General features: G+C 38.2%; 3 protein-coding genes and 1 long non-coding RNA gene across 10 annotated transcripts in view; 3 read left to right on the top strand and 1 right to left on the bottom strand.

Annotated features, from left to right (window-relative positions):
- Nucleotides 1-1,519: 1,519 nt before the first annotated feature.
- On the top strand, nucleotides 1,520-2,988 carry LOC126743250 (leucine-rich repeat-containing protein egg-6-like). The gene is made up of 4 exons (XM_050450246.1): nucleotides 1,520-1,804; nucleotides 1,866-2,139; nucleotides 2,300-2,601; nucleotides 2,655-2,988. Exons 1-4 carry the CDS (start codon nucleotides 1,567-1,569, stop codon nucleotides 2,927-2,929), a joined length of 1,089 nt encoding a protein of 362 aa, XP_050306203.1. The 5' UTR covers nucleotides 1,520-1,566; the 3' UTR covers nucleotides 2,930-2,988.
- Nucleotides 2,989-4,122: 1,134 nt separating this feature from the next.
- Nucleotides 4,123-6,063, top strand: LOC126743156 (uncharacterized). The gene is made up of 2 exons (XM_050450132.1): nucleotides 4,123-4,424; nucleotides 4,850-6,063. Exons 1-2 carry the CDS (start codon nucleotides 4,413-4,415, stop codon nucleotides 5,234-5,236), a joined length of 399 nt encoding a protein of 132 aa, XP_050306089.1. The 5' UTR covers nucleotides 4,123-4,412; the 3' UTR covers nucleotides 5,237-6,063.
- Nucleotides 6,064-54,184: 48,121 nt separating this feature from the next.
- Nucleotides 54,185-61,078, bottom strand: part of LOC126743167 (probable beta-hexosaminidase fdl) — a 136,633-nt gene continuing 129,739 nt past the window's right edge. For 3 of the 5 annotated variants that reach the window (XM_050450148.1, XM_050450146.1, XM_050450147.1), the window contains exon 10: nucleotides 54,185-56,886. In XM_050450148.1, the coding sequence (XP_050306105.1) occupies nucleotides 56,639-56,886 (248 nt within the window). In that variant the 3' untranslated portion in view covers nucleotides 54,185-56,638. The remainder of the gene's footprint in view (nucleotides 56,887-61,078) is intronic. The other 2 variants (XR_007662799.1, XR_007662800.1) reach the window with 2 other exon arrangements.
- The window catches only part of LOC126743175 (uncharacterized), a 4,067-nt gene continuing 97 nt past the window's right edge, over nucleotides 57,109-61,078 (top strand). The window contains exons 1-3 of one of the 3 annotated variants that reach the window (XR_007662804.1): nucleotides 57,109-57,252; nucleotides 57,601-57,774; nucleotides 60,733-60,827. This is a non-coding gene — a long non-coding RNA (uncharacterized LOC126743175). Of the gene's footprint in view, nucleotides 57,253-57,600; nucleotides 57,775-59,688; nucleotides 59,784-60,732; nucleotides 60,828-61,078 lie in introns of those variants that run through there. The other 2 variants (XR_007662805.1, XR_007662803.1) reach the window with 2 other exon arrangements.

Raw genomic sequence — 61,078 nt, 5'->3', positions numbered from 1 at the left:
TATCTTAAAAACTGTTGATCGAAAGTATGGCATGTAATTCTTTCAATTTTTAAAAATTTTGTTTATAATTTAAATATGAAATAATTCGAAATTTGTTTTTTACCGTAGTTTTTGAGATATAAACAGTTAAAAATTGACTTTTTGGGTATTTGTAAATGCTTATATTTTTTAAACTTCTTGGTTAAAGTATTGCATGTGACCCAACAAAATTCTTGAAATCTACCGCAGAATTCAAAAATGTAAACATATTTAGGATGCTCTATTTAAATTAACAATCTTAGCATTTTAAAATCATTAAAACAAAGTAGAGTTCTGAAAAAAATCATCTGAAAATTTAAGGGTCTATTAAAGTTATTAAAAAAAATTATGTTCTTTAGTAAATAATAAGCGAACTATAAAAAATTTCCTTTTAAAGCCATAAATTTTTAATTCTCTTACAAGCCAATTACTAATATTTTATACATTAAAAAAAATGTTGACGTACACTGGTTTGCACCTTGACGATTAACAAGAGAACCCTTTAATACAAGCTAAGAAGAGACGGAACATGGTGAATTCCAGTGACCATTAAAAGTTTAATCGAACTTCATTTTATAATCTTAAAATGATTTTAAAGCAAATATGTTTTAAGGTTATACCGGAAGTAGGTATAACTCATTAAATTTTATTCTAAGAATATAATAATATTTCTAGGGCTATACTGCAACGGGTCTAAAATTGTATCATATTATTAACCTCTTTATTGTGAATTCATGGCTTCACTAATTTGTTTACATTAACTTCAAATTACAAAGTTATTTATGAAAAAATGAACGCAGGCTCCTACATTTTCAATTAATATTCTTATCGACCTATGAATTTAACCGTAAGTTACTCTTAACCTAAGTCAACAATTACTTTTATAAACGATTTGATTTATATTCTTAAGATCGCAATAATAAACTGTCGCCCCGGGGGTTGTTGGTTATGATTAAATTTGCCATTTACTCCTTTCTCTCCTGTAAAAATCGACTACAATTTACTTGGAAAAAATCTGCATAGATAAATAAATATGAAGTTAATCGGGTTTTCCTCTCGCGTTTCCGAATATATTGCAATTTATTCGATTATTATCGGATATTTTCTGTGTATACATTCGTTCGTATTATAATGAGGTAAAAGTCACTAATTATATCAGATGATATAGACCAGATTTTATGACAAAGAATACCACGGAAAAGATCGATGGAAATTGCGCGGATAATAAATCCAAAATCTTGAAAGGTATGAAAAATTATATCAAATATTGACATTGAAGTACTTCAAAGGTGACATAAAAAAAAACTCTAGTTCAAAAGGTTAAAACTGACTCCAGAAGCCTGGAATAAAATACGGACTTTAATTTCAAATATTACATTCAACTGGACGCGTTTAATATTAATTAAAAAAATCTAATCCCAGGAAAACCCAAAAGGTTATCACTGATATAAATTATTATTAAATAAATTCTCGGTAGCAGAAATACATATAACAATCGCATGTTAAATTTATTAATTTATACGCTGCCTTCTAGTGAAACAAACAACGATGTCCGCTAAATTAATAATTTTTCTCTTGTTTCTTCATGTGACCCTCGGCCTGTCGACCAATAAAAAAACTTTCGAAAATGTCGAAGTTCAACTGTTTGACGTCCTTCGTTTGTCCTTTAAGAAAACCATCCTGAGGGCGAATTCCCTAAAAGACGAAATTCCCGAGCAAGTGACGTTCGATCATGTCAAATTTCACGAGCAAGTAATTCCTGCTTTGAAAGAAGGAGCCATTGCGGGTAATTTTAACAAAAATTCTCGTTAAATTAAACCATGTTTTTTTTTTAAATTAAATTTTAGACCTAAAAACCCTGGATGAATTGACAATCGAAAATTGTCATTTAAAAGTAATACATCCAAAAGCTTTTAAGAATCTTCCCATGCTTAGAAATTTAGTGCTGAAGGACAACGAACTGGAAGAAATTTTAAGTGATGTTTTCAATGGCTTACCAATATCCAGTCTGGATATAAGCGGAAACAATATTGTGTATATTGAGAGTAATGCTCTGGATAACTTACCATTGCTTTTAAATATCATTTTAGATAATAACAAACTGGCAGAATGGGATAGCAGGTACGGTGCAGAAAAACTATTATCGGTGTCATATTTTTCTAAATTAAAAATCTCCTTTCCGTCCTAACAATGGCATGTAACCCACGTTTTTTTTGACAATTTACTAACCCATAGCACCCAAAAAAGACCACTCTGTACTCCACAATTGATTTTTTTCCAGGTGGTTCAAAAACGTGCCAGATTTACTAAGAATTTCGGTACAAAACAACTCAATTACCAAGTTACCAGCAAGAGCCTTTCATAACCTCAAAAAGACAGAACCGATAGCTGATTTTGACTTGAGCCTCATATTCAGTCATAATAAGATCGAGAAAATTGACGAGAATGCTTTTGAAGGAATCGATAAGCTGAGGAACTTGTTTTTGGACCACAACGAGCTCTCTGAGTTCAGTGAGAATATTTTGCACGGAGTTGAAGTGACAACTTTACGACTGGATTATAATAAACTCGACTGTTTACAGGGTAAATAATTGTTCGTAAGAGGATTTCGAATTGATTGTACAATTAAATTGTAGGAAATCTGGATAAGGTGCTGAAGGGCCAAAAGAACCACCTTGACCATAACTCCTTCGACTGTAAATGTTTGAAAACTTTGGAAAACTGGGCCAAGAAAAACCAGAAAAACGTCGACGTGTTCAGCATGTCTTTGGATTGTGTCCACGAGAACATGCGCAGGACTATATCGAATATTCATCGTTCTATTGACGAGCTCAGAAGAAAAGTGGGCGTGGCTGGCAAAGACGCTGTCACGAGGGCACCAGAAGATCAAGTTGAAGTATTATTTAAGTGACATAATGTGTAAATGTCTGATGTAAATAAATCAGTCTTGGGGTGTAAAAAAAGTGCAAATATCTTTTTGAATTAATGAACATTTTGGTCACTGGTGGATTGGGCGTGGCAGTGAATTTGTTTGGTCACCTAGAAGTCCAGACTTAAACCCTTTAGACTTCTCAATATGGTCACACATGAAGGGTTTACAAAGGACAATTAATTCCATCAAAGAATTACGACAGAAAATTCAAGAAGCTGCTAATATTATCAAAAATAATCGACAAATGTTATTTAATATTCAAAGACCTTTACAAAGTGTATTGAAGTCGTAGGCAGGCATTTTGAGCATTTACTTTGAATTTTTCTTTTAATATTGTTACTGATTGTTATTTTTTGTCTTTACTGTTGTTTAGTTAAAAGAATAAATTCGTATTAAGTCAATGTAATAACGGTGGCTTAGGATTTATTACGCTGAATGTTTAAAATGCAAATAACTTAAAAACTGATAGAGTTACATAAAATAAACAAGAGTACCTTTTTTATTCATAATTGAACTGTCTTTTAGATTCTCTAGTCGTTTTAGCCATAACTAATTAGGCAAAAAATATATGTTGTAATTTACCTAAGAAACAGCGTGTAATTAATGCCCTGTATAAATAATGCTCAATTCACCACAAAATTCGTAAGTTTCATATCAAAACACATAAAGTTGTCAATTTTCAAGACGGTACTGCTTAAAATCACAAAATGATTAAAAAATTTTAAATTAAAATTTCCAACTTTAAATACCCTGTAGCGCCATATTTCGGTGTGTAGTATCTCCAGTTCAGAGATTGCCCATTCTTAATGAATCATCCTGTATAGGTTTTTATATTTAAAACAACGAATTTAGCATTGGTTAAAGTGGAAAATTAATGTAATTAAGATAATTTCAGAATCTACGTAAACTTCAAAAACTAAGAAATTTAAGTGGTCTGATGCCATATTTTGTTAATTCTTAATATATCAAACACCGTTTGACCAAAGCCTACCATGTGACTCCTCAATTTTCTTACGTAGAATAAAAAATAAAATAATATATAGAGTGTTATATTTAAAATAATTGACTTTCGCAAGCATAGGAAACTATTTTATTGCCTAAACCCATTTATTAAAATAAATACGTTATTTAAATAAAAACAAAATAGCAAATGTCTTCATTCTACCATACAAGTCAATTATACTGGGTTCCCATGCGATTAACTGAGACCCAAAGTATACAATAAACCCTATAATAAAACTAGGAAGCGACAGCGTTTTGTCTTGTTAGCATATTATGTAGATTTTTTATATAAAAGGAGGTGTATCTAACAATTTTAAAAATTTCACTTATATAAAAAGAAATTGACGGGCCGGTAAGTGAACAATAACTGTTTAATCTTTTATAGGAAACAGTCGTTAAATTGGCTTCGGTTTTGTGGTTCTTTAGTGTTTTATGGTACTTCGGGGTGAACCGGTGCACAATGAAGACTATGGTAAGTTTTAGTATTAGTTTTAGGCTAAATTTGAGAGTATAGTAAGAAAAGTCTTTTTTATATTATTATATTTTTAGAATCTACGTGTAATTTCATGAAATTTGATGGGTCACACGATACACTTTGGTCCAACGGTTTTCAAGATATAAATTGTTACACATCGCCCCCATTTATTTAACAAGACATTTATCAAATATCAAATTTTGACATGCTAAAACTTTCAATGCAATTAATATTAATAAAAAAATTATATTTTTAAAAAAATGTATTACCCTGTATCTTGAAAACTGTGCATTTCCGGACCCATATTTATAGAAACTTTTTCTCATATTTTTTTACAAGGAATCACCCATTGAAATATCTTCGTCTATTTTTCGGATATAACACACCAAACTTATATAGATTCATATTCAGATGTTTTTCAGGCAATGTTACTCCTAATAACCTTCTCCACGACCACGGCAACCTTCTACAACATAAAACCCCATAAGCTCTACAAATACCTTGTGGAACCGTTAGTAGATGTCGCCATCAGGAGTGTCCTAACTGGAAGCGTCATAGACCCGATCGGCCAATTTATTGGTGCAGGTGGTAAATACCCTAAGCACCACCATAGAAAAAAGTATCACCAAGGTTACCCTTTGCCAATACCATACGCACCACATCAACAGTACTACCATCAGCCGGACTTTTACCATGAAAGGGATGTTTTGCTTAACTATCCGGGGTGTTCGCATCACCATCCAGAACATTCTCCGGTAGGGGACCTGTTTTATCCAGAGTTTTCTTATGGAGGTTTCAGGCCTCAATGATGGAAACTTTCTGTTTAATAGTAATATTAATTATAATAATGTCTTTATTTACAATAAGATCGAGAAAACAAAATAAGATGAGTGAATTTGTGCGCTACTCATATATAAGAATCTAATTGACTAGAATAATTCTATGACTTCTAAAGCTGAGCTTTGGCCTCATTGAGAATAAGATTACACTTAGAACTTACGGATCTTGATTTATTACGTTAATAAGAGAATAATTTACGTGCGTATCCTCAGCAAACTGATGATTTATTAAATATTTTAGATGCTCAAATAGATTAACTGTACAATGAAAAAAAGAGGCGGAGTTGTGTCAATTTAGCAATCACAAGCGACACACGATTGTTAAATAAACGTTTATTTTTGGTTTACATCAGATGTACGTTTTTCATGAAGCCTTTATTATTTAAATTTGATGTATAATAATAAATATTTAATACAAAATAGAAATTGAATTAGATTGGGTATTATTGACGAAAAACGTTGATTTTTGAAAAGAATTCCTTACTAGGCAGGTGTTTGTGGTCGGTGGGGGGTAAGGATCTTATTGATAAAAAGCAATGTTTTTGCAAAAAAAAAAATTCAATATTTAATTTAATAACACTGTTTTTTTTAATTTAATATAATTTTATATATAAATATTTAGCATAAAAACAGCGGTACTAGATTGGATAATACGAGTATGCAAGAAAACAGTGATTTTTCAGAAGAATTTCATCAAATAGTGAAGGTGTAGAAATCGAGTTTAAAAACTAGGTATGTAAATCCCGTGTCAATTTTTTTTAATGCTGATATGTTCACCCTTTTGTAAACAGAATCGTATATGATATACGTATATTCTATAGTTTAATAAATATACTTTGACCATATATGATTGATAAATATACCAATAGTTTTAATTTAAAAACTGTATATTTAAGCCTACATAATAAAAAGTTGTTTAGAACCAAAAAAACTTTTTTATTACTTCAACACTTATTGACTTATCTTCTAAACTAAATTTCCATTTATTTGCGATAAAAAATAGCTCAACTACCATTTTTATAGTGATACGGCTTTTCTCATGTTTTCCGCGATAACGTTAAGGTTATGTGTCAAAACTAAATGACATTTTTTCTCAGGTAAATTTTTTCTGCAAAAAAAACATTTTTCATAAACTCTACCCTTGCCCCCCCACCCACCCCACACAACTTACCAGTAAAAAATTATTTACAAAAATCACTGTTTTCCAAAATAATACGCATGAATAACAGCTAGATTCGTCGTTAATATTTATTCTAATAACACAGTTTGTTTATTTAAATTTGATACAATTATATATATGTATATTAAGAAATATTTAATACAAAAACAGTCTTATTAGATTGATATCATGGACGAAAAACGGTGATTTTTCAAAAGAATTTCTTACGATGAATTACTTAGATTTTCTTAAGGGTTGTGTTGATGAAAAACAATGTTTTTGCAAAAAATATATATAAAAATACTATTTTCTTTTAAATTTGATATATTTTTGTATATAAATATTTTTAAAAGTAGATTAAAAACTTGACATATAAATCCTGTGTCAGTTCTTTTAAATGCCGAAATTTTTGTCCCCATTGTAAACAGAATCGAATAACCGGTTGACAAATATACCAAAACCTAAAAATGTACTAAAAAATCATTGAATAAATAAATATTTAACGATAATAATAGATGATGTGTTACTTGGGATAGAAGTACAATTATTTTTAACTGAAGTCATAATAATATGTCACAATACGTTCTTACGAAAGCCTGATTGAGCGGACGGAATAAGTCGAACAGTATTGCAATATGAAAGTGACTGGTCTAAAACGTATTTTTTATAAAAGAACACAGCTTCATCAAAAATCTTGTTCATCTGCTCTGGATTTTCGTTTTAGTTGAATAAACGTTTGTTTTATGTGCAAAAACACGTGGTGGAAACTGCCTCCCGATTTGAAAGTCGGCTTCATCAACAGGTGGTTGAAGTTGGAAACTTTAGCGCGTCTCTCCGGTAAAGCCGCGTCAGTTTCAGTTGTTCGTCAGCTACTGAAGCTGACACACGTTGCATTACGTTCCCCCCGAAGAGAACGCGGAAGGGAAAATTACGAATTAGGTCGGAAAACTTTTTTTTTTTAAATTGTGAAACTCGCGAGAGAGGAAACTTGAGGTAAGTTGTTGTTTTGTTTTTAATAAATAGGCTTAATAGTTGTTTGATCCTCGTTGATTTCTAATTCCGTTAAGGGATGTTAGTGGAACAACCTTAACTGGATTTGGCTCTGATGAATTTGGAGGAAACTCGTTGAAGAAGGTTCTTGATTAGAGGTGACTGTGATTTAAAGGGATTTAGGTTGTGTTGAAAACAGTGGAGAAAATTGCCTATATTTTGTCTTAATTTGCCTTTTTAGGAAAATTAAGGTTTTTAAAAAGAAATTGACTTTATTGCGAAAAAAAAAACAACGTTTTTGTAATTTCGATGCATTTAAAAAAATCCTAAAATAAGTGTGCGATCATTTTGATTAAGTAATTTTGCTGCAAAAGTCTCTAACTTTATTAGTTTTGGTGTTGGATGAGCATGTTAATAAAATTTTTAAAAAAATTAAACATTCTATAAAAAAACATTTATATCAACTTCCAGTATATTTTTCAAAAAATCCCGAAATAGGTGTCCAATTGAGTAAATGTTTGTACAAATTTAAAAGCCTTTAAGCTAACATCTGTTGAAAAAAAAACTCCTGTACATATTCCCACCTAAATATGGTTGAGAACTGAAATTAAATAGACGCCTTTGAACCGCATTTCATAAGGGTGTAAGACCCTCACTTCTTAAGCAACAAGGGTTATTACCTCTTTTTTTCTTTGATTAAAGCGGCTTTGTTCTGCAGGTGAGGAGCCTTTTTCCCTCAACAATTAAACTCAAAAAAAAAGAGCCTGTGGTGTTATTTAACTGCAAAAGAAGTCGTCATAATTCTTGACATTTTTTTTCAATAAAATTGAACACAGCCTTTTTGGCCGAATGAATAATAGAAAAGAAGTAAATGGTTTATTAGGGCCGAAATCTATTTATAACCTCTCCTGGAACATCCTATTTTTGGATTATGTCCAAAACTGATTTCAAATCCCTATAAATAGCCGGGGGGAATCCGATTCGGCTGGAACGGACTGACTTTATTGGGTTTCAATATTATGTGAATTTAGTGTTTATGCCAAATTTTAATCAAAATATGCAACTAAAATTATTTTTATCTTTCGAACAATGCGACCCAGAAGTCAAGTTCTTTAAGACACGTACTTTAGATTAAAGTTTCCTTGACTGCAGTTTAAGCTGGAAAAGTATGTAATCGACCGTAAGTTGGTAATTACTTGGAAGTTTATCTGGAGTAGAATACCCGAACAATGAAAAAAACCAAACTTTGAAGGCCGATATCTCGGCTTCTATGGGAGTTATCGGGGAAATTCCAACGGTTTTGTATTAGTTTGGTCGTTCTGAATCCAACGAGACTATCCGCAAGGTCGTAGCTTCTATGATAGCTGAGATATGGCATTTTTGATGCCCATTTCTGGCCTCTAAAACGAGGTCGAAAAAATACTCGATTTCTTAGTTCTGCTCGGATTCGGGGGGTATACCCGAAAAATGAAAAAAACCCAAACTTTGAGGGCCGATATCTCGGCTTCTATGGGAGCTATCTTGAAAATTCCAACGGTTTTGTCTTAGTTTCGTCGTTTTGAATCCAACGAGACTATCCGCAAGGTCGTAGCTTCTATAATAGCTGAGATATGGCATTTTTGATGCCCATTTTTGGCCTCGAAAACGGGGACGAAGAAATACTCGATTTCTTAGTTCTGCTCGGATTCCCGTATAACCCGGTATTTTCGTGATCTACTTGATGAGAACAATCCGCTGGTATAGTTAGTTCGAATTCGAAAAAAAAAAAATTTTCTGAAAAAAATCGAAAGGGGGGGGTATACCCGAAAAATGAAAAAACCCAAACTTTGAAGGCCGATATCTCGGCTTCTATGGGAGCTATCTTGAAAATTCCAACGGTTTTGTCTTAGTTTCGTCGTTCTAAATCCAACGAGACCATCGGCAAGGTCGTAGCTTCTATGATAGCCGAGATATGGCATTTTTGATGCCCATTTTTGGCCTCGAAAACGAGGTCGAAAAAATACTCGATTTCTTAGTTCTGCTCGGATTCCCTTATAACCCGGTATTTTCGTGATCTACTTGATGAGAAAAATCCGCTGGTATAGTTAGTTCGAATTCGAAAAAAAAAATTTTTTTCTGAAAAAATCGAAAGGGGGGGGGTATACCCGAAAAATGAAAAAACCCAAACTTTGAAGGCCGATATCTCGGCTTCTATGGGAGCTATCTTGAAAATTCCAACGGTTTTGTCTTAGTTTCGTCGTTTTGAATCCAACGAGACTATCCGCAAGGTCGTAGCTTCTATAATAGCCGAGATATGGCATTTTTGATGCCCATTTTTGGCCTCGAAAACGAGGTCGAAAAAATACTCGATTTCTTAGTTCTGCTCGGATTCCTTTATAACCCGGTATTTTCGTGATCTACTTGATGAGAACAATCCGCTGGTATAGTTAGTTCCAATTCGAAAAAAAAAAATTTTTTCTGACAAAAATCGAAAGGGGGGGTATACCCGAAAAATGAAAAAACCCAAACTTTGAAGGCCGATATCTCGGCTTCTATGGGAGCTAACTTGAAAATTCCAACGGTTTTGTCTTAGTTTCGTCGTTCTAAATCCAACGAGACTATCCGCAAGGTCGTAGCTTCTATGATAGCCGAGATATGGCATTTTTGATGCCCATTTTTGGCCTCAAAAACGAGGTCGAAAAAATACTCGATTTCTTAGTTCTGCTCGGATTCCCTTATAACCCGGTATTTTCGTGATCTACTTGATGAGAACAATCCGCTGGTATAGTTAGTTCGAATTCGAAAAAAAAAAATTTTTTCTGAAAAAATCGAAAGGGGGGGTATACCCGAAAAATGAAAAAACCCAAACTTTGAAGGCCGATATCTCGGCTTCTATGGGAGCTATTGGGAAAATTCCAACGGTTTTGTCTTAGTTTCGTCGTTCTAAATCCAACGAGACTATCCGCAAGGTCGTAGCTTCTATGATAGCCGAGATATGGCATTTTTGATGCCCATTTTTGGCCTCAAAAACGAGGTCGAAAAAATACTCGATTTCTTAGTTCTGCTCGGATTCCCTTATAACCCGGTATTTTCGTGATCTACTTGATGAGAACAATCCGCTGGTATAGTTAGTTCGAATTCGAAAAAAAAAAATTTTTTCTGAAAAAATCGAAAGGGGGGGTATACCCGAAAAATGAAAAAACCCAAACTTTGAAGGCCGATATCTCGGCTTCTATGGGAGCTATTGGGAAAATTCCAACGGTTTTGTCTTAGTTTCGTCGTTCTAAATCCAACGAGACTATCCGCAAGGTCGTAGCTTCTATGATAGCCGAGATATGGCATTTTTGATGCCCATTTTTGGCCTCAAAAACGAGGTCGAAAAAATACTCGATTTCTTAGTTCTGCTCGGATTCCCTTATAACCCGGTATTTTCGTGATCTACTTGATGAGAACAATCCGCTGGTATAGTTAGTTCGAATTCGAAAAAAAAAAAATTTTCTGAAAAAATCGAAAGGGGGGGGTATACCCGAAAAATGAAAAAACCCAAACTTTGAAGGCCGATATCTCGGCTTCTATGGGAGCTATCTTGAAAATTCCAACGGTTTTGTCTTAGTTTCGTCGTTCTAAATCCAACGAGACTATCCGCAAGGTCGTAGCTTCTATGATAGCCGAGATATGGCATTTTTGATGCCCATTTTTGGCCTCAAAAACGAGGTCGAAAAAATACTCGATTTCTTAGTTCTGCTCGGATTCCCTTATAACCCGGTATTTTCGTGATCTACTTGATGAGAACAATCCGCTGGTATAGTTAGTTCGAATTCGAAAAAAAAAAATTTTTTCTGAAAAAATCGAAAGGGGGGGTATACCCGAAAAATGAAAAAACCCAAACTTTGAAGGCCGATATCTCGGCTTCTATGGGAGCTATTGGGAAAATTCCAACGGTTTTGTCTTAGTTTCGTCGTTCTAAATCCAACGAGACTATCCGCAAGGTCGTAGCTTCTATGATAGCCGAGATATGGCATTTTTGATGCCCATTTTTGGCCTCAAAAACGAGGTCGAAAAAATACTCGATTTCTTAGTTCTGCTCGGATTCCCTTATAACCCGGTATTTTCGTGATCTACTTGATGAGAACAATCCGCTGGTATAGTTAGTTCGAATTCGAAAAAAAAAAATTTTTTCTGAAAAAATCGAAAGGGGGGGTATACCCGAAAAATGAAAAAACCCAAACTTTGAAGGCCGATATCTCGGCTTCTATGGGAGCTATCTTGAAAATTCCAACGGTTTTGTCTTAGTTTCGTCGTTCTAAATCCAACGAGACTATCCGCAAGGTCGTAGCTTCTATGATAGCCGAGATATGGCATTTTTGATGCCCATTTTTGGCCTCAAAAACGAGGTCGAAAAAATACTCGATTTCTTAGTTCTGCTCGGATTCCCTTATAACCCGGTATTTTCGTGATCTACTTGATGAGAACAATCCGCTGGTATAGTTAGTTCGAATTCGAAAAAAAAAAATTTTTTCTGAAAAAATCGAAAGGGGGGGTATACCCGAAAAATGAAAAAACCCAAACTTTGAAGGCCGATATCTCGGCTTCTATGGGAGCTATTGGGAAAATTCCAACGGTTTTGTCTTAGTTTCGTCGTTCTAAATCCAACGAGACCATCGGCAAGGTCGTAGCTTCTATGATAGCCGAGATATGGCATTTTTGATGCCCATTTTTGGCCTCAAAAACGAGGTCGAAAAAATACTCGATTTCTTAGTTCTGCTCGGATTCCCTTATAACCCGGTATTTTCGTGATCTACTTGATGAGAACAATCCGCTGGTATAGTTAGTTCGAATTCGAAAAAAAAAATTTTTTTCTGAAAAAATCGAAAGGGGGGGTATACCCGAAAAATGAAAAAACCCAAATTTTGAAGGTCGATATCTCGGCTTCTATGGGAGCTATTGGGAAAATTCCAACGGTTTTGTCTTAGTTTCGTCGTTCTAAATCCAACGAGACCATCGGCAAGGTCGTAGCTTCTATGATAGCTGAGATATGGCATTTTTGATGCCCATTTTTGGCCTCGAAAACGAGGTCGAAAAAATACTCGATTTCTTAGTTCTGCTCGGATTCCTTTATAACCCGGTATTTTCGTGATCTACTTGATGAGAACAATCCGCTGGTATAGTTAGTTCGAATTCGAAAAAAAAAATTTTTTTCTGAAAAAATCGAAAGGGGGGGGGTATACCCGAAAAATGAAAAAACCCAAACTTTGAAGGCCGATATCTCGGCTTCTATGGGAGCTATCTTGAAAATTCCAACGGTTTTGTCTTAGTTTCGTCGTTTTGAATCCAACGAGACTATCCGCAAGGTCGTAGCTTCTATAATAGCCGAGATATGGCATTTTTGATGCCCATTTTTGGCCTCGAAAACGAGGTCGAAAAAATACTCGATTTCTTAGTTCTGCTCGGATTCCTTTATAACCCGGTATTTTCGTGATCTACTTGATGAGAACAATCCGCTGGTATAGTTAGTTCCAATTCGAAAAAAAAAAATTTTTTCTGACAAAAATCGAAAGGGGGGGTATACCCGAAAAATGAAAAAACCCAAACTTTGAAGGCCGATATCTCGGCTTCTATGGGAGCTATCTTGAAAATTCCAACGGTTTTGTCTTAGTTTCGTCGTTCTAAATCCAACGAGACTATCCGCAAGGTCGTAGCTTCTATGATAGCCGAGATATGGCATTTTTGATGCCCATATTTGGCCTCAAAAACGAGGTCGAAAAAATACTCGATTTCTTAGTTCTGCTCGGATTCCCTTATAACCCGGTATTTTCGTGATCTACTTGATGAGAACAATCCGCTGGTATAGTTAGTTCGAATTCGAAAAAAAAAAATTTTTTCTGAAAAAATCGAAAGGGGGGGTATACCCGAAAAATGAAAAAACCCAAACTTTGAAGGCCGATATCTCGGCTTCTATGGGAGCTATCTTGAAAATTCCAACGGTTTTGTCTTAGTTTCGTCGTTCTAAATCCAACGAGACCATCGGCAAGGTCGTAGCTTCTATGATAGCCGAGATATGGCATTTTTGATGCCCATTTTTGGCCTCGAAAACGAGGTCGAAAAAATACTCGATTTCTTAGTTCTGCTCGGATTCCCTTATAACCCGGTATTTTCGTGATCTACTTGATGAGAACAATCCGCTGGTATAGTTAGTTCGAATTCGAAAAAAAAAAATTTTCCGAAAAAATCGAAAGGGGGGGGTATACCCGAAAAATGAAAAAACCCAAACTTTGAAGGCCGATATCTCGGCTTCTATGGGAGCTATCTTGAAAATTCCAACGGTTTTGTCTTAGTTTCGTCGTTCTAAATCCAACGAGACTATCCGCAAGGTCGTAGCTTCTATGATAGCCGAGATATGGCATTTTTGATGCCCATTTTTGGCCTCAAAAACGAGGTCGAAAAAATACTCGATTTCTTAGTTCTGCTCGGATTCCCTTATAACCCGGTATTTTCGTGATCTACTTGATGAGAACAATCCGCTGGTATAGTTAGTTCGAATTCGAAAAAAAAAATTTTTTTCTGAAAAAATCGAAAGGGGGGGGTATACCCGAAAAATGAAAAAACCCAAACTTTGAAGGCCGATATCTCGGCTTCTATGGGAGCTATCTTGAAAATTCCAACGGTTTTATCTTAGTTTCGTCGTTCTAAATCCAACGAGACCATCGGCAAGGTCGTAGCTTTTATGATAGCCGAGATATGGCATTTTTGATGCCCATTTTTGGCCTCAAAAACGAGGTCGAAAAAATACTCGATTTCTTAGTTCTGCTCGGATTCCCTTATAACCCGGTATTTTCGTGATCTACTTGATGAGAACAATCCGCTGGTATAGTTAGTTCGAATTCGAAAAAAAAAATTTTTTTCTGAAAAAATCGAAAGGGGGGGTATACCCGAAAAATGAAAAAACCCAAACTTTGAAGGCCGATATCTCGGCTTCTATGGGAGCTATTGGGAAAATTCCAACGGTTTTGTCTTAGTTTCGTCGTTCTAAATCCAACGAGACCATCGGCAAGGTCGTAGCTTCTATGATAGCCGAGATATGGCATTTTTGATGCCCATTTTTGGCCTCAAAAACGAGGTCGAAAAAATACTCGATTTCTTAGTTCTGCTCGGATTCCCTTATAACCCGGTATTTTCGTGATCTACTTGATGAGAACAATCCGCTGGTATAGTTAGTTCGAATTCGAAAAAAAAAATTTTTTTCTGAAAAAATCGAAAGGGGGGGTATACCCGAAAAATGAAAAAACCCAAACTTTGAAGGCCGATATCTCGGCTTCTATGGGAGCTATCTTGAAAATTCCAACGGTTTTGTCTTAGTTTCGTCGTTCTAAATCCAACGAGACTATCCGCAAGGTCGTAGCTTCTATGATAGCCGAGATATGGCATTTTTGATGCCCATTTTTGGCCTCGAAAACGAGGTCGAAAAAATACTCGATTTCTTAGTTCTGCTCGGATTCCCTTATAACCCGGTATTTTCGTGATCTACTTGATGAGAACAATCCGCTGGTATAGTTAGTTCGAATTCGAAAAAAAAAAAATTTTCTGAAAAAATCGAAAGGGGGGGGTATACCCGAAAAATGAAAAAACCCAAACTTTGAAGGCCGATATCTCGGCTTCTATGGGAGCTATCTTGAAAATTCCAACGGTTTTGTCTTAGTTTCGTCGTTCTAAATCCAACGAGACCATCGGCAAGGTCGTAGCTTCTATGATAGCCGAGATATGGCATTTTTGATGCCCATTTTTGGCCTCAAAAACGAGGTCGAAAAAATACTCGATTTCTTAGTTCTGCTCGGATTCCCTTATAACCCGGTATTTTCGTGATCTACTTGATGAGAACAATCCGCTGGTATAGTTAGTTCGAATTCGAAAAAAAAAATTTTTTTCTGAAAAAATCGAAAGGGGGGGGTATACCCGAAAAATGAAAAAACCCAAACTTTGAAGGCCGATATCTCGGCTTCTATGGGAGCTATTGGGAAAATTCCAACGGTTTTGTCTTAGTTTCGTCGTTCTAAATCCAACGAGACCATCGGCAAGGTCGTAGCTTCTATGATAGCCGAGATATGGCATTTTTGATGCCCATTTTTGGCCTCTAAAACGAGGTCGAAAAAATACTCGATTTCTTAGTTCTGCTCGGATTCCCTTATAACCCGGTATTTTCGTGATCTACTTGATGAGAACAATCCGCTGGTATAGTTAGTTCGAATTCGAAAAAAAAAATTTTTTTCTGAAAAAATCGAAAGGGGGGGTATACCCGAAAAATGAAAAAACCCAAACTTTGAAGGCCGATATCTCGGCTTCTATGGGAGCTATCTTGAAAATTCCAACGGTTTTGTCTTAGTTTCGTCGTTCTAAATCCAACGAGACTATCCGCAAGGTCGTAGCTTCTATGATAGCCGAGATATGGCATTTTTGATGCCCATTTTTGGCCTCGAAAACGAGGTCGAAAAAATACTCGATTTCTTAGTTCTGCTCGGATTCCCTTATAACCCGGTATTTTCGTGATCTACTTGATGAGAACAATCCGCTGGTATAGTTAGTTCGAATTCGAAAAAAAAAATTTTTTTCTGAAAAAATCGAAAGGGGGGGTATACCCGAAAAATGAAAAAACCCAAACTTTGAAGGCCGATATCTCGGCTTCTATGGGAGCTATTGGGAAAATTCCAACGGTTTTGTCTTAGTTTCGTCGTTCTAAATCCAACGAGACTATCCGCAAGGTCGTAGCTTCTATGATAGCCGAGATATGGCATTTTTGATGCCCATTTTTGGCCTCGAAAACGAGGTCGAAAAAATACTCGATTTCTTAGTTCTGCTCGGATTCCCTTATAACCCGGTATTTTCGTGATCTACTTGATGAGAACAATCCGCTGGTATAGTTAGTTCGAATTCGAAAAAAAAAATTTTTTTCTGAAAAAATCGAAAGGGGGGGTATACCCGAAAAATGAAAAAACCCAAACTTTGAAGGCCGATATCTCGGCTTCTATGGGAGCTATTGGGAAAATTCCAACGGTTTTGTCTTAGTTTCGTCGTTTTAAATCCAACGAGACCATCGGCAAGGTCGTAGCTTCTATGATAGCCGAGATATGGCATTTTTGATGCCCATTTTTGGCCTCAAAAACGAGGTCGAAAAAATACTCGATTTCTTAGTTCTGCTCGGATTCCCTTATAACCCGGTATTTTCGTGATCTACTTGATGAGAACAATCCGCTGGTATAGTTAGTTCGAATTCGAAAAAAAAAAAATTTTCTGAAAAAATCGAAAGGGGGGGGTATACCCGAAAAATGAAAAAACCCAAACTTTGAAGGCCGATATCTCGGCTTCTATGGGAGCTATCTTGAAAATTCCAACGGTTTTGTCTTAGTTTCGTCGTTCTAAATCCAACGAGACCATCGGCAAGGTCGTAGCTTCTATGATAGCCGAGATATGGCATTTTTGATGCCCATTTTTGGCCTCAAAAACGAGGTCGAAAAAATACTCGATTTCTTAGTTCTGCTCGGATTCCCTTATAACCCGGTATTTTCGTGATCTACTTGATGAGAACAATCCGCTGGTATAGTTAGTTCGAATTCGAAAAAAAAAAATTTTTTCTGAAAAAATCGAAAGGGGGGGTATACCCGAAAAATGAAAAAACCCAAACTTTGAAGGCCGATATCTCGGCTTCTATGGGAGCTATTGGGAAAATTCCAACGGTTTTGTCTTAGTTTCGTCGTTCTAAATCCAACGAGACCATCGGCAAGGTCGTAGCTTCTATGATAGCCGAGATATGGCATTTTTGATGCCCATTTTTGGCCTCTAAAACGAGGTCGAAAAAATACTCGATTTCTTAGTTCTGCTCGGATTCCCTTATAACCCGGTATTTTCGTGATCTACTTGATGAGAACAATCCGCTGGTATAGTTAGTTCGAATTCGAAAAAAAAAAAATTTTCTGAAAAAATCGAAAGGGGGGGGTATACCCGAAAAATGAAAAAACCCAAACTTTGAAGGCCGATATCTCGGCTTCTATGGGAGCTATCTTGAAAATTCCAACGGTTTTGTCTTAGTTTCGTCGTTCTAAATCCAACGAGACCATCGGCAAGGTCGTAGCTTCTATGATAGCCGAGATATGGCATTTTTGATGCCCATTTTTGGCCTCAAAAACGAGGTCGAAAAAATACTCGATTTCTTAGTTCTGCTCGGATTCCCTTATAACCCGGTATTTTCGTGATCTACTTGATGAGAACAATCCGCTGGTATAGTTAGTTCGAATTCGAAAAAAAAAAATTTTTTCTGAAAAAATCGAAAGGGGGGGTATACCCGAAAAATGAAAAAACCCAAACTTTGAAGGCCGATATCTCGGCTTCTATGGGAGCTATTGGGAAAATTCCAACGGTTTTGTCTTAGTTTCGTCGTTCTAAATCCAACGAGACCATCGGCAAGGTCGTAGCTTCTATGATAGCCGAGATATGGCATTTTTGATGCCCATTTTTGGCCTCTAAAACGAGGTCGAAAAAATACTCGATTTCTTAGTTCTGCTCGGATTCCCTTATAACCCGGTATTTTCGTGATCTACTTGATGAGAACAATCCGCTGGTATAGTTAGTTCCAATTCGAAAAAAAAAATTTTTTTCTGACAAAAATCGAAAGGGGGGGGTATACCCGAAAAATGAAAAAACCCAAACTTTGAAGGCCGATATCTCGGCTTCTATGGGAGCTATTGGGAAAATTCCAACGGTTTTGTCTTAGTTTCGTCGTTCTAAATCCAACGAGACTATCCGCAAGGTCGTAGCTTCTATGATAGCCGAGATATGGCATTTTTGATGCCCATTTTTGGCCTCTAAAACGAGGTCGAAAAAATACTCGATTTCTTAGTTCTGCTCGGATTCCCTTATAACCCGGTATTTTCGTGATCTACTTGATGAGAACAATCCGCTGGTATAGTTAGTTCGAATTCGAAAAAAAAAAAATTTTCTGAAAAAATCGAAAGGGGGGGGTATACCCGAAAAATGAAAAAACCCAAACTTTGAAGGCCGATATCTCGGCTTCTATGGGAGCTATTGGGAAAATTCCAACGGTTTTGTCTTAGTTTCGTCGTTCTAAATCCAACGAGACCATCGGCAAGGTCGTAGCTTCTATGATAGCCGAGATATGGCATTTTTGATGCCCATTTTTGGCCTCTAAAACGAGGTCGAAAAAATACTCGATTTCTTAGTTCTGCTCGGATTCCCTTATAACCCGGTATTTTCATGATCTACTTGATGAGAACAATCCGCTGGTATAGTTAGTTCGAATTCGAAAAAAAAAAATTTTTTCTGAAAAAATCGAAAGGGGGGGTATACCCGAAAAATGAAAAAACCCAAACTTTGAAGGCCGATATCTCGGCTTCTATGGGAGCTATTGGGAAAATTCCAACGGTTTTGTCTTAGTTTCGTCGTTCTAAATCCAACGAGACCATCGGCAAGGTCGTAGCTTCTATGATAGCCGAGATATGGCATTTTTGATGCCCATTTTTGGCCTCTAAAACGAGGTCGAAAAAATACTCGATTTCTTAGTTCTGCTCGGATTCCCTTATAACCCGGTATTTTCGTGATCTACTCGATGAGAACAATCCGCTGGTATAGTTAGTTCCAATTCGAAAAAAAAAAATTTTTTCTGACAAAAATCGAAAGGGGGGGGTATACCCGAAAAATGAAAAAACCCAAACTTTGAAGGCCGATATCTCGGCTTCTATGGGAGCTATTGGGAAAATTCCAACGGTTTTGTCTTAGTTTCGTCGTTCTAAATCCAACGAGACTATCCGCAAGGTCGTAGCTTCTATGATAGCCGAGATATGGCATTTTTGATGCCCATTTTTGGCCTCTAAAACGAGGTCGAAAAAATACTCGATTTCTTAGTTCTGCTCGGATTCCCTTATAACCCGGTATTTTCGTGATCTACTTGATGAGAACAATCCGCTGGTATAGTTAGTTCGAATTCGAAAAAAAAAAAATTTTCTGAAAAAATCGAAAGGGGGGGGTATACCCGAAAAATGAAAAAACCCAAACTTTGAAGGCCGATATCTCGGCTTCTATGGGAGCTATTGGGAAAATTCCAACGGTTTTGTCTTAGTTTCGTCGTTCTAAATCCAACGAGACCATCGGCAAGGTCGTAGCTTCTATGATAGCCGAGATATGGCATTTTTGATGCCCATTTTTGGCCTCTAAAACGAGGTCGAAAAAATACTCGATTTCTTAGTTCTGCTCGGATTCCCTTATAACCCGGTATTTTCGTGATCTACTTGATGAGAACAATCCGCTGGTATAGTTAGTTCGAATTCGAAAAAAAAAATTTTTTTCTGAAAAAATCGAAAGGGGGGGTATACCCGAAAAATGAAAAAACCCAAACTTTGAAGGCCGATATCTCGGCTTCTATGGGAGCTATTGGGAAAATTCCAACGGTTTTGTCTTAGTTTCGTCGTTCTAAATCCAACGAGACCATCGGCAAGGTCGTAGCTTCTATGATAGCCGAGATATGGCATTTTTGATGCCCATTTTTGGCCTCAAAAACGAGGTCGAAAAAATACTCGATTTCTTAGTTCTGCTCGGATTCCCTTATAACCCGGTATTTTCGTGATCTACTTGATGAGAACAATCCGCTGGTATAGTTAGTTCGAATTCGAAAAAAAAAAAATTTTCTGAAAAAATCGAAAGGGGGGGGTATACCCGAAAAATGAAAAAACCCAAACTTTGAAGGCCGATATCTCGGCTTCTATGGGAGCTATCTTGAAAATTCCAACGGTTTTGTCTTAGTTTCGTCGTTCTAAATCCAACGAGACCATCGGCAAGGTCGTAGCTTCTATGATAGCCGAGATATGGCATTTTTGATGCCCATTTTTGGCCTCAAAAACGAGGTCGAAAAAATACTCGATTTCTTAGTTCTGCTCGGATTCCCTTATAACCCGGTATTTTCGTGATCTACTTGATGAGAACAATCCGCTGGTATAGTTAGTTCGAATTCGAAAAAAAAAAATTTTTTCTGAAAAAATCGAAAGGGGGGGTATACCCGAAAAATGAAAAAACCCAAACTTTGAAGGCCGATATCTCGGCTTCTATGGGAGCTATTGGGAAAATTCCAACGGTTTTGTCTTAGTTTCGTCGTTCTAAATCCAACGAGACCATCGGCAAGGTCGTAGCTTCTATGATAGCCGAGATATGGCATTTTTGATGCCCATTTTTGGCCTCTAAAACGAGGTCGAAAAAATACTCGATTTCTTAGTTCTGCTCGGATTCCCTTATAACCCGGTATTTTCGTGATCTACTTGATGAGAACAATCCGCTGGTATAGTTAGTTCCAATTCGAAAAAAAAAAATTTTTTCTGACAAAAATCGAAAGGGGGGGGTATACCCGAAAAATGAAAAAACCCAAACTTTGAAGGCCGATATCTCGGCTTCTATGGGAGCTATTGGGAAAATTCCAACGGTTTTGTCTTAGTTTCGTCGTTCTAAATCCAACGAGACTATCCGCAAGGTCGTAGCTTCTATGATAGCCGAGATATGGCATTTTTGATGCCCATTTTTGGCCTCTAAAACGAGGTCGAAAAAATACTCGATTTCTTAGTTCTGCTCGGATTCCCTTATAACCCGGTATTTTCGTGATCTACTTGATGAGAACAATCCGCTGGTATAGTTAGTTCGAATTCGAAAAAAAAAAAATTTTCTGAAAAAATCGAAAGGGGGGGGTATACCCGAAAAATGAAAAAACCCAAACTTTGAAGGCCGATATCTCGGCTTCTATGGGAGCTATTGGGAAAATTCCAACGGTTTTGTCTTAGTTTCGTCGTTCTAAATCCAACGAGACTATCCGCAAGGTCGTAGCTTCTATGATAGCCGAGATATGGCATTTTTGATGCCCATTTTTGGCCTCTAAAACGAGGTCGAAAAAATACTCGATTTCTTAGTTCTGCTCGGATTCCCTTATAACCCGGTATTTTCGTGATCTACTTGATGAGAACAATCCGCTGGTATAGTTAGTTCGAATTCGAAAAAAAAAATTTTTTTCTGAAAAAATCGAAAGGGGGGGTATACCCGAAAAATGAAAAAACCCAAACTTTAAAGGCCGATATCTCGGCTTCTATGGGAGCTATCTTGAAAATTCCAACGGTTTTGTCTTAGTTTCGTCGTTCTAAATCCAACGAGACCATCGGCAAGGTCGTAGCTTCTATGATAGCCGAGATATGGCATTTTTGATGCCCATTTTTGGCCTCAAAAACGAGGTCGAAAAAATACTCGATTTCTTAGTTCTGCTCGGATTCCCTTATAACCCGGTATTTTCGTGATCTACTTGATGAGAACAATCCGCTGGTATAGTTAGTTCGAATTCGAAAAAAAAAAATTTTTTCTGAAAAAATCGAAAGGGGGGGTATACCCGAAAAATGAAAAAACCCAAACTTTGAAGGCCGATATCTCGGCTTCTATGGGAGCTATTGGGAAAATTCCAACGGTTTTGTCTTAGTTTCGTCGTTCTAAATCCAACGAGACCATCGGCAAGGTCGTAGCTTCTATGATAGCCGAGATATGGCATTTTTGATGCCCATTTTTGGCCTCTAAAACGAGGTCGAAAAAATACTCGATTTCTTAGTTCTGCTCGGATTCCCTTATAACCCGGTATTTTCGTGATCTACTTGATGAGAACAATCCGCTGGTATAGTTAGTTCCAATTCGAAAAAAAAAAATTTTTTCTGACAAAAATCGAAAGGGGGGGGTATACCCGAAAAATGAAAAAACCCAAACTTTGAAGGCCGATATCTCGGCTTCTATGGGAGCTATTGGGAAAATTCCAACGGTTTTGTCTTAGTTTCGTCGTTCTAAATCCAACGAGACTATCCGCAAGGTCGTAGCTTCTATGATAGCCGAGATATGGCATTTTTGATGCCCATTTTTGGCCTCTAAAACGAGGTCGAAAAAATACTCGATTTCTTAGTTCTGCTCGGATTCCCTTATAACCCGGTATTTTCGTGATCTACTTGATGAGAACAATCCGCTGGTATAGTTAGTTCGAATTCGAAAAAAAAAAAATTTTCTGAAAAAATCGAAAGGGGGGGGTATACCCGAAAAATGAAAAAACCCAAACTTTGAAGGCCGATATCTCGGCTTCTATGGGAGCTATTGGGAAAATTCCAACGGTTTTGTCTTAGTTTCGTCGTTCTAAATCCAACGAGACCATCGGCAAGGTCGTAGCTTCTATGATAGCCGAGATATGGCATTTTTGATGCCCATTTTTGGCCTCTAAAACGAGGTCGAAAAAATACTCGATTTCTTAGTTCTGCTCGGATTCCCTTATAACCCGGTATTTTCGTGATCTACTTGATGAGAACAATCCGCTGGTATAGTTAGTTCGAATTCGAAAAAAAAAATTTTTTTCTGAAAAAATCGAAAGGGGGGGTATACCCGAAAAATGAAAAAACCCAAACTTTGAAGGCCGATATCTCGGCTTCTATGGGAGCTATTGGGAAAATTCCAACGGTTTTGTCTTAGTTTCGTCGTTCTAAATCCAACGAGACCATCGGCAAGGTCGTAGCTTCTATGATAGCCGAGATATGGCATTTTTGATGCCCATTTTTGGCCTCAAAAACGAGGTCGAAAAAATACTCGATTTCTTAGTTCTGCTCGGATTCCCTTATAACCCGGTATTTTCGTGATCTACTTGATGAGAACAATCCGCTGGTATAGTTAGTTCGAATTCGAAAAAAAAAAAATTTTCTGAAAAAATCGAAAGGGGGGGGTATACCCGAAAAATGAAAAAACCCAAACTTTGAAGGCCGATATCTCGGCTTCTATGGGAGCTATCTTGAAAATTCCAACGGTTTTGTCTTAGTTTCGTCGTTCTAAATCCAACGAGACCATCGGCAAGGTCGTAGCTTCTATGATAGCCGAGATATGGCATTTTTGATGCCCATTTTTGGCCTCTAAAACGAGGTCGAAAAAATACTCGATTTCTTAGTTCTGCTCGGATTCCCTTATAACCCGGTATTTTCGTGATCTACTTGATGAGAACAATCCGCTGGTATAGTTAGTTCGAATTCGAAAAAAAAAATTTTTTTCTGAAAAAATCGAAAGGGGGGGTATACCCGAAAAATGAAAAAACCCAAACTTTGAAGGCCGATATCTCGGCTTCTATGGGAGCTATTGGGAAAATTCCAACGGTTTTGTCTTAGTTTCGTCGTTCTAAATCCAACGAGACCATCGGCAAGGTCGTAGCTTCTATGATAGCCGAGATATGGCATTTTTGATGCCCATTTTTGGCCTCAAAAACGAGGTCGAAAAAATACTCGATTTCTTAGTTCTGCTCGGATTCCCTTATAACCCGGTATTTTCGTGATCTACTTGATGAGAACAATCCGCTGGTATAGTTAGTTCGAATTCGAAAAAAAAAATTTTTTTCTGAAAAAATCGAAAGGGGGGGTATACCCGAAAAATGAAAAAACCCAAACTTTGAAGGCCGATATCTCGGCTTCTATGGGAGCTATCTTGAAAATTCCAACGGTTTTGTCTTAGTTTCGTCGTTCTAAATCCAACGAGACTATCCGCAAGGTCGTAGCTTCTATGATAGCCGAGATATGGCATTTTTGATGCCCATTTTTGGCCTCGAAAACGAGGTCGAAAAAATACTCGATTTCTTAGTTCTGCTCGGATTCCCTTATAACCCGGTATTTTCGTGATCTACTTGATGAGAACAATCCGCTGGTATAGTTAGTTCGAATTCGAAAAAAAAAAATTTTTCTGAAAAAATCGAAAGGGGGGGGGTATACCCGAAAAATGAAAAAACCCAAACTTTGAAGGCCGATATCTCGGCTTCTATGGGAGCTATCTTGAAAATTCCAACGGTTTTGTCTTAGTTTCGTCGTTCTAAATCCAACGAGACCATCGGCAAGGTCGTAGCTTCTATGATAGCCGAGATATGGCATTTTTGATGCCCATTTTTGGCCTCTAAAACGAGGTCGAAAAAATACTCGATTTCTTAGTTCTGCTCGGATTCCCTTATAACCCGGTATTTTCGTGATCTACTTGATGAGAACAATCCGCTGGTATAGTTAGTTCGAATTCGAAAAAAAAAATTTTTTTCTGAAAAAATCGAAAGGGGGGGTATACCCGAAAAATGAAAAAACCCAAACTTTGAAGGCCGATATCTCGGCTTCTATGGGAGCTATCTTGAAAATTCCAACGGTTTTGTCTTAGTTTCGTCGTTCTAAATCCAACGAGACTATCCGCAAGGTCGTAGCTTCTATGATAGCCGAGATATGGCATTTTTGATGCCCATTTTTGGCCTCGAAAACGAGGTCGAAAAAATACTCGATTTCTTAGTTCTGCTCGGATTCCCTTATAACCCGGTATTTTCGTGATCTACTTGATGAGAACAATCCGCTGGTATAGTTAGTTCGAATTCGAAAAAAAAAATTTTTTTCTGAAAAAATCGAAAGGGGGGGTATACCCGAAAAATGAAAAAACCCAAACTTTGAAGGCCGATATCTCGGCTTCTATGGGAGCTATTGGGAAAATTCCAACGGTTTTGTCTTAGTTTCGTCGTTCTAAATCCAACGAGACTATCCGCAAGGTCGTAGCTTCTATGATAGCCGAGATATGGCATTTTTGATGCCCATTTTTGGCCTCGAAAACGAGGTCGAAAAAATACTCGATTTCTTAGTTCTGCTCGGATTCCCTTATAACCCGGTATTTTCGTGATCTACTTGATGAGAACAATCCGCTGGTATAGTTAGTTCGAATTCGAAAAAAAAAAAATTTTCTGAAAAAAATCGAAAGGGGGGGGTATACCCGAAAAATGAAAAAACCCAAACTTTGAAGGCCGATATCTCGGCTTCTATGGGAGCTATCTTGAAAATTCCAACGGTTTTATCTTAGTTTCGTCGTTTTAAATCCAACGAGACCATCGGCAAGGTCGTAGCTTCTATGATAGCCGAGATATGGCATTTTTGATGCCCATTTTTGGCCTCAAAAACGAGGTCGAAAAAATACTCGATTTCTTAGTTCTGCTCGGATTCCCTTATAACCCGGTATTTTCGTGATCTACTTGATGAGAACAATCCGCTGGTATAGTTAGTTCGAATTCGAAAAAAAAAAAATTTTCTGAAAAAATCGAAAGGGGGGGGTATACCCGAAAAATGAAAAAACCCAAACTTTGAAGGCCGATATCTCGGCTTCTATGGGAGCTATCTTGAAAATTCCAACGGTTTTGTCTTAGTTTCGTCGTTCTAAATCCAACGAGACCATCGGCAAGGTCGTAGCTTCTATGATAGCCGAGATATGGCATTTTTGATGCCCATTTTTGGCCTCAAAAACGAGGTCGAAAAAATACTCGATTTCTTAGTTCTGCTCGGATTCCCTTATAACCCGGTATTTTCGTGATCTACTTGATGAGAACAATCCGCTGGTATAGTTAGTTCGAATTCGAAAAAAAAAAAATTTTTCTGAAAAAATCGAAAGGGGGGGTATACCCGAAAAATGAAAAAACCCAAACTTTGAAGGCCGATATCTCGGCTTCTATGGGAGCTATTGGGAAAATTCCAACGGTTTTGTCTTAGTTTCGTCGTTCTAAATCCAACGAGACCATCGGCAAGGTCGTAGCTTCTATGATAGCCGAGATATGGCATTTTTGATGCCCATTTTTGGCCTCTAAAACGAGGTCGAAAAAATACTCGATTTCTTAGTTCTGCTCGGATTCCCTTATAACCCGGTATTTTCGTGATCTACTTGATGAGAACAATCCGCTGGTATAGTTAGTTCGAATTCGAAAAAAAAAATTTTTTTCTGAAAAAATCGAAAGGGGGGGTATACCCGAAAAATGAAAAAACCCAAACTTTAAAGGCCGATATCTCGGCTTCTATGGGAGCTATCTTGAAAATTCCAACGGTTTTGTCTTAGTTTCGTCGTTCTAAATCCAACGAGACCATCGGCAAGGTCGTAGCTTCTATGATAGCCGAGATATGGCATTTTTGATGCCCATTTTTGGCCTCAAAAACGAGGTCGAAAAAATACTCGATTTCTTAGTTCTGCTCGGATTCCCTTATAACCCGGTATTTTCGTGATCTACTTGATGAGAACAATCCGCTGGTATAGTTAGTTCGAATTCGAAAAAAAAAAAATTTTCTGAAAAAATCGAAAGGGGGGGGTATACCCGAAAAATGAAAAAACCCAAACTTTGAAGGCCGATATCTCGGCTTCTATGGGAGCTATCTTGAAAATTCCAACGGTTTTGTCTTAGTTTCGTCGTTCTAAATCCAACGAGACCATCGGCAAGGTCGTAGCTTCTATGATAGCCGAGATATGGCATTTTTGATGCCCATTTTTGGCCTCTAAAACGAGGTCGAAAAAATACTCGATTTCTTAGTTCTGCTCGGATTCCCTTATAACCCGGTATTTTCGTGATCTACTTGATGAGAACAATCCGCTGGTATAGTTAGTTCGAATTCGAAAAAAAAAATTTTTTTCTGAAAAAATCGAAAGGGGGGGTATACCCGAAAAATGAAAAAACCCAAACTTTGAAGGCCGATATCTCGGCTTCTATGGGAGCTATTGGGAAAATTCCAACGGTTTTGTCTTAGTTTCGTCGTTCTAAATCCAACGAGACCATCGCCAAGGTCGTAGCTTCTATGATAGCCGAGATATGGCATTTTTGATGCCCATTTTTGGCCTCTAAAACGAGGTCGAAAAAATACTCGATTTCTTAGTTCTGCTCGGATTCCCTTATAACCCGGTATTTTCGTGATCTACTTGATGAGAACAATCCGCTGGTATAGTTAGTTCCAATTCGAAAAAAAAAAATTTTTTCTGACAAAAATCGAAAGGGGGGGGTATACCCGAAAAATGAAAAAACCCAAACTTTGAAGGCCGATATCTCGGCTTCTATGGGAGCTATTGGGAAAATTCCAACGGTTTTGTCTTAGTTTCGTCGTTCTAAATCCAACGAGACTATCCGCAAGGTCGTAGCTTCTATGATAGCCGAGATATGGCATTTTTGATGCCCATTTTTGGCCTCTAAAACGAGGTCGAAAAAATACTCGATTTCTTAGTTCTGCTCGGATTCCCTTATAACCCGGTATTTTCGTGATCTACTTGATGAGAACAATCCGCTGGTATAGTTAGTTCGAATTCGAAAAAAAAAAAATTTTCTGAAAAAATCGAAAGGGGGGGGTATACCCGAAAAATGAAAAAACCCAAACTTTGAAGGCCGATATCTCGGCTTCTATGGGAGCTATCTTGAAAATTCCAACGGTTTTGTCTTAGTTTCGTCGTTCTAAATCCAACGAGACCATCGGCAAGGTCGTAGCTTCTATGATAGCCGAGATATGGCATTTTTGATGCCCATTTTTGGCCTCAAAAACGAGGTCGAAAAAATACTCGATTTCTTAGTTCTGCTCGGATTCCCTTATAACCCGGTATTTTCGTGATCTACTTGATGAGAACAATCCGCTGGTATAGTTAGTTCGAATTCGAAAAAAAAAAATTTTTTTCTGAAAAAATCGAAAGGGGGGGTATACCCGAAAAATGAAAAAACCCAAACTTTGAAGGCCGATATCTCGGCTTCTATGGGAGCTATTGGGAAAATTCCAACGGTTTTGTCTTAGTTTCGTCGTTCTAAATCCAACGAGACCATCGCCAAGGTCGTAGCTTCTATGATAGCCGAGATATGGCATTTTTGATGCCCATTTTTGGCCTCTAAAACGAGGTCGAAAAAATACTCGATTTCTTAGTTCTGCTCGGATTCCCTTATAACCCGGTATTTTCGTGATCTACTTGATGAGAACAATCCGCTGGTATAGTTAGTTCGAATTCGAAAAAAAAAAATTTTCCGAAAAAATCGAAAGGGGGGGGTATACCCGAAAAATGAAAAAACCCAAACTTTGAAGGCCGATATCTCGGCTTCTATGGGAGCTATTGGGAAAATTCCAACGGTTTTGTCTTAGTTTCGTCGTTCTAAATCCAACGAGACCATCGGCAAGGTCGTAGCTTCTATGATAGCCGAGATATGGCATTTTTGATGCCCATTTTTGGCCTCAAAAACGAGGTCGAAAAAATACTCGATTTCTTAGTTCTGCTCGGATTCCCTTATAACCCGGTATTTTCGTGATCTACTTGATGAGAACAATCCGCTGGTATAGTTAGTTCGAATTCGAAAAAAAAAAAATTTTCTGAAAAAAATCGAAAGGGGGGGGTATACCCGAAAAATGAAAAAACCCAAACTTTGAAGGCCGATATCTCGGCTTCTATGGGAGCTATCTTGAAAATTCCAACGGTTTTATCTTAGTTTCGTCGTTTTAAATCCAACGAGACCATCGGCAAGGTCGTAGCTTCTATGATAGCCGAGATATGGCATTTTTGATGCCCATTTTTGGCCTCAAAAACGAGGTCGAAAAAATACTCGATTTCTTAGTTCTGCTCGGATTCCCTTATAACCCGGTATTTTCGTGATCTACTTGATGAGAACAATCCGCTGGTATAGTTAGTTCGAATTCGAAAAAAAAAAAATTTTCTGAAAAAATCGAAAGGGGGGGGTATACCCGAAAAATGAAAAAACCCAAACTTTGAAGGCCGATATCTCGGCTTCTATGGGAGCTATCTTGAAAATTCCAACGGTTTTGTCTTAGTTTCGTCGTTCTAAATCCAACGAGACCATCGGCAAGGTCGTAGCTTCTATGATAGCCGAGATATGGCATTTTTGATGCCCATTTTTGGCCTCAAAAACGAGGTCGAAAAAATACTCGATTTCTTAGTTCTGCTCGGATTCCCTTATAACCCGGTATTTTCGTGATCTACTTGATGAGAACAATCCGCTGGTATAGTTAGTTCGAATTCGAAAAAAAAAATTTTTTTCTGAAAAAATCGAAAGGGGGGGTATACCCGAAAAATGAAAAAACCCAAACTTTGAAGGCCGATATCTCGGCTTCTATGGGAGCTATCTTGAAAATTCCAACGGTTTTGTCTTAGTTTCGTCGTTCTAAATCCAACGAGACCATCGGCAAGGTCGTAGCTTCTATGATAGCCGAGATATGGCATTTTTGATGCCCATTTTTGGCCTCTAAAACGAGGTCGAAAAAATACTCGATTTCTTAGTTCTGCTCGGATTCCCTTATAACCCGGTATTTTCGTGATCTACTTGATGAGAACAATCCGCTGGTATAGTTAGTTCGAATTCGAAAAAAAAAAATTTTTCTGAAAAAATCGAAAGGGGGGGGTATACCCGAAAAATGAAAAAACCCAAACTTTGAAGGCCGATATCTCGGCTTCTATGGGAGCTATTGGGAAAATTCCAACGGTTTTGTCTTAGTTTCGTCGTTCTAAATCCAACGAGACTATCCGCAAGGTCGTAGCTTCTATGATAGCCGAGATATGGCATTTTTGATGCCCATTTTTGGCCTCGAAAACGAGGTCGAAAAAATACTCGATTTCTTAGTTCTGCTCGGATTCCCTTATAACCCGGTATTTTCGTGATCTACTTGATGAGAACAATCCGCTGGTATAGTTAGTTCGAATTCGAAAAAAAAAAAATTTTCTGAAAAAATCGAAAGGGGGGGGTATACCCGAAAAATGAAAAAACCCAAACTTTGAAGGCCGATATCTCGGCTTCTATGGGAGCTATCTTGAAAATTCCAACGGTTTTGTCTTAGTTTCGTCGTTCTAAATCCAACGAGACCATCGGCAAGGTCGTAGCTTCTATGATAGCCGAGATATGGCATTTTTGATGCCCATTTTTGGCCTCAAAAACGAGGTCGAAAAAATACTCGATTTCTTAGTTCTGCTCGGATTCCCTTATAACCCGGTATTTTCGTGATCTACTTGATGAGAACAATCCGCTGGTATAGTTAGTTCGAATTCGAAAAAAAAAAATTTTTTTCTGAAAAAATCGAAAGGGGGGGTATACCCGAAAAATGAAAAAACCCAAACTTTGAAGGCCGATATCTCGGCTTCTATGGGAGCTATTGGGAAAATTCCAACGGTTTTGTCTTAGTTTCGTCGTTCTAAATCCAACGAGACCATCGGCAAGGTCGTAGCTTCTATGATAGCCGAGATATGGCATTTTTGATGCCCATTTTTGGCCTCTAAAACGAGGTCGAAAAAATACTCGATTTCTTAGTTCTGCTCGGATTCCCTTATAACCCGGTATTTTCGTGATCTACTTGATGAGAACAATCCGCTGGTATAGTTAGTTCGAATTCGAAAAAAAAAAAATTTTCTGAAAAAATCGAAAGGGGGGGGTATACCCGAAAAATGAAAAAACCCAAACTTTGAAGGCCGATATCTCGGCTTCTATGGGAGCTATTGGGAAAATTCCAACGGTTTTGTCTTAGTTTCGTCGTTCTAAATCCAACGAGACTATCCGCAAGGTCGTAGCTTCTATGATAGCCGAGATATGGCATTTTTGATGCCCATTTTTGGCCTCGAAAACGAGGTCGAAAAAATACTCGATTTCTTAGTTCTGCTCGGATTCCCTTATAACCCGGTATTTTCGTGATCTACTTGATGAGAACAATCCGCTGGTATAGTTAGTTCGAATTCGAAAAAAAAAAAAATTTTCTGAAAAAATCGAAAGGGGGGGGTATACCCGAAAAATGAAAAAACCCAAACTTTGAAGGCCGATATCTCGGCTTCTATGGGAGCTATCTTGAAAATTCCAACGGTTTTGTCTTAGTTTCGTCGTTCTAAATCCAACGAGACCATCGGCAAGGTCGTAGCTTCTATGATAGCCGAGATATGGCATTTTTGATGCCCATTTTTGGCCTCAAAAACGAGGTCGAAAAAATACTCGATTTCTTAGTTCTGCTCGGATTCCCTTATAACCCGGTATTTTCGTGATCTACTTGATGAGAACAATCCGCTGGTATAGTTAGTTCGAATTCGAAAAAAAAAAATTTTTCTGAAAAAATCGAAAGGGGGGGGTATACCCGAAAAATGAAAAAACCCAAACTTTGAAGGCCGATATCTCGGCTTCTATGGGAGCTATTGGGAAAATTCCAACGGTTTTGTCTTAGTTTCGTCGTTCTAAATCCAACGAGACTATCCGCAAGGTCGTAGCTTCTATGATAGCCGAGATATGGCATTTTTGATGCCCATTTTTGGCCTCAAAAACGAGGTCGAAAAAATACTCGATTTCTTAGTTCTGCTCGGATTCCCTTATAACCCGGTATTTTCGTGATCTACTTGATGAGAACAATCCGCTGGTATAGTTAGTTCGAATTCGAAAAAAAAAAATTTTTCTGAAAAAATCGAAAGGGGGGGGTATACCCGAAAAATGAAAAAACCCAAACTTTGAAGGCCGATATCTCGGCTTCTATGGGAGCTATCTTGAAAATTCCAACGGTTTTGTCTTAGTTTCGTCGTTCTAAATCCAACGAGACCATCGGCAAGGTCGTAGCTTCTATGATAGCCGAGATATGGCATTTTTGATGCCCATTTTTGGCCTCAAAAACGAGGTCGAAAAAATACTCGATTTCTTAGTTCTGCTCGGATTCCCTTATAACCCGGTATTTTCGTGATCTACTTGATGAGAACAATCCGCTGGTATAGTTAGTTCGAATTCGAAAAAAAAAAAATTTTCTGAAAAAATCGAAAGGGGGGGGTATACCCGAAAAATGAAAAAACCCAAACTTTGAAGGCCGATATCTCGGCTTCTATGGGAGCTATCTTGAAAATTCCAACGGTTTTGTCTTAGTTTCGTCGTTCTAAATCCAACGAGACCATCGGCAAGGTCGTAGCTTCTATGATAGCCGAGATATGGCATTTTTGATGCCCATTTTTGGCCTCAAAAACGAGGTCGAAAAAATACTCGATTTCTTAGTTCTGCTCGGATTCCCTTATAACCCGGTATTTTCGTGATCTACTTGATGAGAACAATCCGCTGGTATAGTTAGTTCGAATTCGAAAAAAAAAATTTTTTTCTGAAAAAATCGAAAGGGGGGGTATACCCGAAAAATGAAAAAACCCAAACTTTGAAGGCCGATATCTCGGCTTCTATGGGAGCTATTGGGAAAATTCCAACGGTTTTGTCTTAGTTTCGTCGTTCTAAATCCAACGAGACCATCGGCAAGGTCGTAGCTTCTATGATAGCCGAGATATGGCATTTTTGATGCCCATTTTTGGCCTCTAAAACGAGGTCGAAAAAATACTCGATTTCTTAGTTCTGCTCGGATTCCCTTATAACCCGGTATTTTCGTGATCTACTTGATGAGAACAATCCGCTGGTATAGTTAGTTCGAATTCGAAAAAAAAAAAAATTTTCTGAAAAAATCGAAAGGGGGGGGTATACCCGAAAAATGAAAAAACCCAAACTTTGAAGGCCGATATCTCGGCTTCTATGGGAGCTATTGGGAAAATTCCAACGGTTTTGTCTTAGTTTTCGTCGTTCTAAATCCAACGAGACTATCCGCAAGGTCGTAGCTTCTATGATAGCCGAGATATGGCATTTTTGATGCCCATTTTTGGCCTCAAAAACGAGGTCGAAAAAATACTCGATTTCTTAGTTCTGCTCGGATTCCCTTATAACCCGGTATTTTCGTGATCTACTTGATGAGAACAATCCGCTGGTATAGTTAGTTCGAATTCGAAAAAAAAAAAATTTTTCTGAAAAAATCGAAAGGGGGGGGGTATACCCGAAAAATGAAAAAACCCAAACTTTGAAGGCCGATATCACTCTCACGAGATGTGTTTGAAAATTCCAACGGTTTTATCTTAGTTTCGTCGTTTTAAATCCAACGAGACCATCGGCAAGGTCGTAGCTTCTATGATAGCCGAGATATGGCATTTTTGATGCCCATTTTTGGCCTCTAAAACGAGGTCGAAAAAATACTCGATTTCTTAGTTCTGCTCGGATTCCCTTATAACCCGGTATTTTCGTGATCTACTTGATGAGAACAATCCGCTGGTATAGTTAGTTCGAATTCGAAAAAAAAAAATTTTTTCTGAAAAAATCGAAAGGGGGGGTATACCCGAAAAATGAAAAAACCCAAACTTTGAAGGCCGATATCTCGGCTTCTATGGGAGCTATTGGGAAAATTCCAACGGTTTTGTCTTAGTTTCGTCGTTCTAAATCCAACGAGACCATCGGCAAGGTCGTAGCTTCTATGATAGCCGAGATATGGCATTTTTGATGCCCATTTTTGGCCTCAAAAACGAGGTCGAAAAAATACTCGATTTCTTAGTTCTGCTCGGATTCCCTTATAACCCGGTATTTTCGTGATCTACTTGATGAGAACAATCCGCTGGTATAGTTAGTTCGAATTCGAAAAAAAAAAAATTTTCTGAAAAAAATCGAAAGGGGGGGGTATACCCGAAAAATGAAAAAACCCAAACTTTGAAGGCCGATATCTCGGCTTCTATGGGAGCTATCTTGAAAATTCCAACGGTTTTATCTTAGTTTCGTCGTTTTAAATCCAACGAGACCATCGGCAAGGTCGTAGCTTCTATGATAGCCGAGATATGGCATTTTTGATGCCCATTTTTGGCCTCAAAAACGAGGTCGAAAAAATACTCGATTTCTTAGTTCTGCTCGGATTCCCTTATAACCCGGTATTTTCGTGATCTACTTGATGAGAACAATCCGCTGGTATAGTTAGTTCGAATTCGAAAAAAAAAAAATTTTCTGAAAAAATCGAAAGGGGGGGGTATACCCGAAAAATGAAAAAACCCAAACTTTGAAGGCCGATATCTCGGCTTCTATGGGAGCTATCTTGAAAATTCCAACGGTTTTGTCTTAGTTTCGTCGTTCTAAATCCAACGAGACCATCGGCAAGGTCGTAGCTTCTATGATAGCCGAGATATGGCATTTTTGATGCCCATTTTTGGCCTCAAAAACGAGGTCGAAAAAATACTCGATTTCTTAGTTCTGCTCGGATTCCCTTATAACCCGGTATTTTCGTGATCTACTTGATGAGAACAATCCGCTGGTATAGTTAGTTCGAATTCGAAAAAAAAAATTTTTTTCTGAAAAAATCGAAAGGGGGGGTATACCCGAAAAATGAAAAAACCCAAACTTTGAAGGCCGATATCTCGGCTTCTATGGGAGCTATTGGGAAAATTCCAACGGTTTTGTCTTAGTTTCGTCGTTCTAAATCCAACGAGACCATCGGCAAGGTCGTAGCTTCTATGATAGCCGAGATATGGCATTTTTGATGCCCATTTTTGGCCTCAAAAACGAGGTCGAAAAAATACTCGATTTCTTAGTTCTGCTCGGATTCCCTTATAACCCGGTATTTTCGTGATCTACTTGATGAGAACAATCCGCTGGTATAGTTAGTTCGAATTCGAAAAAAAAAAAATTTTCTGAAAAAATCGAAAGGGGGGGTATACCCGAAAAATGAAAAAACCCAAACTTTGAAGGCCGATATCTCGGCTTCTATGGGAGCTATCTTGAAAATTCCAACGGTTTTGTCTTAGTTTCGTCGTTCTAAATCCAACGAGACCATCGGCAAGGTCGTAGCTTCTATGATAGCCGAGATATGGCATTTTTGATGCCCATTTTTGGCCTCAAAAACGAGGTCGAAAAAATACTCGATTTCTTAGTTCTGCTCGGATTCCCTTATAACCCGGTATTTTCGTGATCTACTTGATGAGAACAATCCGCTGGTATAGTTAGTTCGAATTCGAAAAAAAAAATTTTTTTCTGAAAAAATCGAAAGGGGGGGTATACCCGAAAAATGAAAAAACCCAAACTTTGAAGGCCGATATCTCGGCTTCTATGGGAGCTATTGGGAAAATTCCAACGGTTTTGTCTTAGTTTCGTCGTTCTAAATCCAACGAGACCATCGGCAAGGTCGTAGCTTCTATGATAGCCGAGATATGGCATTTTTGATGCCCATTTTTGGCCTCAAAAACGAGGTCGAAAAAATACTCGATTTCTTAGTTCTGCTCGGATTCCCTTATAACCCGGTATTTTCGTGATCTACTTGATGAGAACAATCCGCTGGTATAGTTAGTTCGAATTCGAAAAAAAAAAAATTTTCTGAAAAAATCGAAAGGGGGGGTATACCCGAAAAATGAAAAAACCCAAACTTTGAAGGCCGATATCTCGGCTTCTATGGGAGCTATCTTGAAAATTCCAACGGTTTTGTCTTAGTTTCGTCGTTCTAAATCCAACGAGACCATCGGCAAGGTCGTAGCTTCTATGATAGCCGAGATATGGCATTTTTGATGCCCATTTTTGGCCTCAAAAACGAGGTCGAAAAAATACTCGATTTCTTAGTTCTGCTCGGATTCCCTTATAACCCGGTATTTTCGTGATCTACTTGATGAGAACAATCCGCTGGTATAGTTAGTTCGAATTCGAAAAAAAAAAAATTTTCTGAAAAAATCGAAAGGGGGGGGTATACCCGAAAAATGAAAAAACCCAAACTTTGAAGGCCGATATCTCGGCTTCTATGGGAGCTATTGGGAAAATTCCAACGGTTTTGTCTTAGTTTCGTCGTTCTAAATCCAACGAGACCATCGGCAAGGTCGTAGCTTCTATGATAGCCGAGATATGGCATTTTTGATGCCCATTTTTGGCCTCTAAAACGAGGTCGAAAAAATACTCGATTTCTTAGTTCTGCTCGGATTCCCTTATAACCCGGTATTTTCGTGATCTACTTGATGAGAACAATCCGCTGGTATAGTTAGTTCGAATTCGAAAAAAAAAAAATTTTCTGAAAAAAATCGAAAGGGGGGGGTATACCCGAAAAATGAAAAAACCCAAACTTTGAAGGCCGATATCTCGGCTTCTATGGGAGCTATCTTGAAAATTCCAACGGTTTTATCTTAGTTTCGTCGTTTTAAATCCAACGAGACCATCGGCAAGGTCGTAGCTTCTATGATAGCCGAGATATGGCATTTTTGATGCCCATTTTTGGCCTCAAAAACGAGGTCGAAAAAATACTCGATTTCTTAGTTCTGCTCGGATTCCCTTATAACCCGGTATTTTCGTGATCTACTTGATGAGAACAATCCGCTGGTATAGTTAGTTCGAATTCGAAAAAAAAAATTTTTTTCTGAAAAAATCGAAAGGGGGAGTATACCCGAAAAATGAAAAAACCCAAACTTTGAAGGCCGATATCTCGGCTTCTATGGGAGCTATTGGGAAAATTCCAACGGTTTTGTCTTAGTTTCGTCGTTCTAAATCCAACGAGACCATCGGCAAGGTCGTAGCTTCTATGATAGCCGAGATATGGCATTTTTGATGCCCATTTTTGGCCTCAAAAACGAGGTCGAAAAAATACTCGATTTCTTAGTTCTGCTCGGATTCCCTTATAACCCGGTATTTTCGTGATCTACTTGATGAGAACAATCCGCTGGTATAGTTAGTTCGAATTCGAAAAAAAAAAATTTTTCTGAAAAAAATCGAAAGGGGGGGGTATACCCGAAAAATGAAAAAACCCAAACTTTGAAGGCCGATATCTCGGCTTCTATGGGAGCTATCTTGAAAATTCCAACGGTTTTGTCTTAGTTTCGTCGTTCTAAATCCAACGAGACCATCGGCAAGGTCGTAGCTTCTATGATAGCCGAGATATGGCATTTTTGATGCCCATTTTTGGCCTCAAAAACGAGGTCGAAAAAATACTCGATTTCTTAGTTCTGCTCGGATTCCTTTATAACCCGGTATTTTCGTGATCTACTTGATGAGAACAATCCGCTGGTATATTTAGTTCGAATTCGAAAAAAAAAAAAATTTCTGAAAAAAATCGAAAGGGGGGGGTATACCCGAAAAATGAAAAAACCCGAACTTTGAAGGCCGATATCTCGGCTTCTATGGGAGCTATCTTGAAAATTCCAACGGTTTTGTCTTAGTTTCGTCGTTCTAAATCCAACGAGACCATCGGCAAGGTCGTAGCTTCTATGATAGCCGAGATATGGCATTTTTGATGCCCATTTTTGGCCTCAAAAACGAGGTCGAAAAAATACTCGATTTCTTAGTTCTGCTCGGATTCCTTTATAACCCGGTATTTTCGTGATCTACTTGATAAGAACAATCCGCTGGTATAGTTAGTTCGAATTCGAAAAAAAAAAATTTTTTCTGAAAAAATCGAAAGGGGGGGTATACCCGAAAAATGAAAAAACCCAAACTTTGAAGGCCGATATCTCGGCTTCTATGGGAGCTATCTTGAAAATTCCAACGGTTTTGTCTTAGTTTCGTCGTTCTAAATCCAACGAGACCATCGGCAAGGTCGTAGCTTCTATGATAGCCGAGATATGGCATTTTTGATGCCCATTTTTGGCCTCTAAAACGAGGTCGAAAAAATACTCGATTTCTTAGTTCTGCTCGGATTCCCTTATAACCCGGTATTTTCGTGATTTACTTGATGAGAACAATCCGCTGGTATAGTTAGTTCGAATTCGAAAAAAAAAAAATTTTCTGAAAAAAATCGAAAGGGGGGGGTATACCCGAAAAATGAAAAAACCCAAACTTTGAAGGCCGATATCTCGGCTTCTATGGGAGCTATCTTGAAAATTCCAACGGTTTTGTCTTAGTTTCGTCGTTCTAAATCCAACGAGACCATCGGCAAGGTCGTAGCTTCTATGATAGCCGAGATATGGCATTTTTGATGCCCATTTTTGGCCTCAAAAACGAGGTCGAAAAAATACTCGATTTCTTAGTTCTGCTCGGATTCCTTTATAACCCGGTATTTTCGTGATCTACTTGATGAGAACAATCCGCTGGTATATTTAGTTCGAATTCGAAAAAAAAAAAATTTTCTGAAAAAAATCGAAAGGGGGGGGTATACCCGAAAAATGAAAAAACCCAAACTTTGAAGGCCGATATCTCGGCTTCTATGGGAGCTATCTTGAAAATTCCAACGGTTTTGTCTTAGTTTCGTCGTTCTAAATCCAACGAGACCATCGGCAAGGTCGTAGCTTCTATGATAGCCGAGATATGTCATTTTTGATGCCCATTTTTGGCCTCTAAAACGAGGTCGAAAAAATACTCGATTTCTTAGTTCTGCTCGGATTCCCTTATAACCCGGTATTTTCGTGATCTACTTGATGAGAACAATCCGCTGGTATAGTTAGTTCGAATTCGAAAAAAAAAATTTTTTTCTGAAAAAATCGAAAGGGGGGGTATACCCGAAAAATGAAAAAACCCAAACTTTGAAGGCCGATATCTCGGCTTCTATGGGAGCTATTGGGAAAATTCCAACGGTTTTGTCTTAGTTTCGTCGTTCTAAATCCAACGAGACCATCGGCAAGGTCGTAGCTTCTATGATAGCCGAGATATGGCATTTTTGATGCCCATTTTTGGCCTCGAAAACGAGGTCGAAAAAATACTCGATTTCTTAGTTCTGCTCGGATTCCCTTATAACCCGGTATTTTCGTGATCTACTTGATGAGAACAATCCGCTGGTATAGTTAGTTCGAATTCGAAAAAAAAAAAATTTTCTGAAAAAATCGAAAGGGGGGGGTATACCCGAAAAATGAAAAAACCCAAACTTTGAAGGCCGATATCTCGGCTTCTATGGGAGCTAACTTGAAAATTCCAACGGTTTTGTCTTAGTTTCGTCGTTCTAAATCCAACGAGACCATCGGCAAGGTCGTAGCTTCTATGATAGCCGAGATATGGCATTTTTGATGCCCATTTTTGACCTCAAAAACGAGGTCGAAAAAATACTCGATTTCTTAGTTCTGCTCGGATTCCCTTATAACCCGGTATTTTCGTGATCTACTTGATGAGAACAATCCGCTGGTATAGTTAGTTCGAATTCGAAAAAAAAAAATTTTCTGAAAAAAATCCAAAGGGGGGGGGTATACCCGAAAAATGAAAAAACCCAAACTTTGAAGGCCGATATCTCGGCTTCTATGGGAGCTATCTTGAAAATTCCAACGGTTTTGTCTTAGTTTCGTCGTTCTAAATCCAACGAGACTATCCGCAAGGTCGTAGCTTCTATGATAGCCGAGATATGGCATTTTTGATGCCCATTTTTGACCTCAAAAACGAGGTCGAAAAAATACTCGATTTCTTAGTTCTGCTCGGATTCCCTTATAACCCGGTATTTTCGTGATCTACTTGATGAGAACAATCCGCTGGTATAGTTAGTTCGAATTCGAAAAAAAAAAAATTTTCTGAAAAAATCGAAAGGGGGGGTATACCCGAAAAATGAAAAAACCCAAACTTTGAAGGCCGATATCTCGGCTTCTATGGGAGCTATTGGGAAAATTCCAACGGTTTTGTCTTAGTTTCGTCGTTCTAAATCCAACGAGACTATCCGCAAGGTCGTAGCTTCTATGATAGCCGAGATATGGCATTTTTGATGCCCATTTTTGGCCTCTAAAACGAGGTCGAAAAAATACTCGATTTCTTAGTTCTGCTCGGATTCCCTTATAACCCGGTATTTTCGTGATCTACTTGATGAGAACAATCCGCTGGTATAGTTAGTTCGAATTCGAAAAAAAAAATTTTTTTCTGAAAAAATCGAAAGGGGGGGTATACCCGAAAAATGAAAAAACCCAAACTTTGAAGGCCGATATCTCGGCTTCTATGGGAGCTATTGGGAAAATTCCAACGGTTTTGTCTTAGTTTCGTCGTTCTAAATCCAACGAGACCATCGGCAAGGTCGTAGCTTCTATGATAGCCGAGATATGGCATTTTTGATGCCCATTTTTGACCTCAAAAACGAGGTCGAAAAAATACTCGATTTCTTAGTTCTGCTCGGATTCCCTTATAACCCGGTATTTTCGTGATCTACTTGATGAGAACATCCCGCTGGTATAGTTAGTTCGAATTCGAAAAAAAAAAATTTTCTGAAAAAAATCCAAAGGGGGGGGGTATACCCGAAAAATGAAAAAACCCAAACTTTGAAGGCCGATATCTCGGCTTCTATGGGAGCTATCTTGAAAATTCCAACGGTTTTGTCTTAGTTTCGTCGTTCTAAATCCAACGAGACCATCGGCAAGGTCGTAGCTTCTATGATAGCCGAGATATGGCATTTTTGATGCCCATTTTTGGCCTCGAAAACGAGGTCGAAAAAATACTCGATTTCTTAGTTCTGCTCGGATTCCCTTATAACCCGGTATTTTCGTGATCTACTTGATGAGAACAATCCGCTGGTATAGTTAGTTCGAATTCGAAAAAAAAAAAATTTTCTGAAAAAATCGAAAGGGGGGGTATACCCGAAAAATGAAAAAACCCAAACTTTGAAGGCCGATATCTCGGCTTCTATGGGAGCTATTGGGAAAATTCCAACGGTTTTGTCTTAGTTTCGTCGTTCTAAATCCAACGAGACTATCCGCAAGGTCGTAGCTTCTATGATAGCCGAGATATGGCATTTTTGATGCCCATTTTTGGCCTCTAAAACGAGGTCGAAAAAATACTCGATTTCTTAGTTCTGCTCGGATTCCCTTATAACCCGGTATTTTCGTGATCTACTTGATGAGAACAATCCGCTGGTATAGTTAGTTCGAATTCGAAAAAAAAAATTTTTTTCTGAAAAAATCGAAAGGGGGGGTATACCCGAAAAATGAAAAAACCCAAACTTTGAAGGCCGATATCTCGGCTTCTATGGGAGCTATTGGGAAAATTCCAACGGTTTTGTCTTAGTTTCGTCGTTCTAAATCCAACGAGACCATCGGCAAGGTCGTAGCTTCTATGATAGCCGAGATATGGCATTTTTGATGCCCATTTTTGACCTCAAAAACGAGGTCGAAAAAATACTCGATTTCTTAGTTCTGCTCGGATTCCCTTATAACCCGGTATTTTCGTGATCTACTTGATGAGAACAATCCGCTGGTATAGTTAGTTCGAATTCGAAAAAAAAAAATTTTCTGAAAAAAATCCAAAGGGGGGGGGTATACCCGAAAAATGAAAAAACCCAAACTTTGAAGGCCGATATCTCGGCTTCTATGGGAGCTATCTTGAAAATTCCAACGGTTTTGTCTTAGTTTCGTCGTTCTAAATCCAACGAGACCATCGGCAAGGTCGTAGCTTCTATGATAGCCGAGATATGGCATTTTTGATGCCCATTTTTGGCCTCTAAAACGAGGTCGAAAAAATACTCGATTTCTTAGTTCTGCTCGGATTCCCTTATAACCCGGTATTTTCGTGATCTACTTGATGAGAACAATCCGCTGGTATAGTTAGTTCGAATTCGAAAAAAAAAAAATTTTCTGAAAAAAATCCAAAGGGGGGGGGTATACCCGAAAAATGAAAAAACCCAAACTTTGAAGGCCGATATCTCGGCTTCTATGGGAGCTATTGGGAAAATTCCAACGGTTTTGTCTTAGTTTCGTCGTTCTAAATCCAACGAGACCATCGGCAAGGTCGTAGCTTCTATGATAGCCGAGATATGGCATTTTTGATGCCCATTTTTGGCCTCTAAAACGAGGTCGAAAAAATACTCGATTTCTTAGTTCTGCTCGGATTCCCTTATAACCCGGTATTTTCGTGATCTACTTGATGAGAACAATCCGCTGGTATAGTTAGTTCGAATTCGAAAAAAAAAAATTTTTCTGAAAAAAATCGAAAGAGGGGGGTATACCCGAAAAATGAAAAAACCCAAACTTTGAAGGCCGATATCTCGGCTTCTATGGGAGCTATTGGGAAAATTCCAACGGTTTTGTCTTAGTTTCGTCGTTCTAAATCCAACGAGACTATCCGCAAGGTCGTAGCTTCTATGATAGCCGAGATATGGCATTTTTGATGCCCATTTATGGCCTCAAAAACGAGGTCGAAAAAATACTCGATTTCTTAGTTCTGCTCGGATTCCCTTATAACCCGGTATTTTCGTGATCTACTTGATGAGAACAATCCGCTGGTATAGTTAGTTCGAATTCGAAAAAAAAAAAATTTTCTGAAAAAAATCCAAAGGGGGGGGGGGGTATACCCGAAAAATGAAAAAACCCAAACTTTGAAGGCCGATATCTCGGCTTCTATGGGAGCTATTGGAAAAATTCCAACGGTTTTGTCTTAGTTTCGTCGTTCTAAATCCAACGAGACCATCGGCAAGGTCGTAGCTTCTATGATAGCCGAGATATGGCATTTTTGATGCCCATTTTTGGCCTCGAAAACGAGGTCGAAAAAATACTCGATTTCTTAGTTCTGCTCGGATTCCCTTATAACCCGGTATTTTCGTGATCTACTTGATGAGAACAATCCGCTGGTATAGTTAGTTCGAATTCGAAAAAAAAAATTTTTTTCTGAAAAAATCGAAAGGGGGGGTATACCCGAAAAATGAAAAAACCCAAACTTTGAAGGCCGATATCTCGGCTTCTATGGGAGCTATTGGGAAAATTCCAACGGTTTTGTCTTAGTTTCGTCGTTCTAAATCCAACGAGACCATCGGCAAGGTCGTAGCTTCTATGATAGCCGAGATATGGCATTTTTGATGCCCATTTTTGGCCTCAAAAACGAGGTCGAAAAAATACTCGATTTCTTAGTTCTGCTCGGATTCCCTTATAACCCGGTATTTTCGTGATCTACTTGATGAGAACAATCCGCTGGTATAGTTAGTTCGAATTCGAAAAAAAAAAAATTTTCTGAAAAAATCGAAAGGGGGGGGTATACCCGAAAAATGAAAAAACCCAAACTTTGAAGGCCGATATCTCGGCTTCTATGGGAGCTATTGGGAAAATTCCAACGGTTTTGTCTTAGTTTCGTCGTTCTAAATCCAACGAGACCATCGGCAAGGTCGTAGCTTCTATGATAGCCGAGATATGGCATTTTTGATGCCCATTTTTGGCCTCAAAAACGAGGTCGAAAAAATACTCGATTTCTTAGTTCTGCTCGGATTCCCTTATAACCCGGTATTTTCGTGATCTACTTGATGAGAACAATCCGCTGGTATAGTTAGTTCGAATTCGAAAAAAAAAATTTTTTTCTGAAAAAATCGAAAGGGGGGGTATACCCGAAAAATGAAAAAACCCAAACTTTGAAGGCCGATATCTCGGCTTCTATGGGAGCTATTGGGAAAATTCCAACGGTTTTGTCTTAGTTTCGTCGTTCTAAATCCAACGAGACCATCGGCAAGGTCGTAGCTTCTATGATAGCCGAGATATGGCATTTTTGATGCCCATTTTTGGCCTCAAAAACGAGGTCGAAAAAATACTCGATTTCTTAGTTCTGCTCGGATTCCCTTATAACCCGGTATTTTCGTGATCTACTTGATGAGAACAATCCGCTGGTATAGTTAGTTCGAATTCGAAAAAAAAAAAATTTTCTGAAAAAATCGAAAGGGGGGGGTATACCCGAAAAATGAAAAAACCCAAACTTTGAAGGCCGATATCTCGGCTTCTATGGGAGCTATCTTGAAAATTCCAACGGTTTTGTCTTAGTTTCGTCGTTCTAAATCCAACGAGACCATCGGCAAGGTCGTAGCTTCTATGATAGCCGAGATATGGCATTTTTGATGCCCATTTTTGGCCTCAAAAACGAGGTCGAAAAAATACTCGATTTCTTAGTTCTGCTCGGATTCCCTTATAACCCGGTATTTTCGTGATCTACTTGATGAGAACAATCCGCTGGTATAGTTAGTTCGAATTCGAAAAAAAAAAAATTTTCTGAAAAAAATCGAAAGGGGGGGGTATACCCGAAAAATGAAAAAACCCAAACTTTGAAGGCCGATATCTCGGCTTCTATGGGAGCTATCTTGAAAATTCCAACGGTTTTGTCTTAGTTTCGTCGTTCTGAATCCAACGAGACTATCCGCAAGGTCGTAGCTTCTATGATAGCCGAGATATGGCATTTTTGATGCCCATTTTTGGCCTCAAAAACGAGGTCGAAAAAATACTCGATTTCTTAGTTCTGCTCGGATTCCCTTATAACCCGGTATTTTCGTGATCTACTTGATGAGAACAATCCGCTGGTATAGTTAGTTCGAATTCGAAAAAAAAAAAATTTTCTGAAAAAAATCGAAAGGGGGGGGTATACCCGAAAAATGAAAAAACCCAAACTTTGAAGGCCGATATCTCGGCTTCTATGGGAGCTATCTTGAAAATTCCAACGGTTTTATCTTAGTTTCGTCGTTCTAAATCCAACGAGACCATCGGCAAGGTCGTAGCTTCTATGATAGCCGAGATATGGCATTTTTGATGCCCATTTTTGGCCTCAAAAACGAGGTCGAAAAAATACTCGATTTCTTAGTTCTGCTCGGATTCCCTTATAACCCGGTATTTTCGTGATCTACTTGATGAGAACAATCCGCTGGTATAGTTAGTTCGAATTCGAAAAAAAAAAAATTTTCTGAAAAAACTCGAAAGGGGGGGGTATACCCGAAAAATGAAAAAACCCAAACTTTGAAGGCCGATATCTCGGCTTCTATGGGAGCTATCTTGAAAATTCCAACGGTTTTGTCTTAGTTTCGTCGTTCTGAATCCAACGAGACTATCCGCAAGGTCGTAGCTTCTATGATAGCCGAGATATGGCATTTTTGATGCCCATTTTTGGCCTCTAAAACGAGGTCGAAAAAATACTCGATTTATTAGTTCTGCTCGGATTCCCTTATAACCCGGTATTTTCGTGATCTACTTGATGAGAACAATCCGCTGGTATAGTTAGTTCGAATTCGAAAAAAAAAAAAATTTCTGAAAAAATCGAAAGGGGGGGGGTATACCCGAAAAATGAAAAAACCCAAACTTTGAAGGCCGATATCTCGGCTTCTATGGGAGCTATTGGGAAAATTCCAACGGTTTTGTCTTAGTTTCGTCGTTCTGAATCCAACGAGACTATCCGCAAGGTCGTAGCTTCTATGATAGCCGAGATATGGCATTTTTGATGCCCATTTTTGGCCTCGAAAACGAGGTCGAAAAAATACTCGATTTCTTAGTTCTGCTCGGATTCCCTTATAACCCGGTATTTTCGTGATCTACTTGATGAGAACAATCCGCTGGTATAGTTAGTTCGAATTCGAAAAAAAAAAATTTTCTGAAAAAAATCCAAAGGGGGGGGGTATACCCGAAAAATGAAAAAACCCAAACTTTGAAGGCCGATATCTCGGCTTCTATGGGAGCTATCTTGAAAATTCCAACGGTTTTGTCTTAGTTTCGTCGTTCTAAATCCAACGAGACTATCCGCAAGGTCGTAGCTTCTATGATAGCCGAGATATGGCATTTTTGATGCCCATTTTTGACCTCAAAAACGAGGTCGAAAAAATACTCGATTTCTTAGTTCTGCTCGGATTCCCTTATAACCCGGTATTTTCGTGATCTACTTGATGAGAACAATCCGCTGGTATAGTTAGTTCGAATTCGAAAAAAAAAAAATTTTCTGAAAAAATCGAAAGGGGGGGTATACCCGAAAAATGAAAAAACCCAAACTTTGAAGGCCGATATCTCGGCTTCTATGGGAGCTATTGGGAAAATTCCAACGGTTTTGTCTTAGTTTCGTCGTTCTAAATCCAACGAGACTATCCGCAAGGTCGTAGCTTCTATGATAGCCGAGATATGGCATTTTTGATGCCCATTTTTGGCCTCTAAAACGAGGTCGAAAAAATACTCGATTTCTTAGTTCTGCTCGGATTCCCTTATAACCCGGTATTTTCGTGATCTACTTGATGAGAACAATCCGCTGGTATAGTTAGTTCGAATTCGAAAAAAAAAATTTTTTTCTGAAAAAATCGAAAGGGGGGGTATACCCGAAAAATGAAAAAACCCAAACTTTGAAGGCCGATATCTCGGCTTCTATGGGAGCTATTGGGAAAATTCCAACGGTTTTGTCTTAGTTTCGTCGTTCTAAATCCAACGAGACCATCGGCAAGGTCGTAGCTTCTATGATAGCCGAGATATGGCATTTTTGATGCCCATTTTTGACCTCAAAAACGAGGTCGAAAAAATACTCGATTTCTTAGTTCTGCTCGGATTCCCTTATAACCCGGTATTTTCGTGATCTACTTGATGAGAACAATCCGCTGGTATAGTTAGTTCGAATTCGAAAAAAAAAAATTTTCTGAAAAAAATCCAAAGGGGGGGGGTATACCCGAAAAATGAAAAAACCCAAACTTTGAAGGCCGATATCTCGGCTTCTATGGGAGCTATCTTGAAAATTCCAACGGTTTTGTCTTAGTTTCGTCGTTCTAAATCCAACGAGACCATCGGCAAGGTCGTAGCTTCTATGATAGCCGAGATATGGCATTTTTGATGCCCATTTTTGGCCTCGAAAACGAGGTCGAAAAAATACTCGATTTCTTAGTTCTGCTCGGATTCCCTTATAACCCGGTATTTTCGTGATCTACTTGATGAGAACAATCCGCTGGTATAGTTAGTTCGAATTCGAAAAAAAAAAAATTTTCTGAAAAAATCGAAAGGGGGGGTATACCCGAAAAATGAAAAAACCCAAACTTTGAAGGCCGATATCTCGGCTTCTATGGGAGCTATTGGGAAAATTCCAACGGTTTTGTCTTAGTTTCGTCGTTCTAAATCCAACGAGACTATCCGCAAGGTCGTAGCTTCTATGATAGCCGAGATATGGCATTTTTGATGCCCATTTTTGGCCTCTAAAACGAGGTCGAAAAAATACTCGATTTCTTAGTTCTGCTCGGATTCCCTTATAACCCGGTATTTTCGTGATCTACTTGATGAGAACAATCCGCTGGTATAGTTAGTTCGAATTCGAAAAAAAAAATTTTTTTCTGAAAAAATCGAAAGGGGGGGTATACCCGAAAAATGAAAAAACCCAAACTTTGAAGGCCGATATCTCGGCTTCTATGGGAGCTATTGGAAAAATTCCAACGGTTTTGTCTTAGTTTCGTCGTTCTAAATCCAACGAGACCATCGGCAAGGTCGTAGCTTCTATGATAGCCGAGATATGGCATTTTTGATGCCCATTTTTGGCCTCGAAAACGAGGTCGAAAAAATACTCGATTTCTTAGTTCTGCTCGGATTCCCTTATAACCCGGTATTTTCGTGATCTACTTGATGAGAACAATCCGCTGGTATAGTTAGTTCGAATTCGAAAAAAAAAATTTTTTTCTGAAAAAATCGAAAGGGGGGGTATACCCGAAAAATGAAAAAACCCAAACTTTGAAGGCCGATATCTCGGCTTCTATGGGAGCTATTGGGAAAATTCCAACGGTTTTGTCTTAGTTTCGTCGTTCTAAATCCAACGAGACCATCGGCAAGGTCGTAGCTTCTATGATAGCCGAGATATGGCATTTTTGATGCCCATTTTTGGCCTCAAAAACGAGGTCGAAAAAATACTCGATTTCTTAGTTCTGCTCGGATTCCCTTATAACCCGGTATTTTCGTGATCTACTTGATGAGAACAATCCGCTGGTATAGTTAGTTCGAATTCGAAAAAAAAAAAATTTTCTGAAAAAATCGAAAGGGGGGGGTATACCCGAAAAATGAAAAAACCCAAACTTTGAAGGCCGATATCTCGGCTTCTATGGGAGCTATCTTGAAAATTCCAACGGTTTTGTCTTAGTTTCGTCGTTCTAAATCCAACGAGACCATCGGCAAGGTCGTAGCTTCTATGATAGCCGAGATATGGCATTTTTGATGCCCATTTTTGGCCTCAAAAACGAGGTCGAAAAAATACTCGATTTCTTAGTTCTGCTCGGATTCCCTTATAACCCGGTATTTTCGTGATCTACTTGATGAGAACAATCCGCTGGTATAGTTAGTTCGAATTCGAAAAAAAAAAAATTTTCTGAAAAAAATCGAAAGGGGGGGGTATACCCGAAAAATGAAAAAACCCAAACTTTGAAGGCCGATATCTCGGCTTCTATGGGAGCTATCTTGAAAATTCCAACGGTTTTGTCTTAGTTTCGTCGTTCTGAATCCAACGAGACTATCCGCAAGGTCGTAGCTTCTATGATAGCCGAGATATGGCATTTTTGATGCCCATTTTTGGCCTCAAAAACGAGGTCGAAAAAATACTCGATTTCTTAGTTCTGCTCGGATTCCCTTATAACCCGGTATTTTCGTGATCTACTTGATGAGAACAATCCGCTGGTATAGTTAGTTCGAATTCGAAAAAAAAAAAATTTTCTGAAAAAAATCGAAAGGGGGGGGTATACCCGAAAAATGAAAAAACCCAAACTTTGAAGGCCGATATCTCGGCTTCTATGGGAGCTATCTTGAAAATTCCAACGGTTTTATCTTAGTTTCGTCGTTCTAAATCCAACGAGACCATCGGCAAGGTCGTAGCTTCTATGATAGCCGAGATATGGCATTTTTGATGCCCATTTTTGGCCTCAAAAACGAGGTCGAAAAAATACTCGATTTCTTAGTTCTGCTCGGATTCCCTTATAACCCGGTATTTTCGTGATCTACTTGATGAGAACAATCCGCTGGTATAGTTAGTTCGAATTCGAAAAAAAAAAAATTTTCTGAAAAAACTCGAAAGGGGGGGGTATACCCGAAAAATGAAAAAACCCAAACTTTGAAGGCCGATATCTCGGCTTCTATGGGAGCTATCTTGAAAATTCCAACGGTTTTGTCTTAGTTTCGTCGTTCTGAATCCAACGAGACTATCCGCAAGGTCGTAGCTTCTATGATAGCCGAGATATGGCATTTTTGATGCCCATTTTTGGCCTCGAAAACGAGGTCGAAAAAATACTCGATTTCTTAGTTCTGCTCGGATTCCCTTATAACCCGGTATTTTCGTGATCTACTTGATGAGAACAATCCGCTGGTATAGTTAGTTCGAATTCGAAAAAAAAAAAATTTCTGAAAAAATCGAAAGGGGGGGGTATACCCGAAAAATGAAAAAACCCAAACTTTGAAGGCCGATATCTCGGCTTCTATGGGAGCTATCTTGAAAATTCCAACGGTTTTGTCTTAGTTTCGTCGTTCTGAATCCAACGAGACTATCCGCAAGGTCGTAGCTTCTATGATAGCCGAGATATGGCATTTTTGATGCCCATTTTTGGCCTCTAAAACGAGGTCGAAAAAATACTCGATTTATTAGTTCTGCTCGGATTCCCTTATAACCCGGTATTTTCGTGATCTACTTGATGAGAACAATCCGCTGGTATAGTTAGTTCGAATTCGAAAAAAAAAAAAATTTCTGAAAAAATCGAAAGGGGGGGGGTATACCCGAAAAATGAAAAAACCCAAACTTTGAAGGCCGATATCTCGGCTTCTATGGGAGCTATTGGGAAAATTCCAACGGTTTTGTCTTAGTTTCGTCGTTCTGAATCCAACGAGACTATCCGCAAGGTCGTAGCTTCTATGATAGCCGAGATATGGCATTTTTGATGCCCATTTTTGGCCTCTAAAACGAGGTCGAAAAAATACTCGATTTCTTAGTTCTGCTCGGATTCCCTTATAACCCGGTATTTTCGTGATCTACTTGATGAGAACAATCCGCTGGTATAGTTAGTTCGAATTCGAAAAAAAAAAATTTTTTCTGAAAAAATCGAAAGGGGGGGTATACCCGAAAAATGAAAAAACCCAAACTTTGAAGGCCGATATCTCGGCTTCTATGGGAGCTATTGGGAAAATTCCAACGGTTTTGTCTTAGTTTCGTCGTTCTGAATCCAACGAGACTATCCGCAAGGTCGTAGCTTCTATGATAGCCGAGATATGGCATTTTTGATGCCCATTTTTGGCCTCGAAAACGAGGTCGAAAAAATACTCGATTTCTTAGTTCTGCTCGGATTCCCTTATAACCCGGTATTTTCGTGATCTACTTGATGAGAACAATCCGCTGGTATAGTTAGTTCGAATTCGAAAAAAAAAAAATTTCTGAAAAAATCGAAAGGGGGGGGTATACCCGAAAAATGAAAAAACCCAAACTTTGAAGGCCGATATCTCGGCTTCTATGGGAGCTATCTTGAAAATTCCAACGGTTTTGTCTTAGTTTCGTCGTTCTGAATCCAACGAGACCATCCGCAAGGTCGTAGCTGCTATGATAGCCGAGATATGGCATTTTTGATGCCCATATTTGGCCTTAAAAACGAGGTCGAAAAAATACTCGATTTCTTAGTTCTGCTCGGATTCCCTTATAACCCGGTATTTTCGTGATCTACTTGATGAGAACAATCCGCTGGTATAGTTAGTTCGAATTCGAAAAAAAAAAATTTTCTGAAAAAAATCGAAAGGGGGGGGTATACCCGAAAAATGAAAAAACCCAAACTTTGAAGGCCGATATCTCGGCTTCTATGGGAGCTATCTTGAAAATTCCAACGGTTTTGTCTTAGTTTCGTCGTTCTAAATCCAACGAGACCATCGGCAAGGTCGTAGCTTCTATGATAGCCGAGATATGGCATTTTTGATGCCCATTTTTGGCCTCAAAAACGAGGTCGAAAAAATACTCGATTTCTTAGTTCTGCTCGGATTCCCTTATAACCCGGTATTTTCGTGATCTACTTGATGAGAACAATCCGCTGGTATAGTTAGTTCGAATTCGAAAAAAAAAAATTTTTTCTGAAAAAATCGAAAGGGGGGGTATACCCGAAAAATGAAAAAACCCAAACTTTGAAGGCCGATATCTCGGCTTCTATGGGAGCTATCTTGAAAATTCCAACGGTTTTGTCTTAGTTTCGTCGTTCTAAATCCAACGAGACCATCGGCAAGGTCGTAGCTTCTATGATAGCCGAGATATGGCATTTTTGATGCCCATTTTTGGCCTCTAAAACGAGGTCGAAAAAATACTCGATTTATTAGTTCTGCTCGGATTCCCTTATAACCCGGTATTTTCGTGATCTACTTGATGAGAACAATCCGCTGGTATAGTTAGTTCGAATTCGAAAAAAAAAATTTTTTTCTGAAAAAATCGAAAGGGGGGGTATACCCGAAAAATGAAAAAACCCAAACTTTGAAGGCCGATATCTCGGCTTCTATGGGAGCTATTGGGAAAATTCCAACGGTTTTGTCTTAGTTTCGTCGTTCTGAATCCAACGAGACTATCCGCAAGGTCGTAGCTTCTATAATAGCTGAGATATGGCATTTTTGATGCCCATTTTTGGCCTCGAAAACGAGGTCGAAAAAATACTCGATTTCTTAGTTCTGCTCGGATTCCCTTATAACCCGGTATTTTCGTGATCTACTTGATGAGAACAATCCGCTGGTATAGTTAGTTCGAATTCGAAAAAAAAAATTTTTTTCTGAAAAAATCGAAAGGGGGGGTATACCCGAAAAATGAAAAAACCCAAACTTTGAAGGCCGATATCTCGGCTTCTATGGGAGCTATCTTGAAAATTCCAACGGTTTTGTCTTAGTTTCGTCGTTCTAAATCCAACGAGACCATCGGCAAGGTCGTAGCTTCTATGATAGCCGAGATATGGCATTTTTGATGCCCATTTTTGGCCTCAAAAACGAGGTCGAAAAAATACTCGATTTCTTAGTTCTGCTCGGATTCCCTTATAACCCGGTATTTTCGTGATCTACTTGATGAGAACAATCCGCTGGTATAGTTAGTTCGAATTCGAAAAAAAAAAATTTTTTCTGAAAAAATCGAAAGGGGGGGTATACCCGAAAAATGAAAAAACCCAAACTTTGAAGGCCGATATCTCGGCTTCTATGGGAGCTATCTTGAAAATTCCAACGGTTTTGTCTTAGTTTCGTCGTTCTAAATCCAACGAGACCATCGGCAAGGTCGTAGCTTCTATGATAGCCGAGATATGGCATTTTTGATGCCCATTTTTGGCCTCAAAAACGAGGTCGAAAAAATACTCGATTTCTTAGTTCTGCTCGGATTCCCTTATAACCCGGTATTTTCGTGATCTACTTGATGAGAACAATCCGCTGGTATAGTTAGTTCGAATTCGAAAAAAAAAAATTTTTTCTGAAAAAATCGAAAGGGGGGGTATACCCGAAAAATGAAAAAACCCAAACTTTGAAGGCCGATATCTCGGCTTCTATGGGAGCTATCTTGAAAATTCCAACGGTTTTGTCTTAGTTTCGTCGTTCTAAATCCAACGAGACCATCGGCAAGGTCGTAGCTTCTATGATAGCCGAGATATGGCATTTTTGATGCCCATTTTTGGCCTCAAAAACGAGGTCGAAAAAATACTCGATTTCTTAGTTCTGCTCGGATTCCCTTATAACCCGGTATTTTCGTGATCTACTTGATGAGAACAATCCGCTGGTATAGTTAGTTCGAATTCGAAAAAAAAAATTTTTTTCTGAAAAAATCGAAAGGGGGGGTATACCCGAAAAATGAAAAAACCCAAACTTTGAAGGCCGATATCTCGGCTTCTATGGGAGCTATCTTGAAAATTCCAACGGTTTTGTCTTAGTTTCGTCGTTCTAAATCCAACGAGACCATCGGCAAGGTCGTAGCTTCTATGATAGCCGAGATATGGCATTTTTGATGCCCATTTTTGGCCTCAAAAACGAGGTCGAAAAAATACTCGATTTCTTAGTTCTGCTCGGATTCCCTTATAACCCGGTATTTTCGTGATCTACTTGATGAGAACAATCCGCTGGTATAGTTAGTTCGAATTCGAAAAAAAAAAATTTTCTGAAAAAATCGAAAGGGGGGGGTATACCCGAAAAATGAAAAAACCCAAACTTTGAAGGCCGATATCTCGGCTTCTATAAGAGCTATCTTGAAAATTCCAACGGTTTTGTCTTAGTTTCGTCGTTCTAAATCCAACGAGACCATCGGCAAGGTCGTAGCTTCTATGATAGCCGAGATATGGCATTTTTGATGCCCATTTTTGGCCTCAAAAACGAGGTCGAAAAAATACTCGATTTCTTAGTTCTGCTCGGATTCCCTTATAACCCGGTATTTTCGTGATCTACTTGATGAGAACAATCCGCTGGTATAGTTAGTTCGAATTCGAAAAAAAAAAATTTTCTGAAAAAATCGAAAGGGGGGGGTATACCCGAAAAATGAAAAAACCCAAACTTTGAAGGCCGATATCTCGGCTTCTATGGGAGCTATCTTGAAAATTCCAACGGTTTTGTCTTAGTTTCGTCGTTCTAAATCCAACGAGACCATCGGCAAGGTCGTAGCTTCTATGATAGCCGAGATATGGCATTTTTGATGCCCATTTTTGGCCTCTAAAACGAGGTCGAAAAAATACTCGATTTCTTAGTTCTGCTCGGATTCCCTTATAACCCGGTATTTTCGTGATCTACTTGATGAGAACAATCCGCTGGTATAGTTAGTTCGAATGCGAAAAAATTTCTGAAAAAAATCGAAAGAGGGGGCTTTTTTTCTTTCCAAGGTGGACTGTCGATTATAATGCTCATTGAATTACAACAAGTTCAAAGGAAGATTTAATTATTATAATTACAAGCAAACGCAATAGACGCCTTACCGCCCCTGAAATCACAGCAAAAATCAACAAGGAGCGTAAAAAAGCGGTCAGTGTTTCGACAGTAAAATGTATTTCATCAATTTTCCAAGAACGTACAAGTTGAGAAAGTGTTGCTTAGTAAAGTAATTTTTTATCAAAAAATGCTCATAACTAAAAAATTACAGAAGCTGTAAAGGTGAAATTTATCACAAATATCTTCGACTGAAACATATTTCAGTATTTTGTAAAAACCTTACTAGAACCAGCAAAACACGACATTTCTTAAAAACCCAAAATTTCCCTTCTCAATATTTAATTAAGTAGTGCACATAAGGCAATACATTAACGGTCCCATTCAAATTCTAACCCAATAAAGTTGACTTTTTCCCGCTCGTTTTAAAAGCACCCCCGGCATACAAGCCGTAAAATTACGACGGAAAATTTACGACCCACTTTCCAGCAACCATCAAACAATCATAAAAGTTATTTTTATTTCGTTCAATGCGGGACGGACCCTCTAAAATTGATTAAACCCGTTTTATAAGAAATCGAAACAAAATTTAACACGCGGAATGTCCTTCAATAGAACAGTTTGGAATTTAATTAACGCACGCCAAACAAGGATAATCGATAAAATTTAATAAAACTCGCTTTAGTATATAAATTATTTATACGTATATCACTAATAAGCTACATAAACTTAACAAAGTGTATCTATCTTATTGGTCAGTTAAATTCATCGGGACATATACATAATAAATATATACAAAACTAAACTCCCCGGTGCATAAATATACAAAAGTGCAATTATATAATAATCTCATGTAAAATTTATTTGTAAATTCATGTCTATACAACCCCAAATATTCAGTACATATATATAATTTTTTTTTGTATTGTAATCACATTGTTTTTTCTTTTAGAATTAAGCATATACAAGTTTTTGTAAAAATGAGACTCCTCTGTATAAATTTATATGAAAAAGTAGTTAACAGTCAGTGGCAAAATGTTATTGTACGCCCCTGGATGACTTATGGGAATGAAGCAATCAATAATTTTTTTTAATGTAAAGTTTAAATATTACAATATTATTTTTATGACAGTAAAAAGAAAAAGGTCATAAGTTCTCATTATTGTTTTTTCTTCTTCTAAATTATCTTCCTCTTAACCATTTTATAGAAGATAGAAAGAGACATCAAATATATGTCCATCTTTCACATCCACTACATCAACATTGACAGCAGAGGAATTAATTGAACAAATAGAGGATACAGAACGCGTAAAAGAATGATCAAAACATTAAAAAAAAATATAAGCCAATCTTACAGGATTTTGCAGCTACAATATCTCCGTTTGTATGGGTGTTACAAACTTAATGAATATAATCAACATTGTTAAATAAATCATTACTTATCGAATAAAGTTTATTTCATGATTCTACCTTCACTAGATCAAAAGTTATCAACCAAAACCCTGGAGGTTGACGCTCAAAGGTGCTACTGACGTGAAGCAAAATTGAAATGATTATATCTCTTCAACAGTTAAACATTTTGGAAAAATTTTAAAAATTTTTTAAAAATGATCAGTTAGTGTTCAAGTTTATTTATGATGATCATCACTGTAGGTGAATTAGTAAAGAAGATATGAGCCATTTTTGGGTTATGACCTCTTTAAAAGGGATCTTTTGATTTGCATCTGCAATATCTCCGGTCGTATTGAGTCTACAACTTTAAGGAAGATAACCAACATTGTTGAGCAACTCACTGCTAATCGAATAAAGTTTATTTCATAACTCTATCTTCAGTAGATCAAAAGTTATTAACTAAAATGCTGGAGGTTGACGCTCAAAGGTGCTACTGACGTGATGCAAAATTGAAATGATTAAATCTCTTCAACAGTTGAACATTTTGGAAAAATTTAAAAAGGTTCTTAAAGATGATCAGTAAGTCTTTAAGTTTGTTTATAACAATCATGACTGTAGGTAAATAAGTAAAAAAGATATGAGCCATTTTTGGGTTATGACCTCTTTGAAGGGGATCTTTTGATTTGCATCTGCAATATCTCCGGTCGTATTGTGTCTACAACTTTAAGGAAGATAACCAACATTGTTGAGCAACTCACGGCTAATCGAATAAAGTTTGTTTCATAACTCTACCTTAAGTAGATCAAAAGTTATCAACCAAAAATGCGGAGGTTGACGGTCAGAGTTGCTACTGACGTGAAGTAAAAATCAAATGATCATATCTCTTAAACGGTTGAACATTTTGGAAAAATTTAAAAAGGTTCTTAAAGATGATCAGTAAGTCTTTAAGTTTGTTTATAACAATCATGACTGTAGGTCAATTAGTAAAAAAGATATGATCCATTTTTAGGTTATGACCTCTTTGAAGTGGATCTTTTGATTTGCATCTGCAATATCTCCGGTCGTATTGTGTCTACAACTTTAAGGAAGATAACCAACATTGTTGAGCAACTCTCTGCTAATCGAATAAAGTTCACTTTATGATTCTACCTTCAGTAGATCAAAAGTTATCAACCAAAAACTTGGAGGTTCACGCTCGAAGGTGCTACTGACGTGAAGAAAAGTTCAAATGATCATATCTTTTAAACAGTTGAACATTTTAGAAAAATTTTAAAAGGCTCTTACAGATGATGAGTTAGTCTTCAGGTTTGTTTATGATGATCATAACTGTAGGTCAATTAGTAAAGAAGTTACGAGCCATTTTTGGGTCATAATCAGTTTTAAGGGGACATTTTGCTTTGCAGCTGCAATATGTTGATTCGTGTAAGCTCTACAGATTTAATTTAAACAGAAAGTAGTGTTTATTTCTATTTTATAAATATTTTTATGTAGTCACATATCATGTTTAAACTGCAAAATTAGTACAATTGATTCTAAAGTAAAATCAATAGTGTCAAATGTACGCTACTGAATGCCTTGAATACGCCCATCCAAACTGTAACTCTCCTATTGAAGCCAATCAGAATAAAGTGAAGGCGGAGTCACCATGGGCGTACTTTATAAAGAAAAAAATGCCACCGCACCATTAATCACCCTTCAACCCACGAGAAAAAAATAATAACGATATCACAACAAGTTCAGATCTACAAGCACATGCCCGGATTCTGGGAGCACCAGGTAGGCCACATGGCCTCCGGCTTCAACCCTCTACTAATCAACCTCTCCCTATGGACACTCAGTCTCGTGTAAACGTCCTCGTGGATCGAGTAGGTGGTGGTGTCTTGCGAAGGGTCTGTCCACATCCTTTCTGCAAATGCGGCGGCACGTGGCCACAATCGGGAGTCCAGGTTCCATTCGTTCACTTGTTCGGTCCATAGGCAAACCTCGCCACCTGGAAATGTATAAAACGTATTTATCCAAATACCGTTGAGTTTATACTCATTTTCGGCTACTTTTGACAATAATTTTTAAGTCACTAATATGTCAATACTAAAAAAACTGTCAAAATCATTAACCAGTTACAATGGTAGAAAGTGAAGAAGTGGACTTTTGACCCCTAATTAGGGATAAATGTCTTTCTGAGGTCCAGAAATCATGGACGATCGCTATGAAATTATGCCTCTAGTGTGTATTTGGATTAAATATGTTGGAAAAGTAACATTTCCAGACGATCCAGAATGTTTCTGAAAGGTGAGATGCGGTAGAAAGTGAAAAAGTGGACTTTTGACACCTAAATCGACAGAAATGTCCATCTGAGGTCCAGAAATCATGGACGATCGCTATGAAATAATGCCTCTCGTCTGTATTTGAATTAAATACGTTGGAAAAGTAACATTTCCAGGCGATCCAAGATGTTCCTGTAAGGTGAGATGCGGTAGAAAGTGAAAAAGTGGATTTTTGACACCTAAATCCGCATTCATGTCCATCTGAGGTCCAGAAATCATGGACGATCGCTATGAAATTATGCCTCTCGTCTGTATTTGGATTAAATACGTTGGAAAAGTAACATTTCCAGACGATCCAGAATGTTTCTGAAAGGTGAGATGCGGTAGAAAGTGAAAAAGTGGACTTTTGACACCTAAATCGACAGAAATGTCCATCTGAGGTCCAGAAATCATGGACGATCGCTATGAAATTATGCCTCTCGTCTGTATTTGGATTAAATACGTTGGAAAAGTAACATTTCCAGACGATCCAGAATGTTTCTGAAAGGTGAGATGCGGTAGAAAGTGAAAAAGTGGACTTTTGACACCTAAATCGACAGAAATGTCCATCTGAGGTCCAGAAATCATGGACGATCGCTATGAAATTATGCCTCTCGTCTGTATTTGGATTAAATACGTTGAAAAAGTAACATTTCCAGACGATCCAGAATGTTCCTAAAAGGTGAGATGCGGTAGAAAGTGAAAAAGTGGACTTTTGACCCATAAATCGGCATTTATGTCTATCTGAGGTCCAGAAATCATGGACGATCGCTATGAAATTATGCCTCTCGTCTGTATTTGGATTAAATACGTTGAAAAAGTAACATTTCCAGACGATCCAGAATGTTTCTGAAAGGTGAGATGCGGTAGAAAGTGAAAAAGTGGACTTTTGACACCTAAATCGACAGAAATGTCCGTCTGAGGTCCAGAAATCATGGACGATCGCTATGAAATTATGCCTCTCGTCTGTATTTGGATTAAATACGTTGGAAAAGTAACATTTCCAGACGATCCAGAATGTTCCTAAAAGGTGAGATGCGGTAGAAAGTGAAAAAGTGGACTTTTGACACCTAAATCGACAGAAATGTGCATCTGAGGTCTAGAAATCACGGATGATCGCTATGAAATTATGCCTCTCGTCTGTATTTGGATTAAATACGTTGGAAAAGTAACATTTCCAGACGATCCAGAATGTTCCTAAAAGGTGAGATGCGGTAGAAAGTGAAAAAGTGGACTTTTGACACCTAAATCGACAGAAATGTGCATCTGAGGTCTAGAAATCACGGATGATCGCTATGAAATTATGCCTCTCGTCTGTATTTGGATTAAATACGTTGAAAAAGTAACATTTCCAGACGATCCAGAATGTTTCTGAAAGGTGAGATGCGGTAGAAAGTGAAAAAGTGGACTTTTGACACCTAAATCGACAGAAATGTCCGTCTGAGGTCCAGAAATCATGGACGATCGCTATGAAATTATGCCTCTAGTGTGTATTTGGATTAAATATGTTGGAAAAGTAACATTTCCAGACGATCCAGAATGTTCCTAAAAGGTGAGATGCGGTAGAAAGTGAAAAAGTGGACTTTTGACACCTAAATCGACAGAAATGTGCATCTGAGGTCTAGAAATCACGGATGATCGCTATGAAATTATGCCTCTCGTCTGTATTTGGATTAAATACGTTGGAAAAGTAACATTTCCAGACGATCCAGAATGTTCCTAAAAGGTGAGATGCGGTAGAAAGTGAAAAAGTGGACTTTTGACACCTAAATCGACAGAAATGTGCATCTGAGGTCCAGAAATCACGGATGATCGCTATGAAATTATGCCTCTCGTCTGTATTTGGATTAAATACGTTGGAAAAGTAACATTTCCAGACGATCCAGGATGTTCCTGAAAGGTGAGATGCGGTAGTAAGTGAAAAAGTGGACTTTTGACACCTAAATCGACAGAAATGTGCATCTGAGGTCCAGAAATCATGGACGATCGCTATGAAATTATGTCTCTCGCCTGTATTTGGATTAAATACGTCGGAAAAGTAACATTTCCAGACGATCCAGGATGTTCCTGAAAGGTGAGATGCGGTAGTAAGTGAAAAAGTGGACTTTTGACACCTAAATCGACAGAAATGTGCATCTGAGGTCCAGAAATCATGGACGATCGCTATGAAATTATGTCTCTCGCCTGTATTTGGATTAAATACGTCGGAAAAGTAACATTTCCAGACGATCCAGGATGTTCCTGAAAGGTGAGATGCGGTAGTAAGTGAAAAAGTGGACTTTTGACACCTAAATCGACAGAAATGTGCATCTGAGGTCCAGAAATCACGGATGATCGCTATGAAATTATGCCTCTCGTCTGTATTTGGATTAAATACGTTGGAAAAGTAACATTTCCAGACGATCCAGAATGTTTCTGAAAGGTGAGATGCGGTAGAAAGTGAAAAAGTGGACTTTTGACACCTAAATCGACAGAAATGTCCGTCTGAGGTCCAGAAATCATGGACGATCGCTATGAAATTATGCCTCTCGTCTGTATTTGGATTAAATACGTTGGAAAAGTAACATTTCCAGACGATCCAGGATGTTCCTGAAAGGTGAGATGCGGTAGTAAGTGAAAAAGTGGACTTTTGACACCTAAATCGACAGAAATGTGCATCTGAGGTCCAGAAATCACGGATGATCGCTATGAAATTATGCCTCTCGTCTGTATTTGGATTAAATACGTTGGAAAAGTAACATTTCCAGACGATCCAGAATGTTTCTGAAAGGTGAGATGCGGTAGAAAGTGAAAAAGTGGACTTTTGACACCTAAATCGACAGAAATGTCCGTCTGAGGTCCAGAAATCATGGACGATCGCTATGAAATTATGCCTCTCGTCTGTATTTGGATTAAATACGTTGGAAAAGTAACATTTCCAGACGATCCAGAATGTTCCTAAAAGGTGAGATGCGGTAGAAAGTGAAAAAGTGGACTTTTGACCCATAAATCGGCATTTATGTCTATCTGAGGTCCAGAAATCACGGATGATCGCTATGAAATTATGCCTCTCGTCTGTATTTGGATTAAATACGTTGGAAAAGTAACATTTCCAGACGATCCAGAATGTTTCTGAAAGGTGAGATGCGGTAGAAAGTGAAAAAGTGGACTTTTGACACCTAAATCGACAGAAATGTCCGTCTGAGGTCCAGAAATCATGGACGATCGCTATGAAATTATGCCTCTCGTCTGTATTTGGATTAAATACGTTGGAAAAGTAACATTTCCAGACGATCCAGGATGTTCCTGAAAGGTGAGATGCGGTAGTAAGTGAAAAAGTGGACTTTTGACACCTAAATCGACAGAAATGTGCATCTGAGGTCCAGAAATCATGGATGATCGCTATGAAATTATGCCTCTCGTCTGTATTTGGATTAAATACGTTGGAAAAGTAACATTTCCAGACGATCCAGGATGTTCCTGAAAGGTGAGATGCGGTAGTAAGTGAAAAAGTGGACTTTTGACACCTAAATCGAAAGAAATGTGCATCTGAGGTCCAGAAATCATGGACGATCGCTATGAAATTATGCCTCTCGTCTGTATTTGGATTAAATACGTTGGAAAAGTAACATTTCCAGACGATCCAGGATGTTCCTGAAAGGTGAGATGCGGTAGTAAGTGAAAAAGTGGACTTTTGACACCTAAATCGACAGAAATGTGCATCTGAGGTCCAGAAATCATGGACGATCGCTATGAAATTATGTCTCTCGCCTGTATTTGGATTAAATACGTCGGAAAAGTAACATTTCCAGACGATCCAGGATGTTCCTGAAAGGTGAGATGCGGTAGTAAGTGAAAAAGTGGACTTTTGACACCTAAATCGAAAGAAATGTGCATCTG

Source organism: Anthonomus grandis, chromosome 12 (assembly GCF_022605725.1).
Source record: "Anthonomus grandis grandis chromosome 12, icAntGran1.3, whole genome shotgun sequence".
Lineage (NCBI taxonomy): Eukaryota > Metazoa > Arthropoda > Insecta > Coleoptera > Curculionidae > Anthonomus > Anthonomus grandis.
The sequence above is the reverse complement of the archived record's forward strand: the minus strand, read 5'-3'. Positions and strand labels throughout refer to the sequence as shown.

Coding starts and splice junctions, on each gene's coding strand:
- LOC126743250 (XM_050450246.1), top strand. CDS start 1,567: ATGTCCGCTAAATTAATAATTTTTCTCTTGTTTCTTCATGTGACCCTC. Junction 1,805..1,865: donor GAAAGAAGGAGCCATTGCGG/GTAATTTTAACA, acceptor ATTAAATTTTAG/ACCTAAAAACCCTGGATGAA. Junction 2,140..2,299: donor CTGGCAGAATGGGATAGCAG/GTACGGTGCAGA, acceptor ATTTTTTTCCAG/GTGGTTCAAAAACGTGCCAG.